At 40.9% G+C, this 72,089-nt stretch overlaps 3 protein-coding genes across 6 annotated transcripts; 1 reads left to right on the top strand and 2 right to left on the bottom strand.

Moving 5' to 3' along the window:
- Window positions 1–26,102: 26,102 nt before the first annotated feature.
- LOC311302901 (uncharacterized protein) lies at window positions 26,103–26,862 on the bottom strand. Its single transcript, XM_084429028.1, has 2 exons — window positions 26,616–26,862; window positions 26,103–26,473 (listed from the first exon to the last, which is right to left on the bottom strand). The coding sequence occupies exons 1-2, from the start codon at window positions 26,719–26,721 to the stop codon at window positions 26,115–26,117; spliced, it is 465 nt and encodes a 154-aa protein (XP_084285154.1). The 5' UTR covers window positions 26,722–26,862; the 3' UTR covers window positions 26,103–26,114.
- Window positions 26,863–44,803: 17,941 nt separating this feature from the next.
- Window positions 44,804–50,533, bottom strand: spata2 (spermatogenesis associated 2). 4 transcript variants are annotated; one of them, XM_084428111.1, is made up of 4 exons: window positions 49,859–50,297; window positions 48,163–48,265; window positions 47,477–47,922; window positions 44,804–47,157 (listed from the first exon to the last, which is right to left on the bottom strand). In XM_084428111.1, exons 3-4 carry the CDS (start codon window positions 47,807–47,809, stop codon window positions 45,841–45,843), a joined length of 1,650 nt encoding a protein of 549 aa, XP_084284237.1. In that variant the 5' UTR covers window positions 47,810–47,922; window positions 48,163–48,265; window positions 49,859–50,297; the 3' UTR covers window positions 44,804–45,840. The 4 variants fall into 4 exon arrangements, with proteins under 4 accessions (XP_084284237.1, XP_084284235.1, XP_084284236.1 ...); XM_084428109.1 differs by having other exon boundaries at window positions 49,755–49,890; XM_084428110.1 differs by having other exon boundaries at window positions 47,477–48,265; window positions 49,859–50,533.
- Window positions 50,520–70,383, top strand: rnf114 (ring finger protein 114). The gene is made up of 6 exons (XM_084428112.1): window positions 50,520–50,744; window positions 51,782–51,932; window positions 58,002–58,108; window positions 61,517–61,631; window positions 64,896–65,003; window positions 69,094–70,383. Exons 1-6 carry the CDS (start codon window positions 50,626–50,628, stop codon window positions 69,157–69,159), a joined length of 666 nt encoding a protein of 221 aa, XP_084284238.1. The 5' UTR covers window positions 50,520–50,625; the 3' UTR covers window positions 69,160–70,383.
- Window positions 70,384–72,089: the final 1,706 nt, after the last annotated feature.

The raw sequence follows: 72,089 nt of genomic DNA, 5'->3' as shown, positions 1-72,089 counted from the left end.
CGGGTGTTGGACATATTGTTAGTATTTCACTCACTATCAGTCATATAATTTCAAGTCTCTCACTTTTTGTTGGTCACATCCCTGTTTCCAATTTTCCGATGATCTCAGATGGCATCTTCTTCCAAGGAATTTCAAAACTATAATGCCAGCTGTTGTCAGGCAGTTGATGAGGAGTGAAACCCACACTTGAACTAGATGTTGACACTGAGCTTGAACTTGCTGAGCTGTAGGCACCTAAAGAGATGCAGAAGTACACAAAGAACATAGGCTGTTATGAAATGATGCTACATGCACTGTAAAGCCATCTATTTTTCCACACACTGTAAAATTTGGGGTGTGGGTTAGTTAATGTTTCAGTCCATCAAAGAAACAGATACACTAGGAGATGCCAGAGCTGGAAGAGACTCACATATTTACATCCTGTTTTATAATATATTATGGTCTTCCAATAAATTATGGCTTGCACAACAGTGTGGGAACATTATTTAAGGTTGGGTATATCATTAAAAAACACCTAACAAGCAAATTCAGGTGTGATGAATGAAATGTTCACTCTACGATTCTTTACGTGAAAAATGTTAAAAATGTAAATGACATAGATTACATACAAGGTACATAAAATGCCATAAAATGTAAGGGTTAGCTCATACAAAAATTTAAATTCTGTCATTAATTACCCACACTCATGTTGATTTTGTTTCTCAGTCGGAACAGATCTTTTTAATGACATCGGAGAGTTTTTGGTCCCTCCATTCCTCCTTCGCAACTACCACTTTCAAGGTCCAGAAAGGTAGTAAAAACATCATTAAAGTGTAGGGCTGAGCGAAATATGGGTAGAACTGATTATTTGTGATTATTTGTTCAAAATAGCAGTTCTACCAAAAAGAATAAAATAGAATTTATTTTGTGAAAGGATTTTACAGAAAAATATAAAAGTAGATGCTCGACAAGCTCCGTCTCAGAGTTCTTTGGCGTAGGCCCCGTCCTCCGGGTCTGAAAGTTAGCTTGTAGGTTCTGCCTGATGTTAGAGACAGGGGCGGAGCCTACCCCCCTGACAAGAGGACGGGAGCCATTCTGGTGGTGGTGGGGAGGATGGGGGAAACTTTGCTACGACACCTGCGGACAACAAAATGGAACGGTAAGATCAGTCTTTTATATTTGATGCCAAGCTGTGATTGGTAGCGTGGAATTATGAATTAATGACGTGGCAGTGAAGTCTTTCTGGTAGAACTTTCGCTTACACTTTCATTTCTACCAAAAAGACTCAGGAGGATTCTCGAATAAAATAGAATTTATTTTGTTAAAGGATTTTACAGAAAAATATAAAAGTAGATGCTCGACAAGCTCCGTCTCAGAGTTCTTTGGCGTAGGCCCCGTCCTCCGGGTCTGAAAGTTAGCTTGTAGGTTCTGCCTGATGTTAGAGACAGGGGCGGAGCCTACCCCCAAAAAGTAAGGAATATGAGATGAATTCCGTACGTACCTATGAGGATTCTGAAAAGCATGCAGAGAATTAGTAAAATAAGGAAGACAATTAGACAACTATTAATTGCTAATCTAAGGTGAGGTACTGTATGTGAGAGTTTCAAAATTACGAGATATACTGAGATAAAGATAATTGATTAGAAACTTAAACAAGATCGAGAGAGGGAATGTCACTACATGTGAGCTGAGCTTATCATCGTTTAAACATGAACAGAAGCCATGTCTGGCCGTGAAACTTGAGGTTGAGATTTTAAACGAAGCCTCGATAGGCTGAGATTTAAAGATGCATACATCCGGGGTATGAAGATAGAGAAGAAAAAAAATTTTTAAATAAAAGCAAAATTAAATAGCATATGCATCAATCCACATCTTTCTTAAAGATAGGTCCGCAATTGACCTTACATTTATAAATGATAAGGCTGTTGCACGTCGACTTTTCCGAGTAGACACTATAGGCCGAGATAACATATTGGGATGATGGCAACAGGGAAGCTACGATGTAAAAGCCGCGATTGGTTGTGAATATTTGGTTTTGAGTACAATCATAAAAGCTCGTTCAAAAGTGATGCCTCGATAGGCTAATGCCTCGATAGGCTGAGTTCATACGTCAGAACCAAGATTAAATGTACTTTGCATTAATGAAATAGGCCACGATTGGCCGAAAAATGGCAGTGATCATAGAAGCCGCGATAGGCTTAGACATAACAGCTATCAGAAATGAAAGTCACGATAGACATAAGCAAGCAGGGTTACGAATACCCTTGAATCGTTATTATGATATTTTCATCAAAGCTATTTTACATTAATCAGCTATGGGCTGAGTTGACATAAAGAACGAAATAAAGCAAGAAAGCCACGATTGACTGCGTGTATGACTTAACAGATTAGCAGCGAAAATCGAACGTATGATAGTTGTATGAATCGTTAACCACCACCAGTAGCTAGCGAAGGAATTTATCTTGATTATGGGTTGAGAGGGCTTGTTGAGCATTTAGTAGAACATGGGTGTCGGATCTGATGTAGGTCTTGAATGCTGAGGACGACCATCTGCCGACATTTGGATAGTGGAGTCGGGAACGCCACATTCGGCTGCTGTTGTAGCGGCTCCGATCCGAAAGGAATGCCCAGTGTATAGATGTGGAGAAAGACCGCGGAGTATTAAGACAGAAGCTAGATTAGTTCTAAACCAGTGCTTTGTCATTGGAAGACCATCCGGTAATATGAATAAAGGAGAGATTAATGAAGTGCGTGGTCGTGCTTTGAGATATTTACATTTTTACATTTAGCTGACGCTTTTATCCAAAGCGACTTACAATTGCTATATATGTCAGAGGTCGCACGCCTCTGGAGCAACTAGGGGTTAAGTGTCTTGCTCAGGGACACATTGGTGTCTCACAGTGGATTCGAACACGGGTCCCTCACACCAAAGGCATGTGTCTTATCCATTGCGCCACACCACCCCAGATATCTAACCATAGAGGTATAAGGGTAATAGGAATTGTTGATTTTAGATATAGAAATATTTACGCCTGATCCAGAAGAATCTGTTTTCGAAAACTTAAGAAATAAATAGAAAAAAGTGGGGGAAAGACGTAGGTCGGAAATAGCCAAGCCACGAGCAGAATTAAAATGTTTTGAATCAGAAGCGAATTCCCCTAATCGCATAAACCCGTATAACGCGGGTAAAAACACTGCTTCTAAAAGAATGTTAACATACACTGTAAAAAAAAATCCCGTAAAAAAACGGTAAATCTCTGGCAGCAAAGTTTCCAGACGGGTTCCGTTAAATTACAGCAAATAACCATTTCACAAAATTACAGGCAAAACCCGTAAAAATACAGAATTGACTTTACGGTCAAAATTAATTAAATTACAGTACATTACTGTTAATAATGGCTTATTAAACCGTGGAAAAACAGATAAATTATGTCAAATTACATAAAAAGAACATTTAACTTAAAGGTTAAACTGTAAATTTAGGGTTTTATAAATTTATTTTATAATAATGCTCTGTCTATCTACAGTAATTATCTTTTAATATATAGTTTTTCTGTGTAAAATAACTATGAAGTTATGTATAAAAATGTAATAAGTACATAAATTCAAATACAAAGTTTGTATATTTACAGTTTTAATTTTTTGCAGATCCAGTTTCACAACTTTGACCAATCTCTAATTAAGTACTTAATAATAGCAAATGTAGTCAATTTCTGTTAAATTAACTAAACGTACAAGTACGGAATACCTGCACATTTACAGTATTACTCATTAAACAAACACTGAACATCAAGATACGTGAATGATAGGAAATACAGGCTTAGTATATCATTTATAACATGTAACAATATCCACATTAAAAGACAATTGCTGTATGCCTTTATACTCTAATATAACTTATTTCAAATATTTACAATTACATTTTATCCAAAGTGACTTAAAATTAAGAGAACAATAGAAGCAACAAGTGCAGCGACAAGTCCCAGTTAGTGTAGCACAGTACACAAGTTCATTTATTTATTATTAAAACAAAGATTTAGTATTATTGGGTCAAGTGTTTATGAAAAGATGGATCTTTAGCAGTTTCTTGAAAATGTGTTGAGTTGGGCAGGTCATCCCACCAGCAGGGAACAGTCCAGGGAAAGGTTAGTGAAAGTGATTGTGTGTCTCTTTGGGATGATGGCACCACAGGGCGCCGTTCACTTGCAGAACACAAGCTTCTGGAGACACATAGATCTGAAGCAGCGAGTTTAGGTCTTGCTGCAGCATCTGGATCAGTTGCAGAGGTTTGACTGATGCTGGAAGAGCTGCCAGGAGAGCATTACAATAGTCCAGTCTGGATAGAACAAGAGCTTAGACAAGGAGTTGTGTGGCTCCGATAGGAAGGGCCAGATCTTTGTGATCAGGCATGAAAACAGGTCAGGGGTAAAAAAGGTGAGAAGGATGCGGGCATGCGGCATATATACCCCCCACCCCCCCAAAATGTAATGAGTGAGTAACGCGTAAGAATTAACTCGAACAGATGAAATTCTGACTTATTAATAAAATTGAATTATACTCCATAGTGATAAATGCCCCCCCAAAACCTGTAAGCTGCATTGGCATAGTATTACCAGTGTTTGTCACAGGACTTTTGGATCACTGTGATGAGTGGACCTCTGGCACTCTAGGGGGGTTCGGGGGCATGCTCCCCCGTAAGAAATTTTTGTGCTTTTTAATGTTAAATTCATCAATCTGGTGCAAATTAAACAAAGAAATTTTCAAAACTCTTTTAGTTACAGTGTCTGTCTACATTACTGCTACAATAATAGTTATAATATTAATCCCATAATAGTAATAGCCATATATTGTAAAACAAATGCATTAAAAAATAGAGGAAACTTTCATAATTAGTTTTGTACTAATGTCTATACTGGAAAGAGTATATTTCTATACTTCACATTAAAGATGTGATTGGGCTAGCCCAGTGTAAATCAAGAAAAGAACCAATGGGCCGCTGATCTACGTGTTTCATCGGGTGTCAAAAAAAAAAAAAAAAAACTATTTACTACTATTTATCACTTATTAAAAATGCCCCAAACCAGTCGTCTGTATGATAATCTGAAACAAGGACTGGTGAGCCGTTGTCCTGCCTCACTTCACAGATGCTGAGTGAAAGGAGAATTATAGAATGAAAGGATACTCATTTATATGACACTTTATATATCAGGAGAACAGCTCGTTCCGCGCGTCATACGTCGTCCTTTCAGTTTCGGTTTTCAATCGATCAAGTTTTTTCACGTTCTCTCTGTAAACCACCCCTTTCAATCCGATCGAAATTATTTGTAATAGAGCTGACACTTTAAGTTTTTAACGGGTTATGTACTTGTTATTAATGTTTTTATGAAATATCTCTAGTGAATGCATTATCATATCACCGTATTATTTACCGCCATGCGAGCCACAAATTAAAGCTTGGCTGGCCACATGAGGCTCGCGAGCCGCGCAATGAATAACACTGCTTAACTGTTACTTGTTCCTGCTCGCTCAGCGATCACGGCGCCCGCGCCCGCTCGCGATATCATCTCGCCCACTATGTCAAAATGTAAAAATAATGCCATTGGCAACATTGCTGTCTGTATCTGACAGGACAGTTAACATTGTAAACTAACTTACCTCAGGCTTGCTTTCCGACGTGCGGTTCTTTGATCGGCAGTTGTCAGACTCACGGTGTAAAAGACTTTGAAAACATTTCTGCCCTAACGTTACTCTGACTCATATTGGCTGTCATGTTTCGGCATTAGGAATGATCCGAATGATGATTGTTTTTTAAAGCTGCGAAGTTTATGGTAACTTTATAGGGGATAAATGCTGGCCTCGGCCTCGACCACGACCCCCCCCACCCCCAATAAATATTTTCTCATCGGATCTGCACAAATCACGTAGGTGACCCTTTTAGGTTTTAAAACGGCGATTTTCGCCGAAAGGTGAGGAGTTTTCATGCCTGTCTGATGTTGTATAAGGCAAATCAGTAGGATCGCATGGTTTGGCTGAAACCATAAGCAGTTCTGTCTTGGCAAGGTTGAGTTGAAGGTGAAGGAAGAATTTTCCATCAGGTAGGCTGAGATGCGAGCAGCAACCGTCAGATCCTCTGGCTGTAATGAAAGGTAGAGATATGTGTCATTAAGTGATAGGAAAAGTCATGTTTCTAAATGACAGAGCCTAGTTACACTACAAAAAATAAATAAAAAAATATTAATAAATAAATAGATGGGTGGAATCTAACACAATCGGGGTCTTACTGTAGTAAAACCAAACCTTGTGCAGCTCCAGTGGCCTCACAAGGATCAAATGAATATTCACATGGGAAAATATAAAATAAAACAAATTAAATGTTCTGCCACTTTTAGTGCAATCATATGGAATCAGAAGACTTGGCCATTACAATATTTTAAATTAGCCTACTTCTTCCCATACCTTGTTTGCCATGATCATTCTGCTTTCCACTTGACCTGAAAAAAATAAAAAAATAAAATAAAATTAACAACTCAGTATTCACACATGTCAGAATATGTTCCACTGGGACAATGCAAAACCTCAACTGACTATGATCTGGAAGCTGAGCAGGAAAGGCTAACAGTGATGTTTTGAGCTGAGACACCTAAAGTTAGGGGTGTAACTGTCTGTTCATCTGGATCAATGCAATTTTCATAACCAATGATCAAAAGTATCCTATGAAAAAGGCTACTATGATGACCCCAGGTCATCCAAAATGTAGATAAGTTCATGTCTTCATCAGAACACAAACATTCTATCAACTTTTATTTTATAAGCCTAATATATGCACATGTATGCATTCTATAGCTAACGTTACGTGTTGGCAAGCAGATGCAGCCAGAATATGCCATTTATCATGTTGTGTTCATATTCTAGTCTCATGTGCCTTCCTGTATCATCAAATACAGTATTTACTGAATTCGTTTTCTTAACAGTCTTGATAGCCACGTTAACCCTTACGAAAATTAACCACAAAGAAAAAACACAAAAACAAACATGGTAGCATCGTAGTATAACTGTGGTTATTAAAAATGGTAATAAAAATCCGCCAAAAACGTGGTTACTATAATTTTACTATAATTAAAACCAAGGATATTTTTAAGAGAAGAGTTTTCAGCTTCCAGACAGTGTTTCAAAATGTCCCGCCATTTAAGAGATTGATTTACTGACAGATAGGCCTACTATCGCGTATTAACGAAGATTTTATAGACAATTAAACGGACTTTGATATGTATAACATGTCTACGAAAGCTCGTTTTAGGTCTTTTGAGGTGTGGGTTCAACTGATCGTTCTTAAAACAGATGGAAAATGTAAAGACGCATGATGCTACATTTTCAGTGTTTTGCCCTCCAGCTCTCGCCAGTTAACTGAACATCATTTAAGAATGCTAATGTTAGCTTGAAAACTGTAAACTTAACACAAATGTAATATAAAATATCGTTCACATGTAACTTAGTATAATGAGACTCTTACCTCAGCCGGTGATCGGTTGGCATGATGTCCGACGAACAAGGCTCACTGAAAAGGGCGTTATTTCCGAAGAATCCAAACGGACTGACTAAAGCTCCTGCTCACGGCTGCTCTTGATGAATACGATTGCTTTGAACCACTGTTGATCTCACAATCCACTTCACGAGAGTAGACTGAATTCAAATCTCCCGCTTGCCCAAACTCGACTGATCAGCTAACGTTAACCGTTGTGGCCGGGAGTAAACAGCGGAAATGAATTTGAATCTGCGTCATCGCGCGCGCGCACTCAAACACTCAAACACACACACACACACACACACACACACACACACACAAAGCCCTGAATGTGAAGCATCGGAGATTTGGAAAAATATTTATAAAATATACATGAAATTATGGGAGAATTAGACTGTTTATTATTATACTGTACTATACTAGATTATTATACTGAGAATAATAATGATCAAAATGAGTATAAAATAAAATGTGAAATAAAAAAATAATTCAGGCCTACTGTAGCCTATGTAGGGTACTGTATGTACAAATCACAGTCTATGGTACAAATACTTTTATTTAACCTTAAATTTTTTTTTACTTTAACCCCCACATGCTTAATAATCTGTCTGTAAGGAAAACATATTGAATAGATGCTGATTTCCGCAGTTATACCTTCTTTTCTTTGTTTTCTAATTTCACAGAAAAAAATCTGTAAAATATTACTTAATTTCTGTAAAATTACACATAACTCTGTAAAAATACAGACAAGTTCCTTTTAAAAAACGTAAAATTGCTGTAAAACCAAAATACAAGCAATTACCTGTAAATTTAACAATGTGTCACGGGGTGACAAATAAGCCCGGGACTATCCCTGCTAGAGAAATGTCCCCGCTGAGATTTGGGAAGCGAAACACCGTCCCAAAGCCTGGGTGAGTGCCTGTCGCTATGGTAACCTAGTGGCGGATTGACAGCAGGTGTGGGTAATTTGCGTTGAGCGTTTGAATGGGGCCACACTAGCTCATGAGAGTATAAAAAGTCAGAGGAAGAGAAAGTGAGGGTGGTTCTTCCCCGCGGGGGTTGTGAGAGAGAGGCGGGCAGCACGTGAGCGGCCGTGGCCGCGGTCGCGGCGGGAGGCCGCGGGAGAGAGAGGCACAGCAGAGGGGGACACGACGAGAATGAGAGGTGAGACGCGCAGCACGTGAGCGGCCGTGGCCGCGGTCGCGGCGGGAGGCCGCGGGAGAGAGAGGACGAGAGAGACAGATGAGAGAGACAGATGAGAGAGACAGATGAGAGAGCCAGAGAAAACTTCGGCTGGATTGCGGGTGGAAGCCTTGGTACACTGAGTCTGTTGAATTGCAGTTTTATTGTGGAAATGAGCACGAGTGAAACTTTACAGTGTGTGGTGGAAATGTGAGTGTGGGAATTATTTCTGCTGTTCACTCGCAATCACAGCTGTCCATTCCTCCCTCTGTCTGAGTCCAGTGAAGAGCCTGCTAATGCTGTGAGTTACACGTGTCTATTCCTCCCTCTGTCTGAGTCCAGTGAAGAGCCTGCTATTGTTGTGAGTTACACGTGTCTATTCCTCTCTCTGTCTGAGTCCAGTGAAGAGCCTGCTAATGCTGTGAGTTACACGTGTCTATTCCTCCCTCTGTCTGAGTCCAGTGAAGAGCCTGCTAATGCTGTGAGTTACACGTGTCTATTCCTCTCTCTATCTGAGTCCAGTGAAGAGCCTGCTAATGCTGTGAGTTACACGTGTCTATTCCTCCCTCTGTCTGAGTCCAGTGAAGAGCCTGCTATTGTTGTGAGTTACACGTGTCTATTCCTCCCTCTGTCTGAGTCCAGTGAAGAGCCTGCTAATGCTGTGAGTTACACGTGTCTATTCCTCTCTCTGTCTGAGTCCAGTGAAGAGCCTGCTAATGCTGTGAGTTACACGTGTCTATTCCTCCCTCTGTCTGAGTCCAGTGAAGAGCCTGCTAATGCTGTGAGTTACACGTGTCTATTCCTCCCTCTGTCTGAGTCCAGTGAAGAGCCTGCTATTGTTGTGAGTTACACGTGTCTATTCCTCTCTCTGTCTGAGTCCAGTGAAGAGCCTGCTATTGTTGTGAGTTACACGTGTCTATTCCTCCCTCTGTCTGAGTCCAGTGAAGAGCCTGCTAATGCTGTGAGTTACACGTGTCTATTCCTCTCTCTATCTGAGTCCAGTGAAGAGCCTGCTAATGCTGTGAGTTACACGTGTCTATTCCTCCCTCTGTCTGAGTCCAGTGAAGAGCCTGCTATTGTTGTGAGTTACACGTGTCTATTCCTCCCTCTGTCTGAGTCCAGTGAAGAGCCTGCTAATGCTGTGAGTTACACGTGTCTATTCCTCTCTCTGTCTGAGTCCAGTGAAGAGCCTGCTAATGCTGTGAGTTACACGTGTCTATTCCTCCCTCTGTCTGAGTCCAGTGAAGAGCCTGCTAATGCTGTGAGTTACACGTGTCTATTCCTCCCTCTGTCTGAGTCCAGTGAAGAACCTGCTAATGCTGTGAGTTACATGTATTCATTCCTCTCTCTGCCTGAGTCCAGTGAAGAACTTGCTAATGCTGTGAGTTACACGTATCCATTTCTCTCTCTGCCTGAGTCCAGTGAAGACCCTGCTAACGCTGTGAGTTACATGTATTCATTCCTCTCTCTGCCTGAGTCCAGTGAAGACTCTGCTAACGCTGTGAGTTACATGTATCCATTCTCTGCTTGAGTCCAGTGAAGAATCTGCTAACGCTGTGAGTTACATGTATCTTCCACTCTCTGCCTGAGGCTAGTGAAGAACCGGCTAATGCCGGAAGGGCCTGCTAATGCTGGAAGAGCCTGCTGATGCTGGAAGAGCCCGTTAATGCTGGAGGAGCCTGAGGCTAGTGAAGAACCGGCTAATGCCGGAAGGGCCTGCTAATGCTGGAAGGGCCTGCTGATGCTGGAAGAGCCCGTTAATGCTGGAAGAGCCTGAGGCTAGTGAAGAGCCGGCTAATGCCGGAAGGGCCTGCTAATGCTGGAAGAGCCTGCTGATGCTGGAAGAGCCCGTTAATGCTGGAAGAGCCTGAGGCTAGTGAAGAGCCGGCTAATGCCGGAAGGGCCTGCTAATGCTGGAAGAGCCTGCTGATGCTGGAAGAGCCTGTGGCTAGTGAAGAGCCGGCTAACGCTGGGAGGTCCTGCTGATGCTGGAAGAACCTGCTCCCGAAGAAAAGAGGATGCTGAAGGGATTTTATATTGTTTTTATTATTTAATAAAGAATATTTATTTTGAATGCTGTGTCCGCCATTTCCTTTGTGTCCACGGCCGGCTCCTCAGGGGCGGCACGCAAGTGAAGGGGTGGGCGGCCCGCTGGCGCTCCACCCCGACCTGTGACATAAAATGGCGTAGTCGGCAGGATGCCGCCCTGAGTTGAGCAACCGTGGGCCGAAGGTATGGCGACCAGTTTTTTTTTTTCCCTTTTTTTTTTTTTTTTTTGTTGTTTATTGTTTTGTTTCTTTTTTAGTTTTTCTCTTCCCTTTTCTTCGGCGTCCCGCTCCAGGGACTGGAGCGGATTGGTGGGGGGGTATGTCACGGGGTGACAAATAAGCCCGGGACTATCCCTGCTAGAGAAATGTCCCCGCTGAGATTTGGGAAGCGAAACACCGTCCCAAAGCCTGGGTGAGTGCCTGTCGCTATGGTAACCTAGTGGCGGATTGACAGCAGGTGTGGGTAATTTGCGTTGAGCGTTTGAATGGGGCCACACTAGCTCATGAGAGTATAAAAAGTCAGAGGAAGAGAAAGTGAGGGTGGTTCTTCCCCGCGGGGGTTGTGAGAGAGAGGCGGGCAGCACGTGAGCGGCCGTGGCCGCGGTCGCGGCGGGAGGCCGCGGGAGAGAGAGGCACAGCAGAGGGGGACACGACGAGAATGAGAGGTGAGACGCGCAGCACGTGAGCGGCCGCGGTCGCGGCGGGAGGCCGCGGGAGAGAGAGGACGAGAGAGACAGATGAGAGAGACAGATGAGAGAGCCAGAGAAAACTTCGGCTGGATTGCGGGCGGAAGCCTTGGTACACTGAGTCTGTTGAATTGCAGTTTTATTGTGGAAATGAGCACGAGTGAAACTTTACAGTGTGTGGTGGAAATGTGAGTGTGGGAATTATTTCTGCTGTTCACTCGCAATCACAGCTGTCCATTCCTCCCTCTGTCTGAGTCCAGTGAAGAGCCTGCTAATGCTGTGAGTTACACGTGTCTATTCCTCCCTCTGTCTGAGTCCAGTGAAGAGCCTGCTATTGTTGTGAGTTACACGTGTCTATTCCTCCCTCTGTCTGAGTCCAGTGAAGAGCCTGCTAATGCTGTGAGTTACACGTGTCTATTCCTCTCTCTATCTGAGTCCAGTGAAGAGCCTGCTAATGCTGTGAGTTACACGTGTCTATTCCTCCCACTGTCTGAGTCCAGTGAAGAGCCTGCTAATGCTGTGAGTTACACGTGTCTATTCCTCCCTCTGTCTGAGTCCAGTGAAGAACCTGCTAATGCTGTGAGTTACATGTATTCATTCCTCTCTCTGCCTGAGTCCAGTGAAGAACTTGCTAATGCTGTGAGTTACACGTATCCATTTCTCTCTCTGCCTGAGTCCAGTGAAGACCCTGCTAACGCTGTGAGTTACATGTATTCATTCCTCTCTCTGCCTGAGTCCAGTGAAGACTCTGCTAACGCTGTGAGTTACATGTATCCATTCTCTGCTTGAGTCCAGTGAAGAATCTGCTAACGCTGTGAGTTACATGTATCTTCCACTCTCTGCCTGAGGCTAGTGAAGAACCGGCTAATGCCGGAAGGGCCTGCTAATGCTGGAAGAGCCTGCTGATGCTGGAAGAGCCCGTTAATGCTGGAGGAGCCTGAGGCTAGTGAAGAACCGGCTAATGCCGGAAGGGCCTGCTAATGCTGGAAGGGCCTGCTGATGCTGGAAGAGCCCGTTAATGCTGGAGGAGCCTGAGGCTAGTGAAGAACCGGCTAATGCCGGAAGGGCCTGCTAATGCTGGAAGGGCCTGCTGATGCTGGAAGAGCCCGTTAATGCTGGAAGAGCCTGAGGCTAGTGAAGAGCCGGCTAATGCCGGAAGGGCCTGCTAATGCTGGAAGAGCCTGCTGATGCTGGAAGAGCCCGTTAATGCTGGAAGAGCCTGAGGCTAGTGAAGAGCCGGCTAATGCCGGAAGGGCCTGCTAATGCTGGAAGAGCCTGCTGATGCTGGAAGAGCCTGTGGCTAGTGAAGAGCCGGCTAACGCTGGGAGGTCCTGCTGATGCTGGAAGAACCTGCTCCCGAAGAAAAGAGGATGCTGAAGGGATTTTATATTGTTTTTATTATTTAATAAAGAATATTTATTTTGAATGCTGTGTCCGCCATTTCCTTTGTGTCCACGGCCGGCTCCTCAGGGGCGGCACGCAAGTGAAGGGGTGGGCGGCCCGCTGGCGCTCCACCCCGACCTGTGACGGACCTTTAAATTACACTTTTTTTTTTACAGTGTACTCACAAAACAGTCCATTACGTAATGAAGATACAAGTTTGTGCAGAAGGCTTAATGTAATAGGAAGACGTTTGTCTGAAGTCTTTTCAGAAGACTTCTCTATGCCTTTGAGTAAAAGCCGAATTGTAGGCATAGAGAAAAGGCTCGGAAAGTTAGGATTATGAAATCGTGCGTGAAATTGAATGCCGGCCAGCAATTTACGTATTGTGGCGATCTTCAGAGAACGAGAATCTGAGCAATGAACTAAGAAAGCACAAACTGTCGATATTAAAATGGGTAGAAGGGGGATTCTAAACAAAAAAACAAAAAATGGTAAACCGGGACCAAGCAGAATTGTATGATTTAAGTGTCGATGGCGAGATTCCTTGAGTGATATAAAATCTGTCAGAATTCAATAGGGTATTAAACTGAGAGCTTAATCGATGATTAACTCGGCTAGGTTCGGGCATGGTGTTGGATTCTGGTTTGCTGCTGGGCAAAGACGTCTGAAAGCCTGCAAACGAGAGCGAGAGAGAGCATCAGCAATGCTGTTAGAATGTCCTGGAATATGTATTGCTTTAAAGATGAAATTGTGTGTGACGGATTGCCAAGTTAAGCGTTGAAGCAGAGACATGATTACCGGGCATTTCGAACGGCCTTTGTTTATGATATCAACTGTAGCTTGGTTGTCGCAGTACATATCGATACGTTTACGAGACCAAGTGGAACCCCAGAGAACGCAAGCTACAACAATGGGGTATAATTCGTAAAGAGCAATTGAGGACGAATTCACAATCAGGGAATGAAATGCATCCGGCCATTTCTCAGCAAACCATTGTCCTTGAAAGAAACCCCCAAAACCTTTAGAAGGGGCTGCGTCGGTAAATAGCTCGAGTGTGATGGATGATTCGGAATCATCATTATAAAAAAAAAGAGATGCCGTTACAGTTATTAAGCAGGTGTGACCAAAACCTGAGGTCTGATCGGCAACCATCGTCTAAGAGGATCGAGTCGTGCAAACTGTCGACTGAATGGGCCAGCGTAAGCAGGCGAGAAATGAAGGAGCGACCTTGGGGGATTATTCTCATGGCGAAATTGAGATGCCCGAGTAGAGAGAGCATGTCGCGTTTTGAAACCGTGTGAGCTACGAGAAAAGATTCCAGGACCGACCTTATTCTAAGAAGTTTGTCGTTAGGAAGAGAGGCTTGCATCTGAACTGAATCGAGAACGATACCTAGAAATTCGAGGGAAGTAGAAGGACCTATGGTTTTCTCAATTGAAAGGGGCACGCCTAAGTCATTGAATAGTGATTTAAGCGAGTCCAGTACTGCGCTTTGTGGTGAGGGAAAATCTACTAGTAAAAAATCATCAAGTAAATGTAGGATGAACGGGAGCTTGCAAACGTTCAACAGGATCCAACACAAAGCCTCAGATAAGCAATTAAAAATATTCGGACTACTTCTACACCCGAAAGTGAGTCTCACTGCGAAGTAGAGCAAAGATTCCCATTTAACACCAAAAAAATGCCAGTCGGAAGGGTGAATGGGCATGATTTTGAAAGCATCAGTAATGTCTGCTTTGGCTAGCCAAGCACCGTAACCTGCTATCTTAATTAGATGGATAGCATCGTCTACCGAAGCGTAGTACAGTGAAAAAGGCTCTGGAGGAATACATTCGTTGACGCTTGCGAGGCTATTAGAATGGGGAGAAGACATATCGAAGATCAGACGCTTTTTCCCTGAATATTTGCGTGTAGCTATGCCTATGGAATTAATCCGATACAAGGAAAAAGGAGATGAACTAAAAGGGCCAATAATATAACCTTTATTTAACTCCTTATCCAGAAGACTTGAGACTATGTCAGGTTCAGCTAGCGCAGACTGTAGATTTTTAGCTAGGTAAGAGGTAGAGAGGGGGGAACAGACTCCAACCCGAAATCCTTGAGAGAGCCCAGTAATTAAGTAGTCGACAAAAGAAGAATCAGGGTGGGAGGAAAGGTAGCTGGAGAGAGTAGCTATGTTGATAGGAGTAGATGGGTGACCGTTTAGAATTTTTTCTGAGGCGGCGCTCTTCCTCTGGACGCTGGTCTGAAGCGTCTGGGGCAGACAGATTTTGGGTGCGGGAATATGCGAAAACTTACACTTAGCATAGTTACAAACAGATTCGTTAACGTTATTACATAGAGGAGTGCCATTGAAAGCGATTATAGGTCTGCCTTTTACTTCAAAAGGAGCATGTGAAGGATCAGCACCATGGACAGCGTTCGACTCCCGTGTTGCGAGTCCTTTGGGGCAAAACCCAGCTGAGTGGCCGTGCGAGCTGCACACAACACAAGCCAGAGCTCGTTGACCACCGAAATGACGAACCAAAAGCTCAGAGTCAGTGACAGACCAGTCGAGTCTAGTATTGAACAGAGTTGTGAAAGAAGCGGATTTTGCCGAAAAAGATTTATGATATTCGTAGAAGAGCGTGCCTCCATATCTCTGATTGAAATCTGCCAGCATAGCCAGGTTTGATCTAATTCTTCCCTGCGGTCAGGATAAGCTTGACATAATATGTCTCTGAAAATCCCGAACGCGATAACGAATTCGCCGAACGACAAGTTGCGTTGCAGTCTGGGATCGGAGGATTTCAGGAAAACTGCCACATCACCACAGTCAACCAATTGCCGATCAACTGCTGGCGAAGGAAGCAGTAGAGCAGCTAAATTAATATCCTTGCCTAAAATTATATCCGATCTGATTTTAGGAGACACGGTAACTGCAGCAGGAGGAACGAAGCACCTACTGAAATTTTGTGCTTGTGTAGCCGTGGAGAGGTTGAAGAGCGGTGTGGATGCTGACGTGGCAGCGTTCGGAAATGGCGCCCGATCTGAGATTGGGGCAAAAACCGAAGCGGCGGACGTGGAGGGACCCGTAGGCTGATCAGCCACGCCGGGAAAGGTGGAGAAGGCAGAGCATAAGTCTGGAGATGAAGATGGCATAGGTAATCCGGTTGTTTTCGAGGCAAAAGCGGACTCAAACACTCCTAGCCTACTTTCAAAGCCTTTGACCGTATCGGTGAGACCTTGGATAGCTTTTACGAGCTGCGTGTTGAATCCTTCTGTTCCAGGATTAGGCAAAGTTGTTGGTGCAGAGGTTTTTGGCCTTTTGGCTTGAGCTGGTGAAGAGGACTTGGCGGAGCGCTTCCTGCCTGCTGGTTTGGGTTGAGGGGTTGGAGCCAAAATGGCTGGAGGATCATCCTCGGGTGAGGCAGCGGAGGTGCCCAGGGTGTTTGAAGCCAGGAGAATGAGATCGTTCCTTGAGAGGTCATTGCTGACTGTGAATCCACTATCCACTCTCTTCCAGGATACTGACAATTTTCTCAGAGGGCAGTTGAGACCAGGGAGATTCCCTAGTTTGAATGCGGCTGCTCCGACGCACTGACTGAGGAGAAGGTGGAATTTGATTATCATCTGAATCAGAGAAGTCAAAGTCTACGATCGGTTTTTGAGACATAGTGAGCTGCGTGACGGATGCTCGTGAAAAGAAAACTTTGCTACGACACCTGCGGACAACAAAATGGAATGGTAAGATCAGTCTTTTATATTTGATGTCAAGCTGTGATTGGTAGCGTGGAATTATGAATTAATGACGTGGCAGTGAAGTCTTTCTGGTAGAACTTTCGCTTACGCTTTCATTGCAAGCTACTAGCCTTACAAAGTAATCCATGTGACTCCAGTGGATTAACCTCAATTTTTTGAAGCGACCTGAGTTTACACCCCCCCCCCCCAAATATAATTTTGCTTTGTTTTCCCCCCCAAAAAATACAATTTACCACTTTATTTATGAAATAGTTCTCTCTAAAAAGAGGGAGAGAGATGTTGTTGCATGTATTGTTGCTTCATAAAATTGAGGTTAAACCACTGGAACCTCATGGATTACTTTAACGATGTCTTCACTACCTTTCTGAACCTTGAAAGTGGCAGTTGCGTAGGCTGTCAATGAAGAGACAGAAAGCTCTCAGATTTCATTAAAAATATCTTCATTTGTGTTCTGATGAAAAGAACTAAAGTCTTAAGGGTTTGAAACATGAGGTGCAGTAATAATGAAATAATAAAAAAAATTGGGTGAACTAACCCTTTAATATGAGTTGCATTATATACAAATTCAAACATACTTGTGGATTTGAAGCATGACAGGAGTCGCCTTGGACAGAAGGTCACTCTCCTGGACATACTACATATCCTCGCGCTCCTGGAGTCCGAACTCCCCCAGCGCCTTCCGTCGCAACGATCATTTGTTTTTAAAATAGGGCCGCCAAGACGACACCATTCTCTCTACACAGACTTTAAACGCGAACCTGTGAGAAACGCTGATGGCGTTCAGATGCGCATTGAGAACGGGTTCTATAGTTATGTGCGTTTGAATATATGTGTGCAGGTTTTGAATTCCCTGCAAACCAAGCCTAAACAAATTACTGGTGTTTCCTTATAGATTTGATTCAGAATTTTATTTTATTTTATCAATTCGGGGTAGATACGCAAATTGAGTTTTCCCGACGACGCGTTATCTGTAGAGTGGGAAAGGGATCCTCCATAGGGAGAGACTAGTTGGCACTTCAGCACTGCGTTGACATCGGGTCCAGGCGAAGGTCCTTCATCAGATCTGGAAACGGCCTGGATCCGGCAGGCTGCGGGAAAACCTTGGGATAAACAAAGACACTAAAATTAGCGTAGATGCCATTCTTCTCATGATGTAACAAGTACATCAGGATTTATGGGAAGTGTTCCCGGTTCCAGCTGACCTAATCTATGCAGCCTAATATTGAATTATAGAAGTCTTTAATGTATTATGTGAACGCTATGTCAAAGAGATGTGTCTTTAATCTAGATTTGAACTGACAGAGTGTGTCTGCTTCCCGGACAATGGTAGGAAGGCTGTTCCAAAGTTTTGGTGCTAAATAGGAAAAGGATCTACCGCCAGCAGTCGATTTAGATATTCTAGGTATTATCAACTGGCCGGAATTTTGAGATCGCAATAGACGTGAAGGAGTATAATGCGTTAAGAGCTCGCTCAAGTACTGCGGAGCTAAAACATTTAGTGCTTTGTAAGTAATCAGCAATATTTTAAAATTTGATGCGATGTTTAATAGGGAGCCAGTGCAGTTTTGACAGAACCGGGCTAATATGGTCATACTTCCTGGTTCTGGTAAGAACTCGAGCTGCTGCGTTTTGAACTAGCTGTAGTTTGTTTATTAAGCGTGCAGGGCAACCACCCAGTAGAGCATTACAATAATCTAGCCTTGAGGTCATGAACGCATGGACTAATTGTTCCGCATTTGTCAATGAGAGCATATGACGTAATTTAGATATATTTTTAAGATGGAAAAATGTGGTTTTACAGATACTAGACACGTGACTTTCAAATGAAAGATTGGTATCAAAGAGCACACCCAGGTTCCTAACCGACGACGAAGACTTAACAGAGCAGCCATCAAGTGTTAGACAGTATTCTAGGTTATTACGTGAGGAAGTTTTTTGTCCAATAATTAGAATCTCTGTTTTTTCAGAATTTAGAAGTAGGAAATTACGAGTCATCCAATTTTTTATATCAGCTATGCATTCTGTTAATTTAGTGAATTGGTAAGTTTCGTTAGGTTTTGAAGAAATATAGAGCTGAGTATCGTCGGCATAACAGTGGAAGCTAATTCCATGTTTCCTAATGATATCTCCTAATGGTAGCATGTACAGAGTGAACAGCAGCGGTCCTAGTACTGAGCCCTGTGGTACGCCATACTGAACTTGTGATTGATAAGACATCTCTTCATTTACTGCTACAAACTGATAACGGTCAGATAAGTATGATTTAAACCATGCTAGTGCAATTCCACTAATGCCAACATAGTTTTCTAGTCTATTTAAAAGAATGTTGTGGTCAATGGTGTCAAACGCAGCACTAAGATCGAGTAACACTAATAGAGAGACACAACCACGATCGGATGATAAGAGCAAATCATTTGTTACTCTAACGAGAGCAGTCTCAGTACTATGATATGGTCTAAATCCGGACTGAAAATCCTCGCAGATATCATTTCTTTCTAGAAAGGAACATAGTTGTGAAGATACTGCCTTTTCTAGTATCTTTGACAGAAAAGGTAGATTCGAGATCGGCCTGTAATTGACTAATTCTGAAGGATCAAGTTGCATTTTTTTTTAACAAGCGGTTTAATCATAGCCAGCTTAAAGTTTTTTGGTACGTATCCTAGAGACAAAGATGAATTAATGATATTAAGAAGAGGATCTATGACCTCTGAAAGCATCTCTTTCATTAGCTTAGTCGGTATAGGGTCTAACATACATGTTGTAGATTTAGATGATTTAACGAGTTTAGTAAATTCTTCCTCTCCTATAGCAATGAATGAATCAAATTTTTCCTCAGGGAGACTACAATGCACTGCCTGATGCGATACTGTAGTAGACGGTTGCATAGTTATAATTTTATCCCTGATATTATCAATCTTATAAGTGAAGAAGTTCATAAAGTCATTACTGCTGTGCTGCTTGGAAACTTCTGTGTTTGAAGCTTTCTTTTTCGTTAGTTTAGCCACTGTTTCAAATAAATACCTAGGATTATGTTTATTTTCTTCTAATAGGTTTGAAAAATAAGCAGATCTAGCAGCTTTTAAAGCCTCTCTGTAAGCAATCGAGCTCTCCTTCCATGAAATGTGAAATACCTCTAATTTTGTTTTCTTCCAGTTGCGCTCCATTTTTCTGGCTGCTCTCTTAAGGGCCCGAGTGTGCTCGTTGTACCACGGCGTTGGATTATTTTCTTTAATCTTCTTTAAGCGCAAAGGAGCAACTGTGTCTAAAGTGCTGGAAAAGCGAAAGTTAAAAGTTTCTGTTGCAATATCAAGTTTTTCTAAGCTATCCGGGATGCTAAAATGATGAAACTGATCAGGAAGATTATTAATAAAGCAATCTTTAGTAGCAGAAGTGATAGGTCTTACATATTTGAAACACGGAGTCGGCTTTGCAGCCTTGGCTAAATGTAATTTACACGAGACTAGATAATGATCTGAGATGTCATCGCTCTGCTGCAGAATTTCAACGGCATCAACATCTATTCCATGTGATAATATTAGATCTAGAGTATGATTACGACGATGAGTAGGTCCTGACACGTGTTGTCTAACTCCAATTGAGTTTACAATGTCTTTAAATGCCAAACCCAATGCATCTTTTTCATTATCGATGTGTATATTAAAATCATAGAGTTTACAGACTGCTTCTCCACCAGGCTTTCGATGGAGGTAGAATGGATAGATAAGATCTCTGGAGCCGCAGGAACAGGGAGAGGAAGGAAAGGAAAACAGTCTGGAAAACAGCTTTTGCCCCATTTCAGGATTTCTCCAGATGTCCAGCAGATATGAGGGTGATGTTGCATCAACCACGGTCGCCCTAGAATAATGTCTGCAGTGGAGCGCTCCAGAACCAGAAAACTGATGGATTCAACATGACATAGACCAACTTGTAATTGGATGGATTCAACATAAAAGCATATCTTACGTCTGCAGAGAGGTTTGCCGACTTGGTTACTTGGTAACTGGATTTCGTACATCTCTTCTTGAGCTTGAGCTGACAGCCCCGGAGATGAAGTTCCCGGCCGATCCAGAGTCAATGAGGGCTGGTACGGACACAGAAACATTTTGTGCAGTCACTACTACAATGGTGGTGAGTGGTTTCATTGCAATCGAGGGAGTGTACATAGAACTCACAAAAGGCCTGGGAAGACGAACGGGACAGGTTGACTTGACGTGACCAGAACCTCCACAGTATAGACAAAAACCCTGGGTCAGCCGCCTCTGCCGTTCAGTGAATGATAGACGTGAATTACCAAGCTGCATGGGTTCCGGATCGGATTCGGGAGCGCTGGAGAACTCTGGCTGGCGGAAGTTATTGTAAAAGTGCTGGCCATGTTGGTCTTCTATACACTGTTGAACATGGCGTGCGACCTGAATACAGCTGGATGAACTTTTCTAGATCCATCATCAGGAAGACTATGGCACATACATATAAAGAGGATTATAACTGATATTGGTAACAAATGTATGCCCAGTGGCAGTAAATGCGAATTTTTTAAATATGAACTTAGAGAATATTCAATAACTTTTTAATTATTCTTATTAAAAAGTTTATCTTTTTAATTAATCTTAGAAAAAAAATAGAGTAATTACTTATTGTCTACCATGAAGCAGGGTCTTGTTATTTTGATTCCAACGCCTGCAAAGGATAAAATAATTTTAGATAACCTATAGCCTATTACACTTCTCAATACTGACAAATGATTGTGATTGCTCGTAGACTAAGCGTGAGACAAATAATTATTGAGACTCAAGGTAGATTAATACAACAATATTTGTCTGGTGCTTGACATATGAGAATATAATAATTGAATTGAAGACAATGTCTCATTTTGAAGGCTGCAGCCTCGGGAGGTTGCATTTGTCAGCCATAGATGTCATCAGTTTTCAGAAAAGCAACCATTCTAAAAATGTACATAATCCTTGTGCACCATAATTAGCGTAATCACTTTGTTTTCAACTTGGAATGTAGGCCTAATGTTTTTTTCCTGAAATGAGACAGCCTTGATGACGTACAGTATGTGGCCTTCAAAAGCGCCCTCTGGAGAGTGCGGCCTTCAAACTTGAGACACAGCTATTGTGGAGTCCCTGCAGGTACAGATTAATGCGCATGCTTTTGTAGGCCGTGACCTAGGGGTCCACAGCGATCAGCAAGCTCTGTTCAGTCATTTTCTTGTTATTTTGTTTATTTTGATTGAGTACAATCATATAGTATATTTCAGTTTACATACAGTGCTCAATGCAATCACAAAGTTTCTTTACAAATATGTAAAATTACCTAATGTGTATTAAATCTAAATTGTACTCAAGATTTGTTAAATTGTTTCAAAAAAAAGAAAAAAAAAAGAAAGGTAAAACAAAATTACACACACGTGCAACATGTGCCCTAGGTCAATTCCATCCTTAACAACCTCGAATGACTTATTATTATAATCTCAAATGATTTATGAGAATTATTATTACACACACGTGCAAGCATACATTATTAACATATACATTATATATTAATCTGCTTATGTATAGCAGCAAAATCTGACTTTCCTTCTGATACATATTCAACCCATTTCCTCCATTTTTCTATTAAAACATTTCTTCAAATTGACAAAAAAAAAAAAAAAAAAAGTGATCATTTCCATCATTCCATCAAACCAGAATGGTCACATCTATCCAGTCATCTAATGTTGGTCTCTCTTGTTTTAACCATTTGCATGTGTTTGCCTTACAGGCTGCCAAAAGCACGCCCATCAGGTATTTATTATCTGCTGCTACTATATCTGAACATATACAACTAAAATACAGTATGGTAATGGTTTGCTTCATTACATCCACAGTTTCGCCAACATTTTGAAGTGTTATTACTACATTTGGCCATTTGTATTGGTCTTTTAACATATCTTATAATGTTTTTCCAACAGTACTCCTTGCAATTTAGTGAACTACTTGATTTCCACTTGAAGGAGGTGGATTTTGGAATTCACTGCTGCTTCAATGTATATAATAAGTGATTATAATCAAGGTATTAAAGGGGTGGTTGAATATTATTTCACCTTTCTAACTTTAGTTAGTGTGTAATGTTGCTGTTTGAGCATAAACAACATCTGCAAAGTTACAACGCTGAAAGTTCAAAGCATAAATTTTCTTTTAAAGAAATCGCTTTTTAAGGACTACAACAAACGGCTAGAGACTACACCACATTCCTCCCAGGTTAGTGACATCACTAACCCTAAAATTTACATAAACCCCGCCCCCTGAACACGATTTATAGATTATCAAGACAGAATATGCTAATCAATGACTAGACGATAACTACACATGAGCTATATAACTAACCATTCAGAAATGTTGTCTACATGTTGTCACTTCTTCTTGAATCTCTCCATCTTTCTGACTTTGTTTGAACATAAAAGGCTCGAAATTTTCAGTGCATGTCTGTGTTAGGTAAAAGGACACAAGCTCTTGAAGCTCCGCCCTCTGTGCCGGGAGAAGCACATTTGCATTTAAAGGAACAGGTACAAAAAAGGTGTGTTTTTGCTCACCCTGTAAAAGTGACAACTTTAACATGCTATATAAAAATATCTGTGGAATATGTTGAGCTAAAACTTCACATACACACTCTGGGGACATCAAAGATTTATTTTACATCTAGTGAAAAGGGCATTATATCACCCCTTTAATCAATATTTTTCCTTCTAAATATCACATGAGTTGAATGACTTCTCTAGGCTTGAGGTGAGATTTTACTTTGTTATAGAAGTTACCAGTGTAATTACTGAATTGTTCTTTTCATGTATTCTCTGATGTCTGTATTTGATATCTGAATGCAGTAACAGTGCTTGCTTATTCAGCCTGGCTTCCAGAAATGAAATATGGAAAGATGTTTTGTTTGAGAAAGGTCTTTAACATGTGCCAATACATACATCTGTCTTTCTAGGGTCATTGAAGTCTATAGTTTAAGGCAGTGGTTCCCAATTCCAGTCCTCGTGAACCACTGCTCTGCACATTTTGTATGTCTCCCTTATTTAACACACCTGAACCAGATCATCATTAGGAGAGACTCCATGAACTGAACTGAGTGTGTCAGATAAGAGAGACATACAAAATGTGCAGAGCAGCGGGTCACGAGGACTGGAATTGGGAACCACTGGTTTAAGGGACCATTTCTCACACTGCAAAATTTTTCGTTGTGAATTTACAATAAATAATTGGATACATTTTGCATGACTTTCACAGTAAGGATTACAGCAATATACTGTGAAATATACTCACAGCAATTTACTGTAATTTTATATCTGTGATATTACAATGCATTGTTGTAAAAGCACAACTGTATACTGTAACTTCACAGCTTCAGTGACAAAGCAATTACTGTGATATTACAGTACATTACTGGGGAATTACAATCTTTTGCTGTACATCATTACAACAAGGCCCTGTACTTTTACAGTGTGTACTGTGAAAGTAATGTACAAGTTGACAATAATTTACTGTGAATTTACAATGTATACTGTGGAAGTCATGCTAAAATTGTCCAGTAACTTACTGTAAAAGTAATGCAGATGAAGCTTCCATTTACTGTGAATTTACAATCATTGTACAATTAACCCCCTCCCCCCAACAAACAACTCTGAGGTAAAGTCAATGTTAGCCCAATGGCATATTTATTAACAAATAAATATTTTTCAATGTACAGCAGATGCCAAGAACTTCAAGAGTTCAAGAAATTCAACTTTCTAGTCATAAAAGCCATCTTAAAATGCAGAGAAAGTGTGTCTCACAATTCAACTATTCAACTAGCTGTGTCACAATAACAGTAATAAAGCCATCTTAAAATGCAGAAAAAGCAGAGAAATTGTGCAAACTTGCAATTCAACTACCTGTCTCACAATTCAACTATTCAACTAGCTGTGTCACAATAACAGTAATGGACAGGATGGGAATGAGGCCTTCATGGCAAGATAAGAGAGCAAGGGAGAGAGCGATGAAGGAATGTCATAAAGGGGTCAGGCGCTCCTCTCAGTCTCAAACATTATAATGAGTCCACACGCAACAGCATTGTGTAAAAATCTTGTAGTGCAAAGTTGTCTTGAAAAATTACAAAAAGAACAAGGATACTCAAAACTGAGCCTGACAACTACCGCTGCAAAAAAAAAAAAAAAACTATGATGCCCTCTCAAAGTCAATAAGTTTCCTCAAAAGGGTGCTCACATGAGGGTTCATTGTTGTCCGCTTCTTGGTCTTTGAGCCTCTTTCAGGATTGATGCCCATGAAGCGCCTGTTAATAAGCAAAGATAGTTTCAGTTTTAAATAGACTTAGAGTATGTATTGCAGACAGCATTTATCAAGGTGTACTTTTTGCTGTGCTTTTTCCCCACATCAAACCCTAATAGATTTATAATCCAAACTTGTTAGATCTTACTCTCACCATAATTTTTTTTAGCCATTTTTAGCCAAGGTGCCTCAGGTTAGGCTTGCCTGAGGCAAAGTGGTTGATTTTCTACTATGAGAGGCCATATCAACGTGTGCCGCCACTGAAATGCATTTTCACGCAATTGGCCAGTTGGTAAATTAAAACTAAACCCTGTTGAAAGTATGACAAACACATCCTTTTCAATTAAGGGCCTGAGAGCATTTTGTTCTGCTTTTAAAGAAAATTTCATCTACTTCATTCAATACATTCGCATTTCGCAATAGACGTTTCGAAATCATCATCACATAGCCTGCCCCAAAATAAAATAAATAGCTGTGATTGGACCGGCAGGTATTTGTCAGCATAACATGTGTAGAAACCCAGACTGATCTGCAGAGCGAAATTGAATGAGTTCGTGAGATCAGGATGGTCTCACCAGGCTAGCCTCAGGTACCTCGTTTGTCAGCATTTTAGACCTCAAGACAATCATTGAGTTGGAAGCCTGTACTATAATGTGCATTACAAGATTAAATGTGATCTTTATAAAATACCTTTGAATGAACTCCAGCGTCGACGATCCAGCGGCAGGATACTCAAGGCTGAAGACGTAATAGCTGCTGAAGAAAGCAGCTACTCCGTGTAAAAAGAAAGGGTGTGGGCCAATCACGACACGTCCCTCGATGGATATAAGCCATCCAGAGGGCTTCATCATGTCACCTGAAATGAACAGATACAACATTACTGTATGTGTTATGAGCACTTTGCGATCTGCTTAAGATACAAAGGGCTATACAAATGTAATTCTTATTATAATTGTAATTATTATTTATTGTGGTCATGTAGATTTCTAGAATGAAAACAAAATAATGAGTTAGAAATGTCGATACTAGATAACATTACCTTGAATGATCAAGCAGGGGGTGCTGGGGAGTTCTGCAGTATTGACGTCCACAGCAGTGGCACATGGCTGTAACATAGTTAACACACAATAGCATGGATTTAGGATAAAGGATAAATATTGTTCATTGGTCAGAGGTAGTAAATCATGCAAGGTAAATGTTGATAATGTAATCACTCATTTTGCATTTTTAATATTTGAATAAAAAATCTTACATCAACTTCAAGCATCTAACTCTCTTTCGGCTCTTTGAAGTACAACATTAGGAGCAGCAGGATGCAGGCAGCCTTGTCAGAGTCTGGATCATAGCAGGCCAGAACATCATGGATCTTGGGGTTGTCCAGTGTTGCACAGTAATCCAGGATGGTCTGTCCTCGTCGACTAATTGCCTCCTGTAGCTTCTGAAGGACATCGACGTCCGTCAGGAGGCCAAAGTGTGAGAATAGGCATTTCTGAGAGAAGAGAAATGGCCATTCCTGTTTGATCTCAGACATCGCTGCAGCAGGCACTTTGTTAAGGTATTTCCGCAGGATGACGCATGTCTTTTCCATCATTGGTTCTGCTCTCTCTGCCCCACTCATTCCTTCCTCTGTGTATACAGACATACAAATGTATTGTTAGTACCCAAGTAACAATTTGGTCTTGTAGCCGCCCAACACACACAGTGTTCAGGTCTTGACCAATTACTAAAGTCTAAACAAAATTACTCAAAAAGACAGTAGATGGCATGCCTGAGTAGATGTTCAGCAGATCCCTCTTCATATTCTCCAACGTTGCCTCGGTCTCCCCCTCTGGCAAATCTGCTGGGCCCCACCTGACACACCTAGGAGTGGGCATCACAGGGTAACAATACTATCGGGGACGGTTATAGCTCAGAAGTTGGAGCAAGTCGTCTCATGACTGAAGGGTCAGCAGTTTGATTCCCTGTTGTGACTGTCTAAATAGACCCATCCCACAGAAGTTATGTTACAGTGTTATAGTGTTGTAAACACAGGTGTATTTTATCAAACTAATTAAAGGGATATTCCACCATTTGGGGAATTAAGCTCATTTTCCACCTCCCCTCGAGTAAAACAATTGATTTATACCTTTCTCCCGTTCATCCAGCAGTTCCCTGAGTCTGTCGATACCACGTATAGCTCCAGCCTAGCATAGATCATTGGATCGGATTAGACCATTAGCATCTCGGCCGCAAAGTGACTAAGATTTCCGGAATTTTTCCTATTTAAAAGTGGTCTCTTCTCAAGTTAGAACGTGCAATAAAACTAACGGAAAATGAAACGTGGCAATTTTCTAGGCTGATTTGACATGTAACTATACTCTCATTCTGGCGTAATAATCAAGGAACGTTGCAAACGTACCATGGGCGCAGTGATATCACGCAGCACCTGAAAGTAGTCCCCGTTGCATTCTACGAACATTCAATGAACGTGCAATCACAACCTCTAAATGGACATCTAGTTACCATTCCTCCCCTTATGTGCGTCTTCAAATGCTTAATAAGAGAGGCCAAAGTGTCACACTTAAATGCACAAGCCTCAAGCAGACATTTCAAGGGTGTGTCAGGTGGTAGATCTGATGTGTCAGGTGGTAGAGCTGATGTGCCAGGCAGTATAGGCCCAGCAGCCTGCAGGTAGGACCTATGCTGCCTATACATATGAATTTGCAGTCCCGTGTGTTTTCTGTACTTCCGTGAGCAGTCAGGCACCCCACACTGGTAGTGATAACTGGGGGAATTGCTATGCAGTTTTGTGTGCTGAACATAGTTACACACATTCTCAGACACATGCTCACAGCCAACGAATTTACAGTTGAACATTGTGGTAACTAGTCACCTACCTAATCTATTTCTCCTCACTCTTAGCCTAACACTGAACAGGATGGTTAGCCTGCCTGACACTGAACAGGATGGTTAGCCTGCCTGACACTGAACAGGATGGTTAGCCTCGCCCTCTGATGAACTGGAAAGAAAAGAAAAGAAAAAGGAGAAATTACACAAAGGCAACCAACAATAAGAATTCCAGTTTGAATGCAGATTATGATCATTGATCATTGTAATTTAATTTTAGCCGTATGTCAAAAATGATAGTGGTATATATATAGTGTTTTTTCTCTGTAGCACTTTGAGATTGCTCACTCAATGTAAAGTGCATTTACAACTTTTACAATTATTATTCATTCATATCAGGACAAGTGGGAACCCTAGTGTTAAAACCCTCCCGTTGTCGAACACGTCATGAGACTAACTTACTCCAGTTAGCTCAGTCATGTTGTAACTAGGATATCCGCTGGAAAAATATTATTTCATGGACCGTTTGAATCACTAAGTTATTAAAATTAAACAGCTAACGGTTAGCCCTGCTAATCTATGATAACCTTAACTAATTACAGAAATGTGCACACATAAATAGTAATGTTTGTCCCATCATTGGTTTTATAAACTTTACAAACACCAGATTTGTCTAAACGGTGATAGTGACATGAAAAATTATAGCGAAACTCTCGTCATTACTAACAGTACTACTATTAGCAAATGCTGTGAGAGTACTTTCAACAATTCCGGGCACTTGCTAACAAAATGTGAACTGTGTCATGCGATAAACGTTTATTTGAAAGTAAATATTATTATCATATTAAAATAATATGGGTGTAAGTGCTGCAAACATGCATGCTGCTCACCTTCTCCATTCAGCCCGGAATTGAAGAGGGACACGACGGCGCCTTCAGTTCAAAACAGTTCGGTTATGTCATGTGACTTCCCAGGGCATATTTAAATACAATATTTCACTGTAATAATACTGTTTAATGCTGTGAAATCCTTAATTTTTTTCACTGTGTTGCTGTGATATTACAGACCTTGTTGTGATATAACAGCAGGTTCTCTTACGAGAGGTACTCTCGTATTGCTTAAGTTGCTTACGTAAAGTAATCTTTTCTCGAGATTAAATTATCTCGAAATTATCCTTAATTTTTATAATCTTGTCAATGCAGTGCAGCAGCAGGCAGACCTAGAGCAGGCTATCTATCGTGCTCATTGGCTGCCCTGCGGCAACTGCAGCAGCCTACCACTGAGGCCAGATTTCTCACCACCCAGAGAAATCTCATAAGCAGAGAAATCTCAAAATAGTACAATGTCTGGTTATCCGGCTCACGCCGATGGTGTTATGAGTGTAGAAAATGTGCCCATGTCCCAGTGTCCACCCCTACACACAAGCACAATCTCCGTCTCTCACAGAGCTCACTCTCATAAAGCGGGCACGCGCCGCTCGAGTGTTAAGCGTAGGAAATGTGCCCACGATCCTGTGCCCACACCTACCCACTGCCCGCTCTGTCACACAGTTGTCACGTGCGCGCTGCCCAATCCTCTCTGATACAGGTTCCCCATCCCGCGCAGTACGGCGATCTGAACCCAGAGACCATTCGACCCCTAGCTATGCGTGCGAAAGCATGGGAAGCGATTCCGGGCGTGTCAGAATGGGTGCTGAATACTATAAAGCAGGGCTATTCGCTACAATTCGCTCGCCGTCTCCCGCGCTTTCGAGCACGGACCGAGACGAGAGTGAATACAGAAGTAGCGCACCTACTTCAGACAGAAATAGCAAAGCTGCTGTGCAAGTGGGCTATAGAACAGGTGCATCCTTCTCTGAGCGAGACGGGCTTTTACAGCCGTTATTTCCTCGTACCCAAGAAGGACCTATTTTAGATCTGAGATATTTGAACAAAGCTCTCATGAGACGACCGTTCAAAATGATCACAACCAGACAAATCCTTGCGCAAATTCGCCCGAGGGACTGGTTTATCTCTCTCGATCTGAAAGACGCATATTTTCAGATCCAGATTATACCCCGTCACAGACCATTCTTGAGATTTGCCTTCGACGGTCAGGTATATCAATACACCGTCCTGCCGTTCGGCCTGTCTTTAGCACCCCGTACATTCACGAAGTGCATGGACGCAGCTCTCTCTCCCCTGAGAAGACAGGGGATGCGGATATTGAACTATCTGGATGACTGGCTGATACTGGCGCAGTCAGAGACAGAGCTCATGTCTCACAGAACAGCGCTCCTCAGCCATCTGGAAAGCCTGGGTCTCTTGGTCAACTCGCGCGCCGCATTCGACATCTCGCCGCATCTTCCAGACGGGCAGTCGGGTTCCGCTGAGAACATTTCAGACAATGCTGGGCCATATGTCCTCAGCTGCAGCTGTACTCCAGCTGGGCTTACTGCGCATGCGCCCGCTACAACGCTGGCTGAAAGCGTGAGTGCCTCACTGAGCCTGGACTGCCGGCGGCTCGCGAATCAGTGTGAATCAGAGCTGCGTTTCAGCCCTACAGCCCTGGCTGGTGGCCGAATGGTACCACACGGGGGTGACAATGGGAGTTGTCTCGCACCGAAAAGTTGTCTCGACAGATGCCTCCAACCGAGGTTGGGGGGCTCTTTTCGAGGGCAGACTGGTCTATGGCCTCTGGTCAGACCAGAAGATCGCCTTCACATAGAGATGCTGGCAGTCGAGAATGCGCTGAAGCACTTCCTCCCATACCTGCGGGATCACCATGTACTAGTCTGCACGGACAATACGTCAGTGGTGTCCTACGTGAACCGTCAGGGCGGTGTCAGATCCAAAATTTTCTGCGCCCTGGTGGAACGCCTCCTCGTTTGGGCTCAGCACTCACTGCGCTCGCTCAGAGCGCAGCGCATGTGCCCGATCACTCGAACGATGGTCCAGACAGACTGTCCAGAGACAATGTTCCCCCGGTGGAATGGTCTTTGCATCCCCAGACAGTCCAGTTACTGTGGCGCCTTTTCGGCAAAGCGAAAGTCGACCTTTTTGCGTCAAAAGACAACGCTCACTGCCCTAGGTTCTTTTCAAAGAAGGAGGATGCGCTGGCCCAAATCTGGCCCAGCGGCCCGCTGTACGCTTTCCCCCCGGTCTCACTGTTGCCACAGGTCATCAGGAGAATCAGGGAAACGCGCCACTCTGTGCTCCTCATAGCCCCGCACTGGGAGAATCATACGTGGTTCCCGGAGTTAATGCGGCTGGCAGACACAGCCTCATGGCCGATCCCGGTAAGGAGAGACCTCCTCTCTCAAGCCCGCAGCTCGATCTGGCATCCTCATCCAGAGCGCTGGTCTCTGCATGCATGGATACTCAACGAATACCCATTGACCTGCCAAAAGGGGTTGTGAACGATCACACAGTCTAGAGCTCCCTCTACGAGACGGCTCTACGCGTCGAAATGGTCTGTGTTTAATAAGTGGTGCACCGTCAAAGATTTGGACCCACAAACGTGTGGGGTCTCGCGGATGCTTTGCTTCCTTCAAGAGCTGCTGGACATGGGCAGGTCCCCCTCCACGCTCAAAGTGTATGTTGCGGCCATTTCAGCGTTCACCGACTCGTCGCATTAGGAAGGAACGAGTTCATCATCCGCTTCCTTAGAGGAGCCAGGAGGATGAATCCCCCGCGGCCCACATCGGTTCCTATTTGGGATCTTTCCCTGGTCCTGGAGGCCTTGAAAGCGCATCCCTTTGAACCGATAGAAACTGTGGATTTCAAATACCTCACACTCAAAACCGTTTTTCTGATAGCTCTGTCATCAGTCAAACGTGTAGGTGACCTACACGCGTTATCAGTTAACGCCGCATGCCTCGAGTTCGGACCTAATGACTCGAAAGTCATTCTCAAACCGAGGCACGGTTACGTCCCCAAAGTGATGGTCACTCCCTTCAGAGCGCAAGTCATTTCTCTCTCAGCCTTGCCGGCATCCGGCAGCGAGGTTGATAATAACCTCCTCTGCCCTGTCAGAGCACTGAGAAATTACATCACGCGCTCCGCCGCTGTCAGGCGCTCGGAGCAGCTTTTCATTTCATTTGGTTGGCGCACCAAGGGTCTCGCCGCATCGAAACACAGTCTGTCCAGATGGATAGTGGACGCTATTGCGGCTGCTTACGCGTCCAAAAACCTGCAGTGCCCCTTGGGCATCAGAGCTCACTCCACTAGAGGCATGGCCTCGTCGTGGGCTTGGTCCAGCGGGATTTCCATTCATGACATTTGTACGGCGGCGGGCTGGGCCTCCCCTTCTACATTTGTTAGGTTTTACAACCTGGAAGTTCCCGCCCTGCAGGCTAAACTTTTATCAGTCTAAGTCGCGCGTATGCCCGGCCCACAATCTCGTGCGCAAGCTACTGCTGTTCGATTTAGCTCTCCTGGTTGAGCTGCACTATAAAGGGTTGTGTCAGTTTCAGTACAGACCGGCTGGGCCGCTCTGCACTCCCTACTGTGTGCTTATGTACATGCGCTAGCCATTCTGTTGGCCGCCCGGCTCCCACTCATCGTGTTCCCGGGTTTTCCCTGGGACTCATTCAGTGGATGCTGGGCGCGCACGGCGTTGACAAGGGTGTTCCCGTAGCGTAAGCAACTTACGCAATACGAGAGAACCTCTCGTAAGAGAACGTAATCGGTTACCTAATGTAACCTCTGTTCTCTCTAGAAGAGGGAACGAGTATTGCGTAACCCGCCGTGCTCGCGCCACAAGCTCATTCGCTTCATTGACGAAAACCAGCGAACCAGCCTCCGAGCCTTCCTTATATACGCTTAACCACGCCCCTTCTGGCGGGCTGTGACGCGTGAGGGCGCCACGTGTCCCCATTGGGCATGACGTCACGCCAGGCTCAGTGGTAGGCTGCTGCAGTTGCCGCAGGGCAGCCAATGAGCACGATAGATAGCCTGCTCTAGGTCTGCCTGCTGCTGCACTGCGTTGACAAGATTATAAAAATTAAGGATAATTTTTTGGCTTCATATCTCGAGAAAAGATGACTTTACCCGTAGCGTAAGCAACTTACGCAATACTCGTTCCCTCTTCTAGAGAGAACAGAGGTTACATTAGGTAACCGATTACGTTTTAGATTGCCAGATTGGTAACTCTTTCTTTTACAGTCCCCTAATTACTAGGTATTTACCTGGTAAATATATGGTAAGTTATAGTTGGTTATTGGTAATTACCACAGGTAACAAGTATGTAAATGCAGAGAAACTACAAACTAATTACTAGGTATTTACCTGGTAAATATATGGAAAGTTTTAGTTGGTTATTGGTAATTACCACAGGTAACAAGTATGTAAATGCAGAGAAACTACTAAGTATTTACCTGGTAAGCATATGGTAAATAATAGTATTTTAGTGTGTAATTACTTAAGGTGATTAGTATGCAATTACAGAGAAACTACCAGGGAAAAAAACACCACTGTTAAATATCAACTCAACAAAGTACTGTGTACTTGTTACCTGTTTAGGTTGGTAATAACTCCGATTTAACTGTGTACTTCCTCAGAATGTAGGCAGACTATTTTTAGAAACAGTATTACCCATCAATTCAAGTTAGGTTTGTAGTTATCCTAGGGTTATGTTGGTAACAGTCCATGTTTATTTATTACTATCTTGAAATTAAGACGTAGTTTCCAATAAATGACCTTGTCTTACATTGTTGTTGTTGTTAATTAGGGGACTGTAAAAGAAAGGGTTACCGCAAGATTTTACTGTAAAATAAGAGTTAAATGCTGTAAAATCCAAGGATACTGTAGTTTTTACAGGTATTCATTGGGATATTACAGGGAAACTTAATTACAACAAGTTACTGTAAAAATAATACTGTTAATTATTGTGAAATGCTAGTATTTTCTAACAGTGCAGTTAAAGCCTTACTTTCCAGTTAGACTAAAGTGTCCTATCCTTGAAAGAAAGAACGTATTATCTTGATGTTTTGAGAATACCCTCCTGTTTATAGTTAGAGCCTGGCCAAATCCAACCTTGATGAAGCTGTGTGTCGGTGTGTGTGTTAGTCTTCTTGGTTACAGGTTAAGGAACCACTTATTGGAGATTGAACTGAGTTGTTGTGTAAATGTAAAAGTTTTCACTTTACAAGACAGATTAATACACCAGGTGTAAACGGGTATATGTCTCCTTCGTCTACTTTAAAGGTTAATTTATCCAGGGTTTGCATTACCGATGTCAACCAGAAAGATAAAAGCAATTACTAAACTGAATTTTGATTTCATCTGGAAAAAGAAATTTCACTTACACTAGTCAACCTTCCTCGTATTCTTTTCTTATATCATTTTTTTCTAAAGGCAATCATTTTTGATATCATGAATGGGGTTCTAAGACTTAAATGGCTACAATCTTTTATAAAGTTATAAAGGTATAAAGTTGTTTTTGTTTTTTTACAATGTGACTGAGATTTCAAATCAGTCTGTTTTTCATAAACAAGTCCACTTGAAATGGACTTCAAACATAATTTCAGTCCACATAATATATTATGGAATAATCGTTGTATATATATATATATATATATATATATATATATATATATATATATATATATATATATATATATATATATAAATCTTTTTGGAAGAGTGGTGGCAAAGAGGTATTTGGTCAGTGCTGCACATGATGGATACAACGTTTTTTGGAGTTATAGTGATTTCTGAACCCAATTCAACTTTAGTTGTGAGAAAAAAATTATTATATGAAAGTCATTAGAAGTGTTCCTTTACCAATGATTAGTATGTTAAAATGTTTTTTAACATATTGTATTACTTGGGATATGGTGAGTACATTTTCAGGACAAAAATGAAGACTCTGGTATAATTGGTCTTTTTCTTATGATAAAATAATTTAGTCACAAATGTAAAGTTTTGAAAACTGCACCCCAGATTAATATCTTTCAAAAAAGAGCTAGCCCTATACATTGATGCCTTAAACATTATGAGAACTTGTAAAGCCAGAAAATTACTTGATTTGTTTAAATGGTATGATTTTGTCTACCCCCCTACAGTCTTTATATATGTATTTAAATTGTATTGCTGTTTGCTGTTTTTTATGTTACACTATGTAATATGTAAGGGATAATGTAGAGCGAGGCGGTTGTTATAGCGAATACAACCCCGACAGGCTGATCAGTATTCGCTATAACAACCGCCTCGCTCTACATTATCCCGCTTATTACATGGCTACCTACCAAATAAATCAATAATTTGACACAAAATATTGATTTAAAAAGGACTTTATTTATTTAAAAACGATTGTATTGCTTCCGCTAAAGAAAATAGTCTGTTCCGTCTCTACGGTTAGAATCCTGCGTCCATAGCAACGCTCTGTTTTTCATGGCAACGGTGTGTTATACTTCGCAGCGTCTGTTATCAAGAAATAACACACCGCATTCTACATTAGATTTCAACCAAGCCATGTAATAACAAATTATATCTCAGTCTGAGAAGTCTTATAGTTTTCACTAATGTTAGTCTGGTATGTTAATACAAAAAAAAAAGAACAAAAGTTACACTTTACAATAAGGTTCATTAGTTAACTTTAGTTAATGTATTTACCATGAACTAACCATGAGCAATATATTTGTCACTGTAATTGTTCATCTTTGTTAACGTTAGTTAAATTTTAATAAAGCAGTAGTAAAGGCTAAAATTAACATTAACAAAGATTAATAAATGCTGTATTAATGCAGTTCATTATTAGTTCATGCTAACTAATGTAGTTAACTAATGAACCATATTGAAAAAAAAAAAGAAGAAAAAAAAAAGAGAAAAATAGTTGGTTATTTATTTGAGACTGGTGTGGTCCTGACGTTCTTCTGAGCAGATTCAATCACTCCTAACATACATCAGACCACAGTTAAATCTGATAAGATAATCTGCAGAACCATCAAGATAATCAGGAATTTAACTAGAATTGAAGGGGAGAATTGGGCCCAAAATTGGATCGATTATCTTGTAGCGTGTGGATGCCTTTAGCTGTGTCTCATTTTGAAGGCTATGGTCTCTGAAGGTTGCATTTGTCAGCCCCATATATCATCAGGGCTGTCTAAGCTACCATTATTTTAAACACAGGAAACAGAAAATACAGAAAAAGCTGTACAGTATGCTGTGTTGCCAGTCCGACTGCATTTCGTCAATGGAGAACAAAGACTTTACATATATTCCTGTGGGGCCCCAGGATACCTACCGCCTGTAGGCCAGCTCAGCACTAATTGGATGAGGGATAATTTATTGTTAACCGTTAACAAATGGACATTTGCTGTCAAATAAACATTCTTTATGCATAACCTGAGATGTTTTTTAACATGGAAAACTAAGCATTCCTGATTTCTATCACACACTCACAGTGTTCAGCTGGCCTTCTATCTGTCAGAGCAGAAAAAAAAGCTGGCAATCTCTGTATGTTTTTCCGTTGTCTCCTTTCATATTCATATGTCAATTGCGTGTGCTTATTTCGTCCATTAGATCTAAAGATCTGAAAAAGCCCATATATTCACCCACCCATAGACCCTCTTCTTGAAGAAATCAGGACAGAAGTGGTTGAAAGTGGACAAAAGAGATGGATTAAAACACCAGGTGTAAACAGGAACGTGTCTCTCGATCTCGTCTACTTGTGATCCGAATAGGGTTACCGCCTTTGATTTGTGAATCAACCCATATTTGCAAATATACTATGTTAACAGTTGTAGGACTCCCTATTGCCTCTCTTACCTATATTTGTCCTGACGTAGATGCTCTCCCTGGCCTAGAGGCACTCCCTGAAGTAGATGCACTCCTTGACGTAGATGCACTCCCTGAAGTAGATGCACTCCCTGACATAGATGCACTCCCTGAAGTAGATGCACTCCCTGACATAGATGATCTCCCTGATGTAGATGCACTCCGTAGAGGCACTCCCTGAAGTAGATGCACTCCCTGACATAGATGCTCTCCCTGAAGTAGATGTACTCCCTGACATAGATGCTCTCCCTGGCGTAGAGGCACTCCCTGACGTAGATGCTCTGCCTGACATAGATGATCTCCCTGACGTAGAGGCACTCCCTGACATAGAGACACTCCCTGACATAGAGGCACTCCCTGACGTAGATGCTCTCCCTGACATAGATGATCTCCTTGGCGTAGAGGCACTCCCTGATGTAGATGCTAAACATTGTGTAAACATATACTGTATAATTATAATCTATTATAAAATCTAATCATTTGTAGAAAGATAGGCTATATTCTTTAGCAATTAAAACATGATTACATGTATTATAATAGATTATAAACAACTTTGTTTTGTTTTTGTTAACTTAGTAAATTTGGGCAACCTAAGACTGACATTTCTCACCTCTTTTTCCATGTGTATTTCTCATCCCTTTTTGCTGCCTGCAGAAGTCCCGGCTGTCCCTCAATGAATGCTTTAAACTCCAAGCATGATAATTTTAAGTTTAATCTAACTTGAAGTATGGCTTTGACCAACCCCACTGACATCCTGTTCCTTTTGTCTGACCAGACATCCTCCATGTGGCTAAATACACGCTCAGCATAGGCGTTGCTGACAGGGACAGAAAAAAACAAATGATACCACTTTGAGCAATTCAGTTGCTGCTTTCTCCTTCTTGAAAAAAAAAAAAAAAACACTCAGTCGGAGACAGCTAGCGTTAGACATAACTGGATCATCAAAATCAAAGTTAGCCTCCAGGTAGGGCTGGGCGATTTAAATCGTGAGATTGTTATGCGCATCTCGTCAGTAAAGCCGGTTCCTTGATTAGTAGTAAATTGCCATCACCTGCTTTCAGATGGAGCGGCATTTACTACAAAGAGCCGTAGTTAACTGACAAGCTGAGCCATATCGCATTAAAATCGCGGACGTATCGCCAGCGATTATTAATGCGATATGGCTCAGCTTGTCAGTTAACTACGGCTCTTTGTAGTAAATGCCGCTCCATCTGAAAGCAGGTGATGGCGATTTACTACTAATCAAGGAACCGGCTTTACTGATGAGATGCGCATAACAATCTCATGATTTAAAGCCCCACTATGTAGGATTTCCGTTTTGGTCAAACAACGACCCCTAGAGTCGCTGTGGACTACTTGTATTTAATGTAACTGTCGTAAATACCACTCACGCAGAGCAGTCTCTTCACTCATGGCCTGATCCCCTCCCCCTTGTATACCGGTCCCCGTTCAGTCGGATAGAAGCTGTAACGAGTGGAAATAAGGTGTGTCCCCTTTAAGAGCTGCGCGCGCCCTGTTTAACTTTCGGCAGTCTGTATTGTATGTGCGCCTCGAACACCCCGTAATCGGGTTGTTTCTGTTTGACGCTCATTCTTGTCCTATTTTTGTCTATCAAGTAATGCTGTGGACGGTAGTACGTGTGACAGACAGTTACACGAGTTCGATTGGGGAATAAACACAACGCGTTACAAATCGTCGGACATCGAACAAGCACAGCTAGCCTCCGAAGATGTCTACTAATCCATCAACAAGAACGCCAGGTGCTTGTCTGAGTAATATACAATATAAGCAATATACTTACAAGTCCAACAGCATGTGAGGACGTGTTGGGGGAAGTGAGGTAGCCTATGCCGTAAAGCAGTCGAATTTTGTAGTTCTTTTTGTGCGCGGGGGTTACTACCCGAACCCCGAAGTTTAAAAGTACGATTAAAAACTATACAAACCCCGTCAGGCTATGGCAGACGTGTCATTCAACCTATTTTAAGTCGATGTACCATCACAAGGATTTTGGAAATATATTATGAAGGTTGAAAAGTTACTTAGTGTTACTTTAAATCGCCCAGCCCTACCTCCAGGTATTGAACAGCCTTTTCAAAGAAGCTGTCGACCAGTGTTGCAAACTCCATTTGGTCTCTTGCACTTAGTTTTCGGAATGCTTGCTTTGTTTTACTACCATAAAATCTGTCTGCACGACGCAAGATTAGTTGGCTGCGCAATCGGCTAATTACTCTGTGAACATCCAGTAGAGTAGCACTCTCATTTTCCAACTTCTGAATTGCGCTGTCAAATTCCTGCATTACATTGTGCATGAGCAACAGGAAACATCCAGACACTGTCACATCATCCTCATCATTGCTGTTGGCAGCATCAGCACCACTTCTGCATACAACCTTCCAGATAACGTCAGGACAATCCTTCTTTCCCAGTGACAAAAAATAAGAAGTGAGGGCAGGCCAACACTGATCCGCTGAATTGCAGGCAATAGAGACAACCAACGGGTTGGAACATGCCTCAGTATCTCTTTGTACTGTACTGAAGTAAACTCACAAAACTCTTTCAGAGATTCTACTTTTTTGGCTGAGCATGAGAATTCACTGTAGATTTTTAGGACAATGGATTCAACATCATAATCTGCAGAATTCTGTTCGCGTTTTTCAGGGTGTTGTGGATCAAGTTAGCATTTGCAGTTGCCCTTTACGATGTGTGGACTGACTTCTTTCAGTTTTTGATAAACAGAATTATGCTTGCCAAAATTTACAGATGCATTGTCAGCACCATATGCACTGATCTGGCTGGCACACAAGCCATTTGTTTCTGTGATATCCAAAATTTGTTCGTAGATAGCTCTGCTGGTTTCATGGGGGTCTTCGTAAAATTCCAATAGCCCATATTTAACACCCTCGTCTTCGTGGAAATATTGGACTGTGTATGGATATAGTTTGGCGCTCCCCGAGTTTGATGCATCAGAGCAGACAGAAAAATATGGGGTATGTTTCAATTCTGTAGCTAAACACTCTTGGCTGTAAGGTGCTAGGACGTTTTGAACTAAAGCTTCGCTTTTTGTTCTTCCACATGACATTTTTGTGGCAATACTTGAGTCATGAAAGATTTTCGCACTTACTTTATTACCACAATCTGTAGATAAGTAGCTGTGGCCGTGAAGCACTCCGTGGTATACACTGCTAAGCTCCGCTACTGCTATCCTGTCTTCCTCTGGTGAACCTTTCTTTTTCATAAACGTTGCAATGGCTAGATTTTTGCGTTTGCTTAATGCAAAACTCTGGTGCTTCTTTGTTTTTGCATGATTTTCCAGCGCTGTTTTTCCTTCATATTTAACTGAAATTTTGGCAGGACACAAAACACAGGTAGCGGAGAAGTCTGAGTTGTAGGTTGTAAATCATTTTTTCTTTGACACTGGTGGCTCATCCGATTTTGTTGTGTTATCCTCCTCGTCCGTCTCTCCCCCCATTTCACAAAACTGAGTTAATAGAAAGTTTAAAAAAAGCTAGCTAGCAACTGAACTCACACTGTTTCATCCTGGATGTGTGTGGATGGATGCGTGCGACCGACCGACAGCACAGGCAGTTGCTAGGCGATAAGTTGAGCTTCCAATCAAATAAAAGTAAACGCCTGGCATTGGCCAATCCACTGTTTGTTTACCCGTTTTTCCCGTTTACGGACACAGGATTGGATGTACACAACCATGAAGAAAACACAGTAACAGTAGAGGGAAACGGTTTAATTTGAAACCAGGAAATTCTATTTTAGAAATACATTTTCACAAAAAAACGGGATTTTCCGGGACTGTCGCTCAAAAAAGAGAACAATCCCTGGAAAACCGGGACGGGTGGCAACGCTAGATCCGAGTGACCAAAACGCATCTTAACCACTTAAAGGGTCAAGAAAACCAAAACCATTTATTTATTTTTTTGGATTTTAACAGATCTATGTGTGTTTAATATCATAGAAGTCAATGTTACCATCCGTTAGTTTTGACTGTCGGAGAAACCTAGTTAATTTGAAACCTTTTTGCACTATTTTCAACTTCCAGGTTTAAATTCATCTTCGTGTCAATGTCAAGAGGATGTGATGTTTTCTCGTACTATAGTATGGCGATGACTCATCGGTGTCTAATAATTATTCATGAGGCTGTGTGTCCTTATCCAATGAGAAGACGCTTCGCTTAATTATTCATGACAGCACTTTGATTTCCTATGACAGGCGCTTCAAACAGTGACATGATCACATACAGTAAGTTAGAGATGCATTAATGGATCAAAAACGAGTGTTTGTGTTTGTTTTGTAAGAGATTCTGCATTGCATAAGTTATCTTCAATAGATACGTTTTCGACACAAACGCGATTCATCCACACTGTGAGTGTAACCGATCAAACGGCATGGGCTAGCCTATATACCGCAGCAAAAACCATAGACAGCAAAATAAATGGACACAGCGACCCCATTGGATTCAACGGAGAAAAGTGAAGTCAATTAGAAGCACTCACTTCCTGATGGCTGAGCGTACTGCGCAGACTCACACTGAGCTTGACGACGTAGATGTGACGTGAGCAACCCGTCTGTCTTCTAGTAGCTGTGCCGAGAGAAATCTGAATCATTCCCTTCCGAAACTTGCAGAGCCGGAGAGTGTGAGTAGGAGGTGTCCATGAGCTAGGAGCAGGAGAAACTTTTACTAAGTATTCTGATTAATTATTTTGTCATTATGCCTCCACGTGCCCCCAGATTGCCCGCGAGCTTCTCCTCCTGTCCATACGGTAATCTCTCTACTGAGCGACAGAGAGTCGCGTGGTTATAACGCAATCGTTAGCCTATTTTTACAAAAACTGCTTCTATGGGGCCATAACGTAAGATACAAGGTAATGGAGCCTTTTATACATTTTCGTGTTTCTTTAGAAATAAATAATGGACAAATGGAGTCTTTAAACGCCTCAGATGTAAAGTTATTCGCTGTCAAAGTGACGCCAAAATGAATGGGAGTCAATGGCATGCTAACAGCAGGTGGGGTCCGCTAATCAATGGCGGCGCCCGGGGAAGCTTCAGTATTTTATGAAACCCTGCCCCCCTGGAACGGACGACACGGACCCGAAGTCTCGGGTGGTGAGCTAATCTTTTCTGTTTCCGGTACAGACTGCAGAGCTTCATGTGCTGTGACAAAAGAACGAACGACTCAAATCGGGAGGTGAGGTACACAAACAGACTCCATAGCCTTAAGTCCCAGCAAAGTAGCGAATTAATAATTTCTGTTTCTCATAATTTAGCCTTGGTTGCATTAGTTTTTTTTCTTTTCTTATTCTAAATGTGATCAACATTTGCGCAAGTTTATGTGTTGCGGAATTTGGCTATTAATGTGTAACATTTCAGTGATATTCTGCTAAAATGAACAAAATGACAAAAAATAAATAAAAGATTTGTTCGTTTTGCTGAACGAGATTCAAAGACCCAAACTTCCTAATAAATCTAAGACCCTTTCAGCTACAAATGTGCACATTTTGTTTAGATTTGAAATTTGAATATGAATGCCTTTGTTTCACTATAGTCTTTGTAAGAGGCTTTTAAACCATTACAGCCTGAACAGCCCTTCACACAAAAGCCCGAGTAAATCGTTGTGCAATTGTACATACAGTGCAATAGGGTCCAATGTTGTTGTAGCAAACAATTGTGTTTAACAGTTTTCCACTGAAACCACTTATTTACTGAAAGATCCTGTTTAAAGGAGCCGTATGTAAGATTGTGGCCAAAACTGGTACTGCAATCACTTTCAAATTACTGTAGAGCGGTGTATCCCCTCCCCCTCCCCCCCGACTCCAGGTTGCCAGATAGGCTGCAGGATCCAGCAGGAACGTTTGTAGCTGCAGCTGTGGTAACTAGAGCTGAGCTGGCAACCCGGATGCCGAAACACTACTGACTTCGTGATTGGTAGATAGGTGGAGGGTGGCGCATCAGGCCAAAACACAACATGACAACATCAACATCAGTTGAGGGCTGCAACTTCACTTTTTAAATGACAATATCCTGGCCGGACTACTGTTGTCAGTGATATAAGTATTTGAAATGAACATGATTTCTTAATGTCTAGTGACATATCAGGGCCATTTTATGATTAATTGAAATAGATTTCTTACATACAGCTCCTTTAAGCTCGTTTTTATCCAAAACCCAAACACCAAAAGGCAGTGCTTTTTTGTAGAATTTTATTTTTGAAATTATTTTATAAAATCATCGCTTTAATTAATTTATATAATTATAGGATTATACTTTTACTGACATCCCCCCCCCCGACCCACCCAGCCAGTTCACCCCACTACGCCAGAGAGAGATCTGACTAATGCTTGATGGACAGCAGGAACACGAGGAGCAGAAGAGTACGTGTCTCTCTGTGTGTGTGTGTGTGTGTGTGTCAGGGTCAACTCACTCATCACCATCAGTTCATCTCCAGTGAAATAACCACACAAACAGATTAACAGGTTAAGATGACGTGTGTGAGAGAACGTGTCATCCATCCCCCCCAAAGGTTAAAACACTTTCAAATGGCTCAGTTACTGTTCAGATAAGCAGTGAAAGGTACGGGTTTACCTACACAGCCTGTGGGTGTTTGGCACGTTGCAGTTTGACTGGTTAATCATGCTGTCATTTGGGTGGAAAATCCAATCACAAAATTCTTGGCTTCTGTTTTGTACTGGAAAAAAAACTGCAGGATTGTAAGGAGAAAGCAGAGAGACATAGGCTAGAGGACGAGCCGCATCCACTAACACTCGTTTCACTAAATCAAAAACACATACTGAAGGTACTTTGTCAGAACATGCCATCCTCATGTCTTGTGCTAGAATCTGTTTCCCTGACGAGTTTTTTTTTTTTTTTTTGCCCTCGCTTTATGCTGCGTACAGACATTAAGCATCAAGTCCTGCATTGTGTGCAGCCTTCAGGTCACCTAAGGCAGCAAGGAGAGCAGGCTGAAAGGTCTCTGAAAATAAAGATATGTATCCAGAATGATATACTGACTTTGTTCTGTTCGTACAAGCAGAAAAAAAAAAAAGTATATATATATATACTGTATATATGAAGAGTTCAGATGCAAAAGCCTCGAAGTGCCATCTGAAATTTCCTTCTAGAATGATCATTTTTATCAAGCTTGTATATTTAAGTTCAGTAATTTCACTTAAATGACCATTCATAGGTAATTTTCATTGCCATTTAAGTGAAATTACTGAACTTAAACATACAAGCTTGATAAAAATGATCATTCTAGAAGAAAATTTCAGATGGCACTTCGAGGCTTTTGCATCTGAACTCTTTATATATATATATATATACACTGCCCTGCCAAAAAATAAAGAAAAAATATCCGCCGTTTGGATTTAAATAGGCAAATGCTTAAGAGTCTATGATTGGATCATTATTGCAGTGATTATTATGTTTCTATCATGTTATATGTTTGGCAACAGCTCTTCTAACCCTAATTGATGGAGTGTGTAGCTTTTCATTTCTTAAACAACCATGTAGGAAGACACAGCATGGCCGGAATAACATCACAACATTTATGTCCATCAATTTTTTTGTCAAGATCTTGTGTTGTCAATGCAAGAGTCCAGCACTCTGTAAAGTCTCCTCCAGCACAACCCACAGACCTCCAGTGAGTTTAAGCTCTGGACTCAAGAGGAGCCGATTCATGCGTGTAAATGATTCTCCGTGCTCCTCCTCACATCCATTCGTACACAGTTTGAGCCTGATGAATCTTGACATTGTCATCCTGGAATATGGCCATATTCCTACATGGCTGTTTAAGAAAGGAAAAGCTACACACTCCGTCAATTAGCATATAACATACTAATCAATGCAATGATGATTCAATCATAGACTCTTAAGCATTTGCCTATTTAAAATCAAACAGCAACTTTTTTTTTTTGTGTGTGTGGTCAGCCAGTGTGTGCACATACATATATGTATATACACATAATTTAATTAGTGTTACCTTCATTGAATAATATAAATCAGGCCAACTTTCGAAAATTGTGCTAAAAATCTCTTATTAGGGTGAATTTCACAAAAATGTGTCCAAGTCATATTTTACTCCAGAATAATAATAAAAAATCAATAATAAATAAAAAAAACTGCAAGAAATAATATTCTGCACTGAAGCCTATGCTGGCCCATTGCTTTGTGGCATTATTTTCTTAACAATTAAGTACAATTGCCCCTAAAATACACTCTGAAATATACTGTAATTCTCATAACCGTGACCATGATTCTCAACCATAAGTGAACTCAACACTTGTAAAGTACTACTGTAAGAATGCGGTAGTGTTTGTTGTACTGAGTTCAGAAAAAAAATCATTCTAGACCAAAAAGGATGATTTTCAATGCTGTATTTTTTTCAGTGCAATAATGATAATCTTATTTTCCTCGAAGCATAATATAATGTCTTATTTGGATTTTGGGGTGAAATATGACCCATACAATCCTTTGTGACATTCACCCAGTAGTAACACTTTAGTTTGTCATGGTATGTGTACACACCATCATATATTTAATGTACAATGAATTAACAAAAAAAAAAAAAAAAAAAAAACTCAAACTTTAAACCATTTCTAATGACAGTCAGTGTAGCAAAATATTAAATTATTCTCCATTTCAAATCAATTAAAATATTAACAGGTTACAATAATGTAAAGGAAACCTGGACAGAGGAAAACAAATTAAATATATACACAGACATAATCATACAGTATGTGCATTAACTTTGCCAAGAAGAGATTCATGGTTCTTGCAAAACATGTTGAAGCCAGGAGTGCCCTCTCCTGGTGTTACTCTCAACAGCAGCATCTTTGAACAGCGTAGGCTGACTTCTTCGGGGTAAACCCACAAGGCATTTCCTGTCAGAGGACTCAATATAGGGACTTAACAGCAACTAGAAGTTCTGATACAAATTCACAACTTAAACCCCATTCAACTGGAAAAGTCTTACATAGATCTATAGTTTCACAATTCAAAATATATACTATTTACGTCCAGTGTAATATTTTTGTTGTTGTTGTTGTTCATTTGTTCAAGTTTGAGAAGTTCCAACTTTCTCAATTCGATTCCAGGGTGAAGTCTCTGCTAAACTTTCACAGTTCACGCTGCATGGTTAGTTTAAAGTTAACAAACATTGATACTGAATGGATTTCTCGGGTTAAACACCTTTTTTTTTTTTGCTTTTTGTTTTTTTTTGTCCTTGATAAAGTAGAGCTACTGAGGGACAAGAAATGCACCGCAACATCACATGACCAAAACAAGTGCCAACTGAGAGAGGAAGCAGGAAACGTTAAATAAAACAAAAACAAATCAAGGGTGAAAAAGGCAAAGGAGCAATAGAGGTGTAGTGCACAACTGAAGCGCGGCTGTGTTCCCGGTCTATCGATACACGAGGTGGGATATGGTGCTGGATTTGAAATTGAGCTGATGATTGGGCACAAAGTTATGATGAGGATTTTTGCGGGTGCACACATCACTGCCGTAAAGGCTCATGCACATGTCACATGACACCTTGGAGCAGTTCACACAGGTGTGGGAGGCCCCGGGCTTGTTGCAAAAGCCACAGCGGGAGCCGCCCAAACTCATCCGCTCCCCCCCGCCGCTGCCGCCGCCGCTGCTGACCGAGCTGACCACCGATCCCACGGGTTTACTGGGAAACAGCTTGCTGCTCATCACAGCTTTGTCCAGCAACAGCGAGTGGGACTGAGCGTGGGGGAGTGGGTGAGGGTGAGGGTGAGTGTGCGAGTGGGCGTTGGAGTAGACGGACAACTTCTCCTTGATGGGCATGTATCCGTCCAGAGGGCGGGAAGTTTTAGTGTAATCCTGGAAGCCGCAACAAGGCGTCGGTTCCACCGCATGGCAGGACGAACACAAGATCATGTCGCACCGCTGGCAGGAGGAGAGCGAAGGGCAGCCCATCCCGCAGCCCTGGCACTTCATCATGTGCCCCTTCAGAACCCAGCCGTCCCGGGCTTCTCGAGGCTCCCGGCTCGGCGGTCTGGAGGCCGTCTGGAGGCCACCCAAACCCCGCTCGGTGTACAAGTCCACCTCATCCAGGGAGGACAAGTGGTAGGAGTATGGCTCGGACGGGGGCGACTGGATGGGAAAGAAGTCCGCCACTGGGCTGTACGAGGGCGGAGCCGCCACGGGGTAAAGCGAGGGACTCGGTCGGAGGATTTCATCCTTCATGTCTTCCTCCGTGTCGACGAATAGCGGCTCTTTGCGGAGGCTGAGCGAAGCCTTTAACACGGGCTTGCTGGCTTGGTGCCAGTGTCCTGCGCTGTCCGTCACATCCACTGATTTGGAGGGCCGACCGCTTCTCCGAAGATGGGCACGGTCGAGATCCACGGGCCGCACCGACAGGCGCGACAAGTCTCCGGTGAGGCTGTCCCGTCGGCGGAGGGCGTCAGCACACCCTGCTGCATCTTCTCTGGTGTTCCTCCTCACATCCACGGCCTCCAGCTCCGAGGCGAAGCCCCGAGACATGGACACCACCTCGCTGAGTAACCGGCATTCAGCCTGGGCAAGAAGCAGCTCAAAGGAAAGCTGCCGAAGGTGGGAGGCTCCGCCCGGATGGTCCCGAACGTGGTACTGCAATTCTTGGTCTCTTGAGTAGCCCATGGAGCGCAGAAGTGAACGCAGGTCCGCGTCGCATATCACCGACTGCAACTGGTACACGTATGGCCCTGTGAAGGTCTGGAAGGGTGAAAGAAAAGTCATTAAACGGTCAAAAGGAAAGGGAATTATGACATTCACACTGCCTTGTCTGATATCTTTCACATTCACAAACAAGAAAATGTAAGGTAAGGTATTAATAAAAGGCTCAATAACAACCCCAAAATGCACTGAATCTACAACCTTAGCTCCTCACACAACTTGTTTCCTCTGATATATCGTAGTTCACCCAAAAAGAAACATCTTTCCTTTTGTGCTCCACAGAAGTCAAGAACTGCAAAATTAGATTTTTTTTTTTGGGGGGGCCTTTTTTTGAGGATCCTTCAATGTCTCGACTCACCTTAATGCAACGGAACTCCTTCTTCCACGGAAAGAGCAACAAGTTGGTACAGATGGTTTCCAGCGTCGCAAAGGCTGTCTCCAATGTCCGCAAGTTTGCGCCTCTCTGAGTTCTCAGTGAGTTCTCCGCTACGTCGTAGAACCGAACCATGCGGAAGCGTTGCCCGGGATCAGGCTGGTATGAGCCTAGCAGTGCCGTCGCAGTGGAAATCAGTGCTTCCTCAGTCTTAGCCCCTGGCTTATCTCCTCCTCCTTCACCGGTTCCCTCCTCGAGCCGATTCTCCAGAGATGCCACATACCTGCGGAACAGATCTTCTCGCAACTTGGCATCCATTGGTGGCAGTGGGCTGCGTAGCTGGCAACCGCTTATCCCACAATCCAGGAGTTTCTTTAAATGGGACCCCTTGCCATCTCAAGGCCTCTCTCTCCCACTGGACACCGAAAGACCTGGGACAACGGTGCAGTATAGTGGGGAAAATCAGCAAGTTGCGATCATCCTCCAAAGGAGTGATATGGAATAATGAAAGTGAAGAGGTGTGCGGTTTAATTTGGGCGTACACCTTGCCCAGGGCTCTGTCCTGCTGTTACAGGCATCCCTGCGTGCCTCATTAGCCAAAACACCTCAAAAGAAGCAACATGACATGAGAAGGTGGTTGAACTGGGGGGGGCTGAATGGAGACTCCTCACCTTTTTAAGCCCTCACTGTCAGGTTGCCCCCCTGCAGTAGGTTGAAGGTCAGGGCTTGCAGAGGAGAATACGTTAAAAACACCATGTCCAATGCTGCCAGCTGCTGCAATGAGAGAAGAACAAAACCTGTTTGAATAACACAACTCTATGTAATAAGTGGAGGCTTGCCTCAGTCTATTGACCTGCAATCACAGAGCTAGTTAATAATGCAGAAAGACCAAAGCAGACCATGAGAATGAGCATTACATATGTGTGATGTGGTCTAAATTATAGTAGACTGGGCTCATTATCTGAGCTTTTGTGAATGGAAATCTGTGTAATTATGTGGAATGGATTTAATTATGGGTTAGCCTAAACGGAGTAAAATGTTTGAAAGTTAGCATGGGCAGTCTGACAACACCATTTTAGGTACACAAATAATCCTCCTCCTCTAACAGACATTAAAATGTAGTCATGTACTTGTAAGCAACATATACACTACAAATATTTCATTATAATAATGATACTGTTTTGTGTTTTTGAATGGCATTTAAATAAAATGGATTAACGCAAAATGGGACTAAACTTTTGGCCTTTGCTATATCAGCTGATGTAACCAACAGAACCAGCAGTGAAGGGTTTCGGACTGTGGTTCCATCAGCCAATCAGCATTCACTGCTCACGTGACTGACTCATGTCTGTGTCCAAAGAGCATGCAGAATACTTCCTGACTTTATTGATAATTTGAGATGAATGGGAACTCAATAGCTTTCTCCATGTATAGATGCTGAAATCATCAGCAAATTAGATAAAAAAATTAAAAAAAACATTAACACACAAACTGGTAAGGATAGGGGACAATTTTTGAATTGTCAATCTTGTGAATGATGGAAATTTGGAACTTTCCACAAAGCTGTGTGTATATAATCCTGTACTCCTGTAAAGGAGCTCAAAACCTGTTTCTAGTAATGAATGTGGACTGTGTACAATAAGGCCACACAAACCACTTCGTTCCTCATTGGTTAGGCTGCCAACTGGATACTCACACAGTATTCCCAGCATTTACCAGTTCAATGAAAACTGATGAGACTGTCATTCAAGCTACCAAATACATACACTTAACACTAAGTTATCTATCTATCTATCTATCTATCTATCTATCTATCTATCTATATTGTCATCACTACCATCAGGATATCATCCTATCATAATCACAACATCATACTGAACATAGAAAATGTGAAAAAATCCACCTAAACAAACCAGGGTTTACAGAGAACAGTGAAGTATTAACACATGATTATTTCTGCCTGCATTGCATTGCTACAGTAATAAACAGTGACGTGTGTTAGCAACACACAGCTAACATGAGTCTCGTTTACTTAGTAAATAAATCTGTCAAAGCACCAGACAGTCCGATCTGATCTCTTAACGAGTGTTTATTACAGGGATAGACATTAATAAAGTCGTTACTCTACTCTTAACTCGTTTCTATGGCTGATGTCAGATGCAGTTAGCACACCACTGCTAACATTAGCGCAGTTGCAGGGCCCTGTAAACCCACACACCACACAATTTAACCACACACCATCCTTCATTTACTTTTTAATTACCTCAATATGAACAAGACTTGAATGTAAACATGCCCGTTGAGTGTCGTGCGGTGCTGGGCACCATTAATGAGCCGCCCTCCTCCCCATCATCCAGCGCCTCTTACCTTCATGTTCCGCTGGAAATCCCCATCGCCACACTGCGCATGCGCCACACTGCCTCCTCTGCGCGCTCCCGAGGCTGCAGGCTGCAGATAGGACTAGCGTTGGAATCTCCGATTCATTCAGCGAGTCGGTTCGGGCTACATGATTCGATTCATTGGAGTCATCGCTCAAAATCCCAGAAGTCCCTGCGCTGCATTCAACGTCTTTGTTTTTTTTAAATGTTGTACTTTAACTAATGTTTGCTCAAACACCGAGTCATTTTCAGTTAGCGTAGGATTTTAATTGTACAAATATTTAGTGACGACGTACGTGTTCCAGTTTGTTGCTGTCATTCCAGTCAAATGTTACGTTTTTCACCCATCGGTTTCACTATAAAAAGTTTCAACCGTAGACATAATAAATACGTATACTATTGTCTATGGTTTCATCTACCTCGCAGTCGAGTAGAAATTCATGATTTTTAAATTCACGCCTTCCGAATCAATTAAAAGAACCGGTTCAAGTGATTCGTTTATGAATCGGATACCACTAGCAGCAATATCACGCTCACAACTCTTGATTAAAAGACGACACACGCACACACTACATATGTACCATCTTTCACTCATTTGGGTAACCTCTGCGGCTTTTTGTCATTAGTCAAACAGGTCTGTATTAATGTAATTTCTCATGCGTGTGCATGAGATCAGCTGAGTTTGTGCTCCTCCCATCCCGACAGTGAATCTCACCGGACTGGAGTTCAAGAACACGGAAACACAGCGCAGCAGACATGGCAATGCTCAAAACAATCCCTCAAACTGATGTGAACGATGCTGAAGATGATGAATTCATATGTCCTGTGTGTTTGGAGATATTTATCTCTCCGATGACCACACAGTGCGGACATACGTGAGTATCCATGAGGTCTAGTGCCTTACCGCAGTAACTTCTCGATTGACATGTGTAATGTTTATTTCGCTATCACGTGCAACCGACGCACAGCCTTCGTGCCATGTAGTTTAAACTTAACATGATTGTGCCCAATAACGATCAATAAATGTAGTTGTGATATGAGTTTCACAGAAGACAGAAATTGGTTACTTTCAGTTTTGTTTCTTGTGTAGAAAACTTTGCAGTGTGGGATTGTGGGAATTGTAGTGCTAGCTTTATTATGCTTTGATCAAACTACAACACCCACAGTGACCTATGAAACAGGGTCTTTTCCATTTTGATGAGGTAAAAAAAAAAAAAAAAGAATAATTTTGATATCCATCATACATTACCGACAATCATAACAAAACACCAGTAAAAGCGATAAAAAGAGGAATACTTTGTTAAAATAAATTGAAGAGTCATGGACTAGTTTATTTAAATAGGGGGAAAATGGTGGTAACAGTGTTGATGAAATCTTCAAGTGTGCATTATATCAATTAAAAATATATAGGGTGAATTAAGGGTGATTGGGAGATTGTAAGGTTTCTTGCCATAAATTAAAACCATCAGCCCAACACATGATGCATTTCTGTAATCTGAAAGATGTTAAAACCAGGAAACACGTTTATATTATAATGGATGAATGCATGTCATACATTTTTATGTAAACTGAGCCAAACGGCCCAACATTTTTGTGGTTGATTAGGGTTTGAACAAGTGAAAATGTCGGAAAACACAAATTTGATGCCTGCCCCGCCCACCTACATAATGTCACACCAATGAGGGCGTCCAATTTTGATTATGTGGTCTCACAGATATGACTCAGCAACAAAGTTTTTATGTTCAACCATTAGGCGAGAAAATGATGTCCCAGTCACCCTTAATTCACCCTACATAGTGAGAAACAGTCATGTATCTTGTTGGAAAGTGGGATTGTTTTGTTGTCATCCAAATGTGCACATTTGCATCAAACATTACTGCTTAAATAAAACATATCCCTTTTGTGTGGTCAGATTCTGTGAGAGCTGCCTTCGGGAGTGCTTGCGGCCTCAGAAACCTGTGTGTGCAGTCTGCAGGTCCGATCTGCACAAGTGGGATAAAGCAGATCGTTTGCAAGACTTGATGCAGAGATCAATCGGGAGGTGCAAAGGCTGTACAACAGAGGTGTGTGGGTGCATGCTTGCGAGTTAAACTGTGTATGTTACGTTTAGATGGCATTACTTATTCATTTGTAAGTGCTTATTCTGTCCAAAAAACACCCACTTAATCAGGGGGAGATTGTTAAACACAGTAGGGACATGTTTATCTGAAATAGATTATACTGCAATAATTGACTAATAGACAATAGGAAAAAAAGGCATTGAATGGTTGTACAGGAAATTTTAAAGAAATTAGTGTCAAGCAGGGTTGCAATATTGACAAAAAAAGATATCTTAGTGTGCCTTTTTTTAATTAAATGTCATTTTAGCTGAGTGTGTTTTTGCGCTAGTACCTTGGAAGGTTTAGGCCTGTTGTGGACCGCCGACTCCTGAAGATTTCCATATTCTTCATATTCTGTGCGGTGATTAATTCATAGTAGTGACAGAAACTAATGGACCTATTATGCCCCTTTTTTACAAGATGTAATATGACTCTTATGTGTCCCCAGAATGTGACTTAATTTTCAGCTCAAAATACCCCACAGATCATTTATTTTACCATGTCCAAAATGCCTGAGTTAAACAGTTGAGCTTTACTGTTTTCGAATCCATTCAGCCGATCTCCGGGTCTGGCGGTACCACTTTTAGCATAGCTTAGCATAGATCATTGAATCGGACAAGATGAATCCAGCAGGCGTAATGATATGACGCAGCGCCTGAAATAGGTCTAATAGGTTAGACAAACTTAGTCCCGGTCATGTTGGAAGTTACCGAGCTGGGGACTATTTTCAGGCGCTGCGTCATATCATTACGCCTGCTAGATTCATGGTACGGCAGCAAAGTTTCTTGATTATTACGCAGGAATGAGAGTATAGTTCCTAGCCATATCAGCCTAGAAAATCACAACTTTACATTTTCCGTCGGTCTTAGTACACAATGTAACTACAGAAGAGTCAAGTTTTAAATAGGAAAAATATCGAAACTCTTTGGTCATTTTTTTGAGAGAGATGCTAATGGTCTTGTCCGATTCAATGATCTATGCTAAGCTATGCTAAAAGTGGTACCGCCAGACCCGGAGATCGGCTGAATGGATTCGAAAACGGTAAAGCTGAACTGTTTAACTCTGGGGGAGTTGTAAAATGAGCCTATTTTCAAAAAAAGTGGAGTATCCCTTTAAATGCAAATGAGCTGCTGCTCCCCGCGCCCATTTCCAGAAGAGGGCTGAGCCTTCGTGCCTTAGCTCAGATACTCCAAAACTGGAGAACAAAACATGTTTTTGAATTCCACTGCGCTGCCTTTCCATTATTTTCCATGCAAACATGCGCTAGAATGACCTCCCCCCCCCCCCCCCCCAATTCGAGGCCATTCGTACGTTTTTTACAGGTTAAACTTCCTTTAATTGAGCGTTGTGTTTTTAAAACGCCGTTTCCTGTGCAAGACGCTATAAAATATGCCAAGACGCAAACGCAAAGGTCAAACACATCCCTCTAGCCAACGACTCATTTTGAGACACTGTTTTTTTTTTAGTTACCATCTGTCACAGAGACTGCTAACCAGGAAGTGCATGAAGATGAAGATTCAAACAAAATAGTCTTTAATCCAAATATATCACAAGAAACAGACAAAACACACTTGCTGTGACAATTAACTGAAGGAAGACAGGACTTAAATACACAGAGCTAAAATTAATGGGCAACAGGTGAATGGGGATATACAGTCAAGGGAACAAACTGGCACACACTGGGAAACTGGGTCACACGGGCAAACGGGCACTGAACTTAAAACACACTGAAACATCAAAACCCTGACACCATCATAGGGTAGTTGTGTAACACACTGCTGACACACATTTACTGTATGTAAAAGTCAGTTTCGCATAATAGGTCCCCTTTAAGAGGTGATATTTTCCCCTCTAAATTGATTCATTTTAACTTCATAAGAGCATTCCTTTATTTTCTAAACATATTAAATATATATGTCACCTTTTATGTCAAACATGGCTTAAAAAAAAAAAAAAGTGCCGGTTTTTCGCATGCGTTCAGCCAATCAACGTCACTGGTAGTTCCTATCCACCTTTTTCCTACGCCTCATGATGCGAATTATGGGAGTAACATCTGTTCAACTGTCAACAATCAGTGAAAGGTTCACTCTATGAACGCAATGATAACGCATCAACAGCTGGGTACAATGAGATGATGACATTATTCTACTCACCCTTCAACCATTGGCCATTAAAAGGACATGTAAAAGCATTAACCAATTAGTTAGTACCTCAGACCGTGAACAACCCCAAAGCTTGATTATTTCTGCAGCAATATTATGGACGTGTTAAATATCTCTGTAGTAATATTTGTCTGTATTATGTAACGCGCTGCCTTAATCAAAAATGTTCATTAACTGGAACATTGAGTGATAATATTTCAAAGTGATTTCCGTCATTTTGACAGACAATAAATATTGTATTTACTTGCTTTAGAAACGTTCCAGTAAACACTGCTAATGGAGACAATTATATTTTAAAGCATCCGCGTGAAAACAAACCTGCAAATAGACGTGAGGATTTGGGGAGAAAACGCGAGATTCTCAGTGCATTCCAGTGAATTATTAATGCGATATACCGTAAATTAAATCAGGAAAGCAGACCACAAATGCACAGAATATGTTGTCCTTTTTATACAAACAAAAAAAGAAAATAATCTGGAGGAAAAGGATGCAGCGTCTGAAAAGAGCTCTTGCCTCAGATATGCTTGTTATACCCCGTCACATTAAAATACCAAGCGCTACGTTATTATCTTGTAGTCTGAACATGAAGGAAATTCTACAACTCTTTTAGTCAAACTTACAGATAAGGATTATTTGTTGTGCAACCGTATGATCTGAAATGATTTGTTTCAGTCTTTTTGAGTGGAACTTCCTCAAACCGGAAGTGCCTCCCGTAATGTAAAACGCAGTAGGCTCGTCAGGAGAAAGGAGGATTGTGCTGGGTTTGACCATTCTGTGAAGTAGGAGACAACTTAGTCCCTCCAAAAGCTACGCTGTGTAGGATTTTCTCCCATCTAGCGGTGAAATTGTTTATGACTACCAACTGAATATTACTTTCTAGCCCCTCCCATTCCAGGAGAGTTTTAACTCCTACGGTGGCCGTATTATATCAAACCTGCCGGCAGTCATGAGTTAATCTCCCCCTTGCATTCGTCACGGTGCCACTGAGTGTCAAAACGCGAAAGGCGAAGCTTGAATTGCCAGGTATGTCCCTCTTTGGCTAATGTATTTTCAAGATGGAGGCACAACATGGCTGCCACCGTTCGAGCGACTCGCTCGTATGTATTCTAAATGGCAGATTCTACGCTTACGAGAATACTTGATTAGTTGGTAGAAGTAATTACACATTAATGAGCACATATCATTTTGAAAGAACAAAGTGTTTTTTGCTAAGAATCAACTTAAAAAAATTACACAGTGTAGCTTTAAATCATTCCCAGTTCCTGCGGTGCGAACACACCAAAAAGCGAGTACTTCCGTTATTAGTTGGAGAACGCTCCACCAGTGCGAAGGACCGTTTAGAGACAGAGTCAGTAGAGCTAGAGCGAGCCAGCCAGAGTAAAACCCTCTCAGCAGAGCGAAGTCAACGTTAAAGTTGCCGGGAATAAATTAATAACGAAACACCGCTACCCTAGCAGAGCAGGATAAAGAAGAGACAAAAACAAGAATGTGGCTCTGCTCCCCAAAGTCTTTTTCACACAATCTCCACCGCTATCAGCCAACACACACGCCAGACACAGGGACCAGCTCTACCTCTCTCCCGGGCCGGACATGACAATAGGGCACACCCACCTAATGGAGATGGAAAGAGCTAAAAGCAGGACTAAGAGAGGAAATCTCCTATGTTAACCTGCGGGGCTACAATTCACTCTCTGTGTGTTTACTGTGGAGTAAACTGTGTGTGTTTACACAGCTTTTTTTTTTTAAATGTCAGGTGCTGTTTCGTATAGCATGCGTTCGACCAATCAACGTACACTTGTGCTGGGTACACACCAAAAGATTTTTTACATCTTATAAGATTTTCAAAATGTGACAGACCACAAACATGAGGACAGAAAATCCTAGATTTAAGCGTTTTGCTCCTATAGTGTGTGTGTGCCATGATGTGACACAGACAGCACACCACACACCAACAGATTTCTCTGGAAATCTCACAGGAAATCTCGCGAGACTTCAGAATAAGCATGGCGGATGATATGCAGGAAGAAATTGCGATGATTGTGTTTGGAATGATTTTCACAGAAAATTCACATAAAAAAAAAAAAAAAACATTGTACCCACCATTATATATAACCTTTTATACAGAAATATATTCATTCTTTATTTATTCTTTTTTGGATTTATTGTCTCTTTAGAAAAAGTTATTTCTCTATAGATCCTCACTGAACTGAGTGTGTGTGTGAGAATGACCGTCTTCCATCATCTCGCTTTCTGATTGGATATTGTTTCGTTTCACGTGATAATCTCCAGAGCGTGCGCGCGTTTGTCCTCTGGGTTCCCCCCCACACATCAGGATTTCTGATCGTAAATATTAAACATGTTGAATATTTACGATTCGCGATCGGGGCGGCTCCGACGTTCTTCCGAGCAGGTTCGGACACTCTTAACACACCTCACACCAAGGGAAAATCTGATAAAATAATCTGTTGAACCATCAAGATAATCGGGACACAGCTAGGGTTGTCGGAAGGGGGGAAATCGGCCCAAAATCAGCCCGATTATCTTTTGGTGTGTACCCAGCATTGGCCTACATCACTGGGAGTTCCTATTGTGCTTGTGTTAGACCCTACTCTGAAGAATGAGCTAATTAAGTTCCCCCGAAAGGCGTTCCTAGAACTACATCCGTTCCCAGTTCCTGAACACGCCAAAAAGTGTGTACTTCTGTTGTTAGCTCTAGGAACTATGAAAAGGTTCTTCAGGTCGAAAGCCCCTAATGTTTCGGTGAGTGTAGCCCACAAACAACACAACACTGAGGTATACAGCACACAGGCAGTGATAGTGAGGCCGAAACACCTGTTGAACAAAGAGGACTGAGATTCTTAGGACAGGGCCAGTTCAAATCAAAGGTAATTTCCCAGTTAAAGTCCCCCTGTAGTCAATCATTTTATCACGGTTTTATTTTTTATTTTATACCTTAAAACATGTCTTTGATCACCAAAGTGACATTTAAATGTTTCTTCATGTCTTAAAATAGCTTGACTGTAACTCGACACCCTTGCCTCATTTAGTATACGCGGTTCTATGAATATGCAAATGCGCCCCGCCTCCACTCACTCCCTCAGCTCAGAGATCCACTGGTTGACGATCACACGTTGATCTGATTGGTTACAAGGTAGTTTGTGACGTCAGAAACACCAGCGATTTCAAAGCGTGTTTTTGAGACTGTCTTTGGTTCACTGCAGTTTTAAGGAGGAAATACTCAGCAATGGTGTCGACTTATGAATTTACACATGATTTGTCTTAAAGCATATTAAAAACACCACATAGACACATAAACAACATTAAAATCTGGATTTTCACCACATCTTTAACAGTGATGGTCATCGATTCACACACAGCATTGACTTCGTTAATATGAAAAACCGTGAAAAGATCATCAGACCCGGTTCTACAGGAACATCAAGATCATCAGACCCGGACCGGTTCTACAGGAGTGTTAGAGAAACTGTAATAATAGCATTTGCCTTATCAGCAAAAGAGATATTTGCAGCGTTGAGCAGTGTAGCCAATCACAGACATATATGTTGATCTCTTCAGTCAAATGGAGGTTTATTCTGTCTTTTTACATTGCTAAGTTGTTCTAAGTTTTACTAAATTGTTAAGTAAACCCAGTACCTTTTAAACACGTTTAGATTCGTGTCAGACTGATCAAAACCTCTGCACCCTGATTCGTGGAAATCGTGTACTATCAGGCAATCTGATTTGAGCTTTCGATTCCCACAAGTGCTGTTGAGTTCAGTGTGTGGTATGCATCAGCCGGGCCATGAACAGACTGTGTGTTGACCGTGAGCTTCTGTCTGAATCCAAGTTAAATTGTGTATCTACTACCCAGGTTCTTTTGTCTGACATGAGAAGCCACACAGGGGTTTGCTCCAAATATCAAGACTATATCAAGGATGGTATGAAGTCCATTTCAAAGACCCAGCCTTCCATTGTCAGGTAATATAACATTCTTCAGCATTTAATACTGTATATGGGTGATTTTTCAATTAGGATATCATATATATATATATATATATATATATATACAGTACAGGCCAAAAGTTTGGAAACATTACTATTTGTAATGTTTTTGAAAGAAGTTTCTTCTGCTCATCAAGCCTGCATTTATTTTATCAAAAATACAGAAAAAAAAAGTAATATTGTGATATATTATTACAATTTAAAATAATTGGTTTTCAATTTATTATACTTTAAATTATCATTTATTTCTGTGATGCAAAGCTGAATTTTCAGGATCATTACTCCAGTCTATCACATGATCCTTTAGAAATCATTCTAATATTCTGATTTATTATGAGTGTTGGAAACAGTTCTGCTGCCTAATATATTTGAGGAATAAAAGGTTAAAAAGAACTGCATTTATTCAAAATAAAAAAAATATTTTCTAATAATATAAATCTTTACTATCACTTTTTATCAATTTAACACATCCTTGCTGAATAAAAGTATTGATTTATTTCAAAAAAAAAAAGAAAGAAAGAAAATTACTGACCCAAAATCACTGACCAGTAGTGTATATTGTTGATACAAAAGATTTCTATTTTAAAACATTTGCTTCTTTTGTTTTCTTTTCTTTTTTACTTTTTATTCATCAAAGTATCCTAAAAAAGTATCACAGGTTATGAAAACATATTAAGCAGCAGAACTGTTTCCAACTTTGATAATGAATCCTCATATTATAATGATTTCTAAAGGATCATGTGATAGACTGGAGTAATGATCCTGAAAATTCAGCTTTGCATCACAGAAATAAATGATCATTTAAAGTATAATAAATTGAAAACCAATTATTTTAAATTGTAATAATATATCACAATATTACTTTTTTTTTTCTTTTTTTTTATCAAATAAATGCAGGCTTGATGAGCAGAAGAAACTTCTTTCAAAAACATTAAAAATAGTAATGTTTCCAAACTTTTGACCTGTACTGTATATATATACATTGAAATCAGAATTGATGATTCTAATTTTTTTATGGAATATTGCAGTTCTTATTATAAATAATTTGTACACTTCTTTTTTACAACCTGTCACTCACATGAGATCACAGCAATAGCAAACCCTGATGTAATAGACTTCATAGAGAGTGAACATGTCCGACAGCATTTCTCACTGCTTCAAGGGTTAGTTCACTTCGAAATCAAATTCCTGTCATCATTTAATCGCCCTCGAGTTGTTTCAGACCTGTATGACTTTCTTTCTTCTGCAGAACACAAAGGATGATATTTTGAAGAATATGGGTAACCAAACAGTCATTGACTTCCATAGTATTTTTACCCCTAGTCAATCGGTCACATCATCTTCTTTTGTGTTCAGCAGAGGAAAGAAAGTCATACAGGTCTGAAACAACTCGAGGGCGATTAAATGATGACAGGAATTTCATTTCGAAGTGAACAAACCCTTGAAGCAGTGAGAAATGCTGTCGGACATGTTCGCTCTCTATGAAGTCATGCAGGTCAGGCATACAGTGCTATGCATACGTTTAGACACCCATGCTAAAGTTGACTAAAAAGAGGAATAAAAAAATCATCTTTTGGAAATTGAACTTAATGCCTTAATTTAAAAAATTTGGAAAAATCCAACCTTTAAGGACACCAATTTTCTTTGTGAATGAATAATGTATCGTAAATAAATAAATGTTCTTCCTTAAAATACAGGGTGCATAAGTTTGGACACCCCTATGTTAAATTCCCATAGAGGCAGGCAGATTTTTATTTTTAAGTATTTTTTTTATTTTATTTTTTAGGATACTATGCATCCTGATAAAGTTCCCTTGGCCTCTGGAATTAAAATAGCCCCACATCATCACATAGCCTTCACCATACCGAGAGATTGGCATGGTTTTATTTCAGTTAGCCTAATAGCTGGTTTGATTTGCATTGAGAGATGATCTTATGGAAAGTACCCCATGGGGTACTTTCCATAAGATCATCTCTCAATGCAAATCAAACCAGCTATTAGGCTAACTGAAATAAAACCATGCCAATCTCTCGGTATGGTGAAGGCTATCTGATGATGTGGGGCTATTTTAATTCCAAAGGCCAAGGGAACTTTATCAGGATGCATAGTATCCTAAAAAAAAAAAAAAAAAAAATACTTAAAAATAAAAATCTGCCTGCCTCTATGGGAATTTAACATAGGGGTGTCCAGACTTATGCACCCTGTATTTTAAGGAAGAACATTTATTTATTCACGATGCATTATTCATTCACAAAGAAAATTGGTGTCCTTAAAGGTTGGATTTTTCCAAATTTTTTAAATTAAGGCATTAAGTTCAATTTCCAAAAGATGATTTTTTATTCCTCTTTTTAGTCAACTTTAGCATGGGTGTCTAAACTTATGCATAGCACTGTAAATAAAAATGTACGTAATAGATGCGGTTTAAAGACAGGCTACAGATCCTCTGGATTCATACTGAGAACATTTCTGTTGCTTCTACAGGGCGCCACATAATAATGCTTACCATTACACTCAACCTAACATATACGCTTATATTCTGTGAGCTACTGGAGACCCAGATTGAGGCATAATGTGCCGCTAAAAGGAGAAGAACAATCCACGGGAAGGATTGTTGTATTAAATTAAATATTAGTTCAGAAATGAGTTGGTTAATTAATGTGTTGTCTTGTCAATCAGTTATTGTAACCTCAGTTGGACCTCCGTCAGTCTTTAACACCGTCAGATGAAGGTTTCGGTTCATTTTGAAAGAAATATTTGTATTATTTTTTTCCATTTATTGTGTTAAAATATTAAAACATCAACCAAACTAAATGATATTATGTCTGATTTGCCAAGAACATTGGTTATATATGTTTAATATTAAACAGAAGGGTAGATAATTAAGGAATTTAGGAACTGGATTGTTCATAATAACCATAACTTTTAACATTTACTTAGCTCTTTTACTGAACACAATTATTACATAATTAAAGTCTTCACACTGTTGTTGGATGAATCAAATTAAAACAGCATGCTTTTTAATGAATGTTGACACAAATTAAGTTATGAAGTGAATAAGTGTTCCCTCACATGGTTCATGAGATATAGCCGACATGAACATACGTTGTGTGTATATATAATGTACAGTTTTGTGTGGGGTATGCATATTCAATCATTTTAATTAACTTTTTATCATTCAAAGAATATATGTTTCTTTAATAACAACTAATCATTTCTTTATTTAAAAATAAATAAATTAATGTTTAAAAAAAATAATCAAAGAATCTGAAAACTTCACACGATCCTTACATCTTTGCTGAGCTTTGCCTAAATTAGCTTCACCCATTTGTTCTGAATCCTTCATCTGGACTGACACACACACTGCTTGGTCTCCTGTTCCTTTAGTTCAGTGCCGAACCGCCACACGTTCACCTGTCCCTTCTGTAAGCAGCAGAACCTGGACCAGGACGGTCTCGTGGAGCACTGCACCTCCCGCCACGCTCACGACCCGCGCCCAGTGGTGAGGCTTCGCTTGTGTCTCTTCAATCTTGTAATGTCTTTAATGTAGTTTAATGTAAATCATTTTTTGAAAATGTAAGTGCCCCTTTAGCCTTGAGACAAAGGAACCAAAGCATATTTTGTTGTAGTTACAGTCACGTGAAAAAATAAGTACACCCCGTGGAAATTGTTGGCTTTTTGTGACATATTTGTACGAGCAAGACTCTTTGAAACAGTGCCTATTACCTACTTGAGACAAAGACAAACTTTAAGTTAGCTTGAGAAAGTTTGGACCAGAACGTTTTTTGCTAGGCGGTTGCTGGGATGTTATGGGTGGTCGCTAAGCTGTTTTGGGTGGTTTCTAGGGTTTTCTGGGTGGTTGCTAGGCGGTTGCTAGGATATTTTGGGTGGTTGCTAGGTTCTTTAGGGTGGTTGCTAGGGTGTTCTGGGTGGTAAACCAGAACTTTGTCAGCTTCATTAATAGGTATTGTTTCAAAGAGGATCAAATCTTTGCTGGGGTGCAAATATGTCAAAAAGCCAACAATTCCCATGGGATGTACTTGTTTTCACATGGCCGTAAGTTTAGGAGACTAAACACTGGTAGAGGCTGGTTGCATAAAATGCTTAGATTTTAAATTATTTTTTTCTTCAAGAGTGGTCATAACCTTTAAAAGTCAGTTACATAAAAGGAAGATTGGTCTAAATTGAATCTGGAAAGTAAGACTGCTGACTCGCTGCTAGTTGAATGGTTCTACTCTTTTCCTCCTCACAGTTTAACAGATCATCTCCTCGCAGGTCAAAATGACCCAGAGCTTAAACATTACACTCATTTTTGTGTCCATAAATCTTATAAATCTTGTCTTTTGTTGTTGATTTTTATTTGATTTACCTGTATATTCTTGAACCATATCATTTTAATTGAAAATAAGCTTCTTCTTTTTTTACATTATTTCACAAAAACAGCAACAAAAAGAGATTATTCCAGTCCAGTTCTAGTGAAAACATTATATTAGGTCATGCAATGAGTCATTAAAGGGATAGCATTTTCCTTTTTGGGTGAACTGTCCTCATTTACTCTCCCTCATGTTGTTCCAAACCTGTATGACTTTCTTTCTTCTGCTGAACACAAAATAAGATATTTTGAAGAAAGTCGGTAACCAAACGACTGATGGACCCCATTGACTTCATATAGGAAAGAAAAATACTATGGAAGTCAATGGGGACCAGCAACTGTTTAATTACCAACCTTCTTTAAAATATCTTCGTTTGTGTTCAGCAGAACAACATGAGGGTGAGTAAATGAGGACAGCATTTTCATTTTTGGGTGAACTATCCCTTTAAGTACCTCTTACAAGGGAAAAAATGTCATTGACCCACATTTGATGATTATTGCCACTAGAGGGCAGAAAGGGTCTCAGTGGAGCTGCTATATTGAGCAGAGGAACTGGAATATGGGAACATCTCCAATTTGAAATACAATTTTACTTGAATTTGTTTTGTATGCATTCATATATATATATATATATATACACACACAGTGCTATGCATAAGTTTAGACACCCATACTAAAGTTGACTAAAAAGAGGAATAAAAATCATCTTTTGGAAATTGAACTTAATGCCTTAATTAAAAAAATTAGGAAAAATCCAACCTTTAAGGACACCAATTCTCTTTGTGAATGAATAATGTATCGTGAATAAATAAATGTTCTTCCTTAAAATACAGGGTGCATAAGTTTGGACACCCCTATGTTAAATTCCCATAGAGGCAGGCAGATTTTTATTTTTAAAGGCCAGTTACTTCATGGATCCAGGATACTATGCATCCTGATAAAGTTCCCTTGGCCTCTGGAATTAAAATAGCCCCACATCATCACATAGCCTTCACCATACCTAGAGACTGGCATGGTTTTATTTCAGTTAGCCTAATAGCTGGTTTGATTTGCATTGAGAGATGATCTTATGGAAAGTACTCCATGCCAATACATTTTTTGTGTTGCAAAAAATTGGTGTCCTTAAAGTTTGGATTTTTCCTCATTTTTTTAATTAAGGCATTAAGTTCAATTTCCAAAAGATGATTTTTTAATTCCTCTTTTTAGTCAACTTTAGCATGGGTGTCTAAACTTATGCATAGCACTGTATATATATATAGACATAACAAATAAAAAACTCATCTTTTATAAAAAATAAAAATTCATTATTTAAAAAAAAAAAAGTATTTGTGTGTGTGTGTGTGTGTGTGTGTGTGTGTGTGTGTGTGAGTGAGTGAGTGAGTGTTCTGCATTGGGGATATTCTATACTCTCATCCCTTCATTTGTGTGTGTGTGTGTGTGTGTGTGTGTGTGTGTGTGTGTGTGTGTGTGTATTTGTGTGTGTGTTCTGCATTGGGGATATTCTATACTCTCATCCCTTCATTTGTGTGTGTGTGTGTGTGTGTGTGTATTTGTGTGTGTGTTCTGCATTGGGGATATTCTATCGTCTCATCCCTTCGTGTGTGTGTGTGTGAGTGTGTGAGTGAGTGTTCTGCATTGGGGATATTCTATAGTCTCATCCCTTCATTTGTGTGTGTGTGTGTGTGTGTGTGTGTGTGTGTGTGTGTGTGTTCTGTATTGGGGATATTCTATCGTCTCATCCCTTCATTTGTGTTTGTGTGTGTGTATAAAAAAAATAAAAATAAAAAAAAATAAAAAAAATTATTTTATTTTTGTATTTCCCATTCATTTCCTAAGACGGGTCAGGAGAAGGAGAAGATTAAGGACTATTTTTTTTTTTTGTATACCCACAAAAAAACTTTAATCTAGTGTGTGTTTGTGTTTCTTATTTAAAGTGTGTTACCATTCAGATGAACACCTGCTTTTTTTTTTTTTTGTTTTTTTTTTTTTTTGTTAAATAAACCCTTTCAGATCAAAATGAGCCAAACAGAGGAGTCGGGTTCACGAAGAGCCTATTTTTATGCAATCGGTCAAAGCAGGCTTTACTGCAACCAGTGCTGATTATTGTAAACTGCATATATGTTCTGAACAATTTAACCAGCAAGAAGTCGCCATCTCAGAGTTTCTGCACAATGCCACAATAAATGAGAATTAGGGGGGAAAAAAGTTCTTTATAGAGTATATCAGCTTTGAAAGGGTCATTTCTAAGGTTCTCGGTGGCTCTCCATTGCGTGAGCCTTTCCCTTTAAACAGAGAAGAGTCTGAGAAGTGGCACAGAGTATGTAATCAGTGTTCATCTACATATATTGTGATGTATACTGAATATATTTTGTGAACCTCGTGTCTCTCTTGCAGGTGTGCCCGATATGTGCCTCGATGCCCTGGGGCGACCCCAATTACAGGAGCGCGGACTTCTTCCAGCACCTCAAAATAAGACATGCGTTTTCTTACGACACTTTTGTGGTAAGTAGGTTATAACAGTTCAGTGCCCTGGTTCTCCACTGTTAAAAGAAAAATGTCACACTGTCGATACACTAAATCATCCAGCTATCGACAATCTTGCTGTTCGTTTTTTAAAGATTGAACATGGGTTCTCTTAGTAAATAAAGATTTTACTTAACTTGTATATTACACGTGGTATACATAGTAAGTCAAGCTGTGCATTAATAACATCTTACTGATATAAAGCCTTTTAGTTTAGCAGAGCTTTGTGTTATTAAACCATTTGTGCTGTAGTTGTGCAAACTTCTGAAACTGTAAAGTGCATAAGTTTGTGCACAAAAGTATAATTATTATTAAAGGTAAAGTTCAGCCATAAATTGACTCTCAAGTTGTTCTTAACCTGTACAAGTTTCTTTGTTCTGTTGAAATCAAAAAATTTATATATTTTGGACAATGTTGTTAATAATCAAACAGTTGCTGGTCCCCATTGACTTCCATAGATGGGAAAACTACTATAGAAGTCAATGGGGACCAGAAACTGATTAACAACATTCTCCAAAATATCTTATTTTGAATAACAAATATTTCCACGTCCCTATAAATAACCACGCATTGACCAAAAAACATGTCGCTCATATTGCTTTATAAAGTCTATTAAATGAAAGATCATAGTTTTCTAACCTAAATCATGGTAGTAATTATGATCAGAGGGAAATAATTCTGCTCTATATGGCTTCCATCACTAATCAAACTTATGAGTTTTTGCTGTTTAATATTTTAAGTTGCTTTGACTAAATTGCCTAAAAATGGACTATTTAATGTGTATGCAATGCCAACTTTTTCCTAGGTTATAATAGTTGAGTCAACCTTTAAAGGGGTCATATAATGGCATTTTTGTACAAGCTAATATGATTCTTTAGGGTCTAAATTAAAAGTTTGCAATATACTTTCATTAAAAATTCTCATTAGTATTGTAAGAAAACACTCATTTTACCTGGTCAAAAACAGCTCTGTTTTCAGCACGCCGTTTAAGTGCATGTGTCTTTAAATGATAATGAGCTTTGTTCACCCCGCCCCTCTGTTCTGTGCGTACACTGTTTTAATAACACAATTACCATAACGCGTTGTTCATTATAAACGTGGGATTATGAATTTATATTGAGAACGTTGTACATAGAAAACATGCCGTAATGTACCCTGAGTGTAAACAGCCGCATTCACCGTGAATTTGCAAGCGATTTGCAAAGATTAATATAAAGATTAATATAAAGGTTAATAAAACGTTACACTCACTTCTTCTTCTGGAGGTGCAGCAGGAACACGAGTAGTTGGTACCGATCCTTTTTTCAGGAGCAGCTTCTTAGCAAAACCAGCTTTATACTGACCCTCACGGCTGGACTGGCCATTGGGCATACCGGGCAAATGCCTGGTGGGCCGACGTGCTTTTTGGGCCGATCTCATAAATATTTTTTTTTTTTTTTTTTTTTTTTTTAACGGCCCATAAAATGTGTACATCGGCGGGCCATTCGTTTTGTTTTGTTTTGCTTGCGTTTTGGGTTTGTGTCGGTGTAATGCATTGGTCAAAAAAAGTCAGTGTTAGTTTTTTTTCTGACAGACCAGCCCATGAAACACGTAGATCAGCGGCCCATTGGTTCTTTCCTTGATTGACACTGGGCTGGCCCAATCACAACTTTAAACGAGTGAGCGAGCGTGCAGCAGTGTCAGTGTGTAATATCTGCCAGAATAGTCTGCGAGATGGAGAAGAAACGCAAGGAATGTGCAGATAAATAGCGTGAAAAAATAGAACCCGGCCCTTAAAGCAGACGCTTTATGTGTCAAAATATATGTTTTCTGACCTTCGTCAGCTCCTGTGGCAGATGATGATAGTGAGGACGGAGGATCAGGAGAGAGATGAGAGAGTGTAGAGCCTGCGGTAAGCAGAACTAACTTAGGGCCCTTTCACACCTACCTTGTTTGGTCCGGACTTTCGGACTTTTCAGTTTGGTCCGAATCAAAATTACAGGTGTGAAACCTCCCCCGGACCACGGTCCGGACCAAACAGACGAAATTTGGTCCGACGAAAAGAGGTGGTCTCGGTCCGGATCAAACTGTTCAAAGGTTTGGTTCGTTTCTAGTGTGAAAGCATTTTCTGTATGGTTCGGACTTTCGGACCATTTACAGGAAGTTCCGGTGGTTCCCGCGTAGCATAAACAACTGAAGAAGAATATTTATGTGCAGATCTGTCAGTCCTGCCCACAGCGTTTCTTCCAGCTGATTCGCGCGTGCGCGCGCACACACACACACATTTGTCCTGCGTCCTACCGGCGATGATTTGTTTGCACAACGAGGACGTTCATTTGGCGAATTTGAACTAGCGTCGAGTATAGTTGGTGCTGGAGGGAGTAATGCCTTAATAATAACAGCATAGTGGCAACGATAATATGCGTCTGTTCATTCATTCTTGTCAAAGTTACCCGCCGAATTGACAACACGCTGACGTCAGACGCACGTCCGTTTACAAACCAATCAATGTCAATATGCAGCCATGTAGATGATGACGACAGGACGCAAGTACGTCATGAAAAGTTCTTTAGTGCGCTCGCATAATTGCAATGTGAAACCAAACCAAAACTAACCAAATGTATACAATGTATCAAAACATGAACTTTGGTTCGGACCTTGGTGCGGACTTTCAGGTGTGAAAGGGCCCTAAGGCTATGTCATGATGGAGTGTAGGAACCCATAACCCAGTTACAGATTATTTCCACATCTGCATAGTTGACGATTACCGCAATTCACTAGAAATTTAATGACAGGCGTTTGTAAACCATGTTTTCCGCCAAAATAAAAGCTTGATGCAGTTTGCGTCAAAATAAAAGATCATGTGCTTATCTCTTTCAAGTATAGAAATTGTTACAAAACTAATTATGAAAGTGTCCTTTATTTTTTAGTGCATTTGTTTTACAAAATATGGCTATTACTGTCATTGGATTAATATTATAACTATTATATAGTAGGTGTAATGTAAATAGACACTGTAACTAAAAGAGGTTTGAATTTTTCTTTGTTTAATTTGCACACTGAATATGGGTTGGAGCTTTTAATTTTGAACTCTCAAAGTGCACCAGATTGATGAATTTAACATTAAAATGCACAAAATTTTCTCACGGGGGGGCATGCCCCCGAACCCCCCTAGAAGAACCAAGGTCCACCCACCACAGTTTTAACAAAAAATCCTGTAAGAAACACTTGTATTGCTATGCCAGAGCCGCTTATAGCTTGTTTTAGGATTCACCACTGTGGAGTATAGTTCGACTGTATTAATAAATGTCAAATTTGTACTTATTTCATCTGTAAACTCTCACTCGTTCCTATACTCATTACATGGCATTAGTGGTTTTAATGAATAGGAGTTGGTATGCATATAATTAAGGGCGTGCAAAGATGGGTGGTGTTTATGATCATATAGTGGGCCGGTCTGGGCCAAAATGCCCGGGCCGATTTTTTGTCCCAGTCCAGCCCTGCTGACCCTCGAGCAGTCTGGTGTGTGAAATGATTCACACAAACATGAAAGCATTGACGTTGATCGTGGGGAATATTCACCTTGAAAACAAACTCAGCCACTGCGTCTTCAGCGGTTCGGATTTAGGAACATCAAAATGATGCTGTGTTCCTTATTACACCCAAGAACAGAACACCACAATCTCTTAGACGCCATTCTGCTCATAGACAGTGCTCCAGCGTATCAACAATGACACGTCGACTATGATTGACAGACAGCTCGCTCATGAGCGAGGGCGGGTCTGTGTTGAAACGCTGCTGTCAATCAACAATCGTGGGAGGGGCATCGATTTTGTGACGTCACAAAATCGAACAGCTTGATTTGAGATGGGGGGAAACATATAAGGAGATAAAAAAAAAAAAAAACACTGGATGGATTTTGATCATTATATGATGGTTGTGTACAGGCACTGCCAACACACATTTCAGTACAATCAACTTAAGTAAAAGTGCATGTACCATTATATGACCCCTTTAAGTGACTGAAATTGCTGGCGGTTTGAGACTGCTTGTGACCAATCCTAAATAGATATTGTTGTGTTTTTGTCAGGATTATGCTACAGATGAGCAAGCCATGATCCAGGAGGCTCTACAGCGCTCAATGCTGGAAAACTGACATGGACCCCCAGCTGAACGTAACACAACCAAAAACTACTGATTGTGCTTAAAAGAGAATCTACAAACTACAAGGGGATTCAGGGCTATTCTGATATATTATTATACATACACTAATTTTGGTAATGCCAAAGTTCCCATTGGTGTAATATTAATGATTTGCTTATTCAACCTCAGTCATAACAAGCATATGGATCGCATATATTCATATACATATATGCTGTCAAAATAAATAAATATATTCTGCCAATCTATAATTATTTCACCTTTTATAACAGATTTTTGTTCATATAGTAAAGTTTGTATAGCATATTGTCAGATTGTGTGGCACTGGAACAGAATGGCCCGTTTTAAAGTGTTTTCCTTTAATGGGTTGTTTTGAAACCTCAGTATTGAGGTGAGCTCATAGGGTAGAAATACTGATATTGATTCAGATCAGTCTTTTGATCCCGAGATTGTGATTTTTCTTATTATTATGTTGTTTTAAGAGGCAGTTTAACACTTGTTGGAGGTGTGTTTCACGTTTTTAGTTTATGTTCAAACCAATAGGGGGCAGTACTGCATCATTAATCCACTGTAGATGTACTTGGTCTGACTTCTGATCTGCCCTTAAAGGGATAGTTCACCCAAAAAAATTTAATTCTGCAGTTATTCCCCCTCATGTCGTTCCACACCCAAATGGACCACAAAACAAAATATCCAAGACTTTCATTGTGTGGATAAAACCGTTCTTCAAAGTATCTTCTTCTGTGCTCCACGGGAGAAAGTGTCATTCAGGTTTGGAGCAATATGAGGAAAGTGTAAATGATGACAGAATATTCATTTTTGAGTGACATTTTTAAGCTCAAAGTTCATAATGTAAACCCTGTTTGCACTCTTCCTTTTTTGTTGTTCATGTTTATATAGCAGTCATACTGTAGATAGCAGTTTTTTAATAAGTTCTGTAATAAAGTTAGTCTGTTTAAATTGGCAGTAGTTTGAAATCATGCGACATATTGAACAAAATTATGAAATTCCGGCCTATAAAGTGAAACTTTAAGTGTTGTATGTTGTGTGATGCAGATACGTCATATCCTCTGCTTGCTTTATTCTTGTGTTATTATTATTATTATTATTATTATTAGTGCTTAATGGTACTGATTCATTAACCTGTAAGTTTCTTGCGTGAATTGCTTGTGTATAGTTAATAAACTTTTTTTTTTCTTTTTTTTTTTCTTCAAAAGCCTTTAAATGTTTGTGTATCTTTTCTCAATCCTTGATTGTGTTACTGAAGCATGTTCAAAAACAGCCTTTATTACTTCACCCCTTCACATATTGCTTTTCCCCTTCTGTTTAATGCATGTGCTTTCAATTTGGTTACAGTGAATCTCTCTCTCCCCCCGTCCGCTCTAACTCCATTACTGTTGTTCATTTTCTGTCCCACAGCGACTGTCAGCTCTCATGTCTGAAGGTGCTAAATCCTGATAAATTAAAGCTCTTTAATTATTTAAACACTGGACCCTGAAATCACTGTGAGTGATTTATACTGGTGTGTTAGACATGCTGGGCCAGAAACAACACCCACCTCTCTGATGGATGACTGGATGGAGGGGGGAGAAAACACACGCTAGAACAGTAACAGCCCCTCAAACCGTTATACAGATGCCCGTCACAAAAACCGCTCATCATTCGAGTCTCCAAACATGATCTCACAGCCTGATGATTATGATTATGATGAAATTCTGTATGATAGAAGAAACGGGAACCATTTTCAGTTCCTCGTCCACTTGTCTAGTCTGACGAGACAGTTTCTGGGTTGTGTGAACTCTCCTTCAGATCACAAAACAACACACAGTGCTAGCATACTCATGCTGTAATACTAATGAAAAACCATGATCCATAACTTTACTGAACCTCCATTGGACAGACAGTGATTCATGTTTCATGACTCGCTGAAACACTGGTGTCCGGGACGCTGTGAGCCCAGAGACTGCGGGGTACACCGCGAGTGTTTAGCATGTGTGCTGTAAATTAGTATAGTGCTCATAAACTGTTGACATATCATTCTCACTTGAATCGGAGAGAAACGGACCTGGTTCCAGGTATCAACAGTATTTGATGCGTCGAGTGGATGAGGGTGTCCACAGTTCACTTCTCTTGGCTCTTATGGTCTTAAACATTTTGTTCACACTTGGCATGTTTGGTTGGATTAAAACGAACCCTGGAGCGATTGCTCTGTTAGCGCGGTTCAGTTGAATAAGTGTGAACGCTGCCGTCTGAACCCTGGTGCCACCAAACAAGAGGACCGAGACACTGAAAAGATGAGACTCGATCCACTTCCAAACGAACTCTGGAGCGATTTGAATGTATTACAACGAACCAAAAACAGGACTTGATGTCACAAGATACGACCCTAAAAAGGACAAAATGCTCAAGCTTGCCTGTTTTTCACATCATAGTCGTGGTGTTGCCCATCACAGTTCAGTACAGGATCAGTGTGTGACGGAGGGATTCCTGATGCTGTTTTGACTCCTTTACACATTTTATAAGCTCTTCACAAGTTCTCAGCTGGTCAAAATACCATCACATGTAGCTACACATATACAACGAGCGCTTTTAGCCCAGAACACAGCATTGTTCTAGATGTTCGGTAAGTTCTGTCACGAAATATACATAATAAAAGCCGACCAATCAGGTTGTGAACATACAGTATCCCTGTGCCCTAAGGTTCGGTATCTTTAGGTTCAGTGTTGAAATACCAATGTGAACGCTAAGCGGACCCGGACTAAAAGTTTTTTGGTCCAGACCAAGTGAACCGAACTACAAGTGTGAATAAACCCTTAGACCTGGTTGCTTAGCCTTCACTCTCCCATTTTTAACACCTAACCCAAATATACAGTATTGCGAACCACATTCGAACCGCTCCAGAGTTCGTTTGGAAGTGGATCGAGA

Source organism: Rutilus rutilus (assembly GCF_951802725.1).
Source record: "Rutilus rutilus genome assembly, chromosome: 13".
NCBI classification, from domain to species: domain Eukaryota; kingdom Metazoa; phylum Chordata; class Actinopteri; order Cypriniformes; family Leuciscidae; genus Rutilus; species Rutilus rutilus.
The sequence above is the reverse complement of the archived record's forward strand: the minus strand, read 5'-3'. Positions and strand labels throughout refer to the sequence as shown.

Excerpts from the sequence above, each read along its gene's own strand:
- LOC311302901 (XM_084429028.1), bottom strand. The coding sequence starts at position 26,721 with ATGCCCACTCCTAGGTGTGTCAGGTGGGGCCCAGCAGATTTGCCAGAG. Across the intron at positions 26,474-26,615 it reads TCTGCTGAACATCTACTCAG|AGGAAGGAATGAGTGGGGCA; the intron begins GCATGCCATCTA and ends CTGTATACACAG.
- spata2 (XM_084428110.1), bottom strand. The coding sequence starts at position 47,809 with ATGGATGCCAAGTTGCGAGAAGATCTGTTCCGCAGGTATGTGGCATCT. Across the intron at positions 47,158-47,476 it reads AGGAGTTCCGTTGCATTAAG|ACCTTCACAGGGCCATACGT; the intron begins GTGAGTCGAGAC and ends TCACCCTTCCAG.
- rnf114 (XM_084428112.1), top strand. The coding sequence starts at position 50,626 with ATGGCAATGCTCAAAACAATCCCTCAAACTGATGTGAACGATGCTGAA. Across the intron at positions 50,745-51,781 it reads ACCACACAGTGCGGACATAC|ATTCTGTGAGAGCTGCCTTC; the intron begins GTGAGTATCCAT and ends TTGTGTGGTCAG. Across the intron at positions 51,933-58,001 it reads GCAAAGGCTGTACAACAGAG|GTTCTTTTGTCTGACATGAG; the intron begins GTGTGTGGGTGC and ends TCTACTACCCAG.